Raw genomic sequence first — 70,773 nt, forward strand, 5'->3', positions numbered from 1 at the left:
GAAATGTATATTTGTGAATGTGGAGATGTTATATTGGTGTCACTGGTAAAAATAAATAATTGAAATGGGTATATATTTGTTTTTTGTTAAGTTGCCTAATAATTATGCACAGTAATAGTCACCTGCACACACAGATATCCCCCTAAAATAGCTAAAACTAAAAACAAACTAAAAACTACTTCCAAAAACATTCAGCTTTGATATGAATGAGTTTTTTGGGTTCATTGAGAACATGTTTGTTGTTCAATAATAAAATTATTCCTCAAAAATACAACTTGCCTAATAATTCTGCACTCCCTGTATTCTCAGATTCATTACACTGGTTAACTTACACATTTTCTTTCCTTTGTTTCATTTATTTTCAACATGCCAGAAACTGAGCATAACTAACCCTCAGTAAAACAAGTTACAAGTTATGGTATCTGGAACAGATTTACATTCAATATTTAGAGTTATATTTTGGACGCACACACACACACACACACACACACACACACACACACACACTCAGCCATTATAACAGCCATTTCTACTACTCAAACACATTTGCATTTGTTATCTATATGTAGAGGCGGCACGGGGCGTGAGACTTTTATCTCTTTCTATCTTCTATCTTAAGACACATTACAGGGTTTTGTAATTGGAAACTGGGTTTTTTGTATGGTTGGTCTGGAAAATTTGTTTGATACTTTGTGGTGCTTGCATGGTCCTTGAGACATGGTGCTTGTAAAATCCCTCTATAATCTGCACAAGGGACTGGACATGTAAATGCAGTGTATGTGTTAGCATAGCATATTAATACATGTAGTGTTCTCTTTGTGTTTTTACAGATGACCTCGAGAAGCAACCCCAGAGCAGAACAATATTGAAATTGTTTTTTGGACTGTTGGGCGGATATATTATTGCCATAACTGGTCACCGAAAGGGAGTGATCATCAACATGACTACTGAGGAGGTTGAAATGGCAGAAAAAGCTAAGCAGGGTGCCCGCATCATCCGTGTATGTACTAAAACGATATAAATCTAAGTATACATAGACATTTTTTTATTCAGCTGAATAAACATGTCTTTTCATGTATTAGGTTAAACAGCACAAAACTCAAAGATATCATGGGCAAGCAGCTGTCCCCCTGTACAAGAATGAGTATACCTGGTTGCAGCGTTACAATCATATCAGAGAGTATGTTGAAGGCGGTTCGGAGGCACCGACTTTTTTCCACAGTTCTAGTGGAGGTGTTCTTCATAGACTACCGGTATTTTTCAAGGCAGCCTGGGAGATGATGAATCTGGGGATTGCCCCCACCTTCAACATGCTACATTCCTCCTGTAGCACTTATGTGAGAAAACTTTTCATTTTTATTTTTTGACACACAATGAAGTAGGTTAAAGTGTCATGGGTTTTATTCATGTGGTTTCTTTTTAAAACATTATTCTTTCAGGCCAAGCGACAGTTGGGACGTAAATCTTACGACAGAGTGGCAACATTTATGTGCCATGATGCCATCACAGCCAAAAGATTTTATCAAGGTTATTTAAATAAGCTAAAGTGAAGTCATATATTTATCTATACACTTACATTTATTCATATTTAGTAATATTGCTTTGCACAGCTGAGGACCCTGCAGAGGACACACTCCAGAGCCGAGCACTGACCACCAATGCAATTGCAACATATGCAGCAAATAAAAGGAAAAGGAGAGAGGACAGAGGATCTGTGCAGGACGAGGACAGTGAAGGATCTGACAAGGAAGAGCAGCAGTCATCAGGAACAGAGGAGCTTTTAGACAGAACGCTCTTCCAGTGTAGCAGTAACAAGGTATGTGTGCCCTGATTCCCTTGGTAAGAGTTTTGATTGGTTGCACTTCTTTCATATATAATCATTTACTCCATCATGAACAAAACATATTTAATTTGTACCATAAACAGATGGTGAGCCCAGGTCAGGGTGAGGTTGCCTGTAGTGCCGGAGCCACAATAAGAGAAACTAAACAGGATTTGAAAAAGGGGGTGGAGCATCTACAAAAAGTGACATACCAGTTGCGCAAGAGAAAAGTATGTAATGTATGTTCTTGTGCTTGTTTTTAGTGTTTTCACTGATTACTAATCTTTTACCTTTTTACTTTTACTTTTCTAAAATCAGATGGTGGTCTTTTACAAAAATGATAGGACAGATGTGGGGAAACTCACACAAGAAGACAATCCAGAAGAGGAGGAGGAGGATGAAGCGAGGGAATGGGTTCCTAAGGTGGGCAGGAAAAATCCAGCAGAGTTTCTTCTCCTGCAGTTAAAGATGTAAGTGTTTTGTTTCCACACATCCATGAAAAATGAGTAAAATATATATTTTTCTGTTCTAATAACAGTCTGTGAGCTCATCTGAAGATGATGGGACAGATGACTGGAAACCCACACAGGATGAATCTGAAGGCTATTCAGAAGAGGAGGAAGAACAAGAACGTAAAAGGATTCCTAAGGTAGCCATGAAAAACAAAACTGGGTGTCCTGTGCCACAAAGAGATGTGAAATTCATCCTCAGTTTCAGTGCTTCCACAATCAATCCATCAAAAATGACCAAACATATTGTTGTCTTCTCTGAAAACAGATGGTGGCAGCATCTGAAGAGGATGGGACACATGATAGCAGACCCACACAAGATGAATCTAAAGATGATTCAAAGCAGAATTCTGCTCATTGAACTCTTTTCAGCAGAATTCTGCTCATTCAACTCTTTTCAGCAAAATTTTCAGTTTTTTCTGCTGTTTTCAGAAAAAAACATTTTTCAGCAAAATTCTGCTGATTGAACTCTTTTCAGAAGAAATTTTACTGATTGAACTCTTTTCAGCAAAATATTCAGAGTTTTCACCTCTTTTCTGCCCAAATTCTGCTTATTCACCTCTTCTGAAACATTTTCAGCCTTTCCACCTCTTATCAGCACAATTCTAAGCCTCTTCTGCTCATTTCAGCACAATTGTCAGTCTCTCCACCTCTTCTTTGAGAGAATGACTGTGGCGCAGTGAGATGAGAACCTCCCTTGAGTACCAGAAGGGCCAGGTTCGAATCCCACTCGGGCAATATTTTTTTTGTTTTTTTTTTCAACTTTTTCAGCTTTTTTCAGCAGACATCCTCAGCGTAAAGGCATCCACACAGCATTTTCGCAGGAAATGCAAATTTTTCTAGTTGCACCTTAGAACACACATGCATCAACACTACAATGAGTTTGTTAGTGGGGCAATCAGAAACGGGCAGTTAGTTCACCAGTAGTGTAGACAGTCAGGGGTAAGAAAACAGCAGGGTCCATCCGGGCAGAAACCTCTCTCTCCCTCTCCTTTCAGAGCGTCCATCGGCTTCTAAACATATTAAAACACTTGAGCTACAATACCAAATGCTATCACATAACGATTTAGCATTAGCATGCTTTGACTGAAAATCACAGAGCTAAACATACAGCATGGCATCACACCACATAATGCGGTAAGCTGCGCTAATTAGCAAGCCGCTAGTTAGCATCACATATCACGCCATTTTACCACTATAACGAATAGTTACAGTACAAATGTCAAGGCACACAGTCTCATTTACCTCTTGCAGATCACAAATAAGTAATATCAGGACCACGGGTAGTCGACCTCAATGATACACTTAGATGCAAAATCCACACCACGTTTGCCTTACGACATCTCTCTCTTCGGACTTAGCTTCTGTGTCCGCTCCCACAGATTCACACAAACTTACCACTCGTCCCGCCCCCATAGCAGAAAAGAATGACATTGACTGGCTCGTCAGCACAACAACCAATGACAATACAATATTGAGATAACTGACATTAGATGGGTAAATAAGCTTAGGTTACACCCCAACATATTTATTGTGCACAGAAAATAACTCTAAATCATGAAACCCTTTTAATTATTGGACTCTTAACTGTAAATGAAATACATTTGTACCAAAGCATATGATTTTTAAACCTTTTATCAACTATTTATATTTTAACCAGTTTTTATAACAGTAGACTTTTTTTTCTTTATACTGCAAGCCCGAATAATTGCAGACAGGGATGCATATAGTTTTGTTATTGTGGAATAGATTAAAGCAATCCTAGATTGCTTTAGAATTAGAATGTTAAAATTAGTAATTTATTTTGGCACTAACCAGAAACACAGTAACAATGTGTGCAGCAGGAACAGATGCACTTCTATGTTTAGGATTCCCACCAGGTGAAGCACTGAAAATATTATTTAAATATGTATATGTATTTTCAACTGGTGTTATTTTGTGGTCTCATTCCCCAAGCAATTTGTTGCCTTATATTGTCCCCAACACTCACTGCTGCTTCTGCAAAGTCAGAGTGCTAAGTGCTGTCTACTACAGGTAACTCCACTTCAAAAAACCTGAACATTCCCTTTAGCTTACTATTTTAATTGGGGGGGGGGGGGGGGGGGGGGGGAGACTAAGGAAGCACTTACTGACCAGATGGGGAAAAAAAAGGCTGCACTGTTAAGAGAACTTAACCACCCAGTCTATTGAACATTCACATTCATTCCTTCATGTTACTGTTAACTACACCCGTGTTTTTATGAACTGTTAGGGTGGAAAACCTAAAACGTGTAGGGCAGAGTGCCTTGAGGACCAAGGTTGGAAAACACTGACCTACACCACATCCATCACCCACATAGAGCTTGCGAGAATGCTGTAAAATTCACTGCAAAAGTCTGGATAGCTGTGATAACCAAGTGGCAGCTTTAGTACACATCCACATGTGTGGGATTGTGGTCTGTGGAGGAAATCTGTAGTTTCTATTAACTCAATTAGTATGGCTTTATCCAACAGATTGGATCCTGTACAGAACTGCAGGAAAAGCTGAAGATAATTGAAATCAATTTCTCCAATGTACCTTTTCAGGTAACGAGAAACTGTTGACTGGGCAGCTGTCATCTCCTCTGGAAAGTCTAGAAGCTCCTTCACTGTTTTTACAGTTGGTTTTTTTTCTTCAATGAAATGATGCAGTCCTTCTGGTGGGAGTAAACCAGCTACAGAACCCACAATGGGACGCCAGCACTTGATTACAAACATTGGGGCCTCAATAAGTACTTTTTGTCCTGTCTGTGCCAAAACAGGGAGCAGTGTGTCCTTGGTAGGGACCTGCTTGCACTCATGTGCATCAAGTACTTCCAGCAATTCATCTGTATCCACTGAATTGAAGTCATCCAAAGCCTTCAGGAGAACAGATCGCTCTTCTTGTGAGACATACAAAAGAAAGGAATCTTTTAAACTACTGGTTGTCGAGCTGTATCTCCTCCAGAAAGGGTATTGCAAGCTTCACTGGGAAGTAACCAGCTTGTTTCCACCCTACAACAAACATTCTAGCTATAGCCTGCCATTCTTCACACTGAAAGTCATGCCGGATGAATGGCACTGATCAAATCAGTAAGACAATGACCTCTTCTAACAGTCAGTATTACGGGACAAGATCGTGGTTCAGGGGGTGCTTGGTCAGGAATATTGGCCTCTCCTGTCAGCCCCGGTGAGAGAGACAATGTGTGATGAGGTGGATCAGACTCTTTTTCTGTAAACAGTGTTTCAGGGTTTAGTTCAACCACACTAATATCCACCCTGTTATCCCCACTAATAATAACAACTGCAACAGAATCTTCACTTTCACCTACATTTGGCAGACCATCCCATGGTAATGTGTCATTCAGTTCCAAATATCCACTTATGGAAGCTCCATCATTATTTACAAAGTGGTTTGATGGTTCTTAATTTATGTTTTCCACCAACAGATCATCAGCGGCCCGATTATGTTCATTGTCAGTGAGATCTACCACAGAGGGCTGGGTTATTGCATGATCGGCATGTGAGTGAAGTTGGCCCCCCCACCTTCTTCAAATCCAACAAAAGTGGTATCAAACGTTTGTGCTACGTTTGTGCATGCTGCAAAAGTTTATTTTTTGCCGTTTTCATTTTAAAGATATTCAAGAAAAATTTCTAGCGGTCATCAGAGGTCAACCAGCCCCCCACATTAATGGAATCAAAAAAAAACTGGCGTCAAAAGTTTGTGCTACGTTTGTGCTGGTTTGTGCTGCTAAAATTGTCGTTTGTGCTGCCTCTGTTTTAAAGATATTAATGAAAATGCAAACGTCAAAAGGTCAACCAGCCCCCCACATCACCCAAATCAAACAAAAGTTGATGTCACAGGTTTGTGCTATGTTTGTGCTGGTTTGTGCTGCAAAAAATTTTGTTTGTGGCGCTATTATTTTAAAGATAAAGAGGCGGGGTACATCCTGGACAGGTTGCCAGTCTGTCACAGGGCCAACACACAGGGACAGACAACCATTCGCACTCACATTCACACCTATGGGCAATTCGGATTAACCAATTAACCTATCACCACAAGCTGCATGTCTTTGGAGAGAACCCACGCAAACACGGGGAGAACCTGCAAACTCCACACAGAAAGACCCTGGCGTGATGGTGGAATTGAACTCAGGACCTTCTTGCTGTGCAGCAACAGTGCTAACCACCGTGCTGCCGTAATAATAACATTAAATAACATTTATGAAGAAATTTAAAGGGGCATGCCAGTAGGTGCGTATCAGTTTATAATTAGATAAGGTGTTTTGAGCCAATAAGCTGGTTGTGGATCACTGACTACCATGTTTCTTAACATTACCTTACTCCATCTAGTGTGCTACCAGCAGGGTTTATGCTAAAATGCTAATGGTTGTTAAAACATTAACCTAATAATATGTGAACTGTAGCTTTTAAGTCAAATGGTAATATTAACAAAAGTGCTGTCATTTGTATGTGGGCTGTCATGAGCAAGTTGTATAAAATTAACATACACAGGACAGGAGTGCACTTCAGTGATTCAGCAAATCTGAACTCAAAGGCTCCAAACAGCCTGAAGAACTGTAAATCTTAGGTAACTGTCAATGTTACCTGAAAGGGCCGATTTATATTTTTTGCAAGAGTCAAACTTCTGTAGCCATGGTCACAAAAGGCTATTAAATGAGTGGGCTATTAAACATGTGTGGGATTGACACAGACACAGATTTATCTCAACAGTGCACGGATTTATCTACAAGTATTTTGATGATGAGCTATGAACATTGACTACATTCATTTTTATACCGATCAAATGAATTTTGAACTAGATCTTGTTAAGGATAAACTGGTACAACTCTGCCAAAAAAACCAAACATAGCGACCTGTGTTTGGTTTGTGATCACCAGGGGGTGCTATCATACACATTCTTCTTCTGAGAGAAAAAAAACAAGAGTTGAAGAAAACATGTGCTAGCTATCTTATTTGCATTTTTAAGCTAGATTCCATGACCAACAGCAATCATCAACACTTCAATTCACTATGTCAAAACAGTGTATAAAAGTAAGTAATTTTATGTCCACTTAAAGATGTAGAATTAAAGTTATAATCAAATTATAGCAGTAATATATCACATTTTTAATTTTTGCTTGACAGATGCCAAAGAAATCAGTGGTGGACAAAATTGCAGTATTTGAAGTCCTTCGTGCTTCTAAAGAAGCAGTCATAAAAAATGGAAAAGTTTCAACTCCAAGTGATGACATATGGCAAAATCTATGCAAACAACTTGGTGAAAAGATGACACCAAAAGCTCTTTACACTTTTGTTAAATTAAACAGACACAATGTATGGGCTGCTCTGGATTACAGTGATGAAGAGAGACTGACTGACACAGACAGTAGTGACAATGATAATGATTTTGAACAAAGCAGCTCTCCTTTTCAAAACAAAGACTGCAAGACTTTCAATGTGGAGCTCCCATTTGAACAGTGGATACATATGATTCCACATAAAGTCACATACAAAAAGAATACTTTCAAGAAAAGGGAATACACAATTTTGAAACCAGGTACATGGACTCATGTTGTAAACCAGGGAATCTGGAAAGAGGTTACAAGTACATGCACCATTACTTTTAAACGAGCCAAGGTGTACCCCAGAACTGTATCTTGTTTTATTAAATCAGAGGCTTTTGCAAAGAGTGTAGTGGCCAGCTGTACATTACATGTGAAAAGGAACCTGAAAATCACTGCCCAATGGTGCTGAAGTGTGTAATGGCAAACACAGATGAATCCATGCACACTGGCTTTTCTAGGAGAGCCGTGTCCAGAAGTCTGAGGGCACAAGTAAAAAAAGAACTTTGTGAAGGCAGACTGCAGCCCCATGTGTGGAGAGCATCAGAGACAGAAAAGCTGATGGACTTTGGTGATCCAGAGCCAAGCCATCTACCAAATTTGACAACTCTGCGCAAAGCCAAACATGAACAAAATCAACTAGAAGTTGCTCATAAAAACCCAATACTGTCTCTCCACTCATTAAAATACAGTTCCCCTCACAATGGAAGCATTTGGGACATTGGATTAGACAAGTTCTTCTGTCACTACTGGAGTCAAACTCAAATGCTGATGTACAAGATTGAAAAGCACCCCATAGTTGCCTTTGATGCGACTGGCTCAGTTGTAAAAAAGCTTCTCGGGCCTAATGGTTTGTCTGGAAATATCTTCCTGTATCAAGGTGTGTTAACAGGAAGGGACAACTCTCACGTCCCAATGGTGCAAATGTTGTCAGAGAGACATGATGTCCAGGCAATCACAAGATGGTTATCGGAAGTAGGCCGTGAAGTAGTCGTGCACCAGCTGAATGTGCGGAGATCTAAGTCTAGTACGTATATAATACACATCTATACCTCTACCTACTTTAATGACATGATGTTAATAATAAAGTGTCTAAGGTATTGTGCTTACATTTTTTTTTAGAAAGACTTGTCAAAGCAGAAAAACATGCTTTGTTCATTGATGAGGCTCCCCAGAAGATTGCTGCCGCACTGGGTATGGATCACTGCAATGATCACAATGACACTGAATGTTCATTTTACTTAAGAGGGATTATACAGACTTCAGATCTGGGTTAAGACAAAGCCCCTACAGATCTTTACATCACAGTGACCCACACACTGAAACTGAGCTTATGTCTTTTCTGTCTAATGTCCAGTTTAAATTTAAGAATAATGTGCAGCTTGGTCAATGTAATGCACATGAAGCCAGAGCTAAAACACATCACCATTGCAGTGAAATATGTGCAGCTCTGCCTTAAGATGGAGCCCTGTACATTTTGATCTTGTTATTTCTGGGATGATTGTAAAGATAATTTTCATTATTATGGCTAGAATAAAGTGTAAGAGGTATTTGCACTTACAAAGAATAAGACTTTTACTTTTATTGTTTCATAAAAGGTGTCCACAATTTAAACTTTAATTGCAGGAAATTTAATTAAATAAGAATAAGGAAAATAAAATAATCACAAAACAATAATCAGATTACTTAAACTCTACTTATCTAACTAAGATGCTCTAAGCTAATGCTAAGTGTGTTCTTTTCTTTGGTGAGGAGAGGTTGGAGGAAGGATGTAAATCAAAATCCTTCTAAATTAACCGCCTAACACAGCAACAATGAGCAGACAAAAAGGAATGAATTCACAGGTTGGACAGGTTTTCAACTGTGAACCTCTTCGATCCAATCTTTTGGGCTGCTCATCTTGCAGAAGACAAAAAAGAAAAACACAAAATCTCTTCTTCACCTCACCTGTTCACCCCCCCCCCTTCTCCTACTGGACGTCATATCTTCCCACACCTTATCTATCAATGTGTAGCTTTTAAAATTGTGAATGCTTCATTACATTTTCATTGTTATTCTTAACATAGAGAATTCATATTCAATCACTTCATGTTTCATTCAGTTTATGTGATTCTACTTCAGTTAGATTTGTCTTTAGGACATTTTCACAAGAACATCCATTGTAACTTAATCCCTTTCCAATTCGAATGCTTTAAAACTCAGTTAATTACCATTTATTTCTCTAGTTATTTTATGATTTAATGAAAACATACATTTTGTTTGTCAGATATTCTTTGAGATTATTAGCTCCACTGTGTCACATTATACACAACACACAGAAACACACACACCAAGGTCAGACACTCTGTGAGGCCTGTTATTAGAATCACTGTTATTCTACAGGGAGTGCAGAATCATTAGGCAAATGAGTATTTTGTCTACATCATCCTCTTCATGCATGTTGTCTTACTCCAAGCTGTATAGGCTCGAAAGCCTACTACCAATTAAGCATATTAGGTGATGTGCATCTCTGTAATGAGAAGGGGTGTGGTCTAATGACATCAACACCCTATATCAGGTGTACATAATTATTAGGCAACGTCCTTTCCTTTGGCAAAATGGATCAAAAGAAGGACTTGACAGGCTCAGAAAAGTCAAGAATAGTGAGATATCTTGCAGAGGGATGCAGCAGTCTCAAAATTGCAAAGCTTCTGAAGCGTGATCATCGAACAATCAAGCGTTTCATTCAAAATAGTCAACAGGGTTGCAAGAAGCGTGTGGAAAAACCAAGGCACAAAATAACTGCCCATGAACTGAGAAAAGTCAAGCGTGCAGCTGCCAAGATGCCACTTGCCACCAGTTTGGCCATATTTCAGAGCTGCAACATCACTGGAGTGCCCAAAAGCGCAAGGTGTGCAGTACTCAGAGACATGGCCAAGGTAAGAAAGGCTGAAAGACGACCACCACTGAACAAGACACACAAGCTGAAACGTCAAGGCTGGGCCAAGAAATATCTCAAGACTGGTTTTTCTAAGGTTTTATGGACTGATGAAATGAGAGTGAGTCTTGATGGGCCAGATGGATGGGCCCGTGGCTAGATTGGTAAAGGGCAGAGAGCTCCAGTCCGACTCAGACGCCAGCAAGGTGGAGGTGGAGTACTGGTTTGGGCTGGTATCATCAAAGATGAGCTTGTGGGGCCTTTTCGGGTTGAGGATGGAGTCAAGCTCAACTCCCAGTCCTACTGCCAGTTTCTGGAAGACACCTTCTTCAAGCAGTGGTACAGGAAGAAGTCTGCATCCTTCAAGAAAAACATGATTTTCATGCAGGACAATGCTCCATCACACGCGTCCAAGTACTCCACAGCGTGGCTGGCAAGAAAGGGTATAAAAGAAGAAAAACTAATGACATGGCCACCTTGTTCACCTGATCTGAACCCCATTGAGAACCTGTGGTCCATCATCAAATGTGAGATTTACAAGGAGGGAAAACAGTACACCTCTCTGAACAGTGTCTGGGAGGCTGTGGTTGCTGCTGCACGCAATGTTGATGGTGAACAGATCAAAACACTGACAGAATCCATGGATGGCAGGCTTTTGAGTGTCCTTGCAAAGAAAGGTGGCTATGTTGGTCGCTGATTTGTTTTTGTTTTGTTTTTGAATGTCAGAAATGTATATTTGTGAATGTGGAGATGTTATATTGGTGTCACTGGTAAAAATAAATAATTGAAATGGGTATATATTTGTTTTTTGTTAAGTTGCCTAATAATTATGCACAGTAATAGTCACCTGCACACACAGATATCCCCCTAAAATAGCTAAAACTAAAAACAAACTAAAAACTACTTCCAAAAACATTCAGCTTTGATATGAATGAGTTTTTTGGGTTCATTGAGAACATGTTTGTTGTTCAATAATAAAATTATTCCTCAAAAATACAACTTGCCTAATAATTCTGCACTCCCTGTATTCTCAGATTCATTACACTGGTTAACTTACACATTTTCTTTCCTTTGTTTCATTTATTTTCAACATGCCAGAAACTGAGCATAACTAACCCTCAGTAAAACAAGTTACAAGTTATGGTATCTGGAACAGATTTACATTCAATATTTAGAGTTATATTTTGGACGCACACACACACACACACACACACACACACACACACACACACACACACACACACACACACACACTCAGCCATTATAACAGCCATTTCTACTACTCAAACACATTTGCATTTGTTATCTATATGTAGAGGCGGCACGGGGCGTGAGACTTTTATCTCTTTCTATCTTCTATCTTAAGACACATTACAGGGTTTTGTAATTGGAAACTGGGTTTTTTGTATGGTTGGTCTGGAAAATTTGTTTGATACTTTGTGGTGCTTGCATGGTCCTTGAGACATGGTGCTTGTAAAATCCCTCTATAATCTGCACAAGGGACTGGACATGTAAATGCAGTGTATGTGTTAGCATAGCATATTAATACATGTAGTGTTCTCTTTGTGTTTTTACAGATGACCTCGAGAAGCAACCCCAGAGCAGAACAATATTGAAATTGTTTTTTGGACTGTTGGGCGGATATATTATTGCCATAACTGGTCACCGAAAGGGAGTGATCATCAACATGACTACTGAGGAGGTTGAAATGGCAGAAAAAGCTAAGCAGGGTGCCCGCATCATCCGTGTATGTACTAAAACGATATAAATCTAAGTATACATAGACATTTTTTTATTCAGCTGAATAAACATGTCTTTTCATGTATTAGGTTAAACAGCACAAAACTCAAAGATATCATGGGCAAGCAGCTGTCCCCCTGTACAAGAATGAGTATACCTGGTTGCAGCGTTACAATCATATCAGAGAGTATGTTGAAGGCGGTTCGGAGGCACCGACTTTTTTCCACAGTTCTAGTGGAGGTGTTCTTCATAGACTACCGGTATTTTTCAAGGCAGCCTGGGAGATGATGAATCTGGGGATTGCCCCCACCTTCAACATGCTACGTTCCTCCTGTAGCACTTATGTGAGAAAACTTTTCATTTTTATTTTTTGACACACAATGAAGTAGGTTAAAGTGTCATGGGTTTTATTCATGTGGTTTCTTTTTAAAACATTATTCTTTCAGGCCAAGCGACAGTTGGGACGTAAATCTTACGACAGAGTGGCAACATTTATGTGCCATGATGCCATCACAGCCAAAAGATTTTATCAAGGTTATTTAAATAAGCTAAAGTGAAGTCATATATTTATCTATACACTTACATTTATTCATATTTAGTAATATTGCTTTGCACAGCTGAGGACCCTGCAGAGGACACACTCCAGAGCCGAGCACTGACCACCAATGCAATTGCAACATATGCAGCAAATAAAAGGAAAAGGAGAGAGGACAGAGGATCTGTGCAGGACGAGGACAGTGAAGGATCTGACAAGGAAGAGCAGCAGTCATCAGGAACAGAGGAGCTTTTAGACAGAACGCTCTTCCAGTGTAGCAGTAACAAGGTATGTGTGCCCTGATTCCCTTGGTAAGAGTTTTGATTGGTTGCACTTCTTTCATATATAATCATTTACTCCATCATGAACAAAACATATTTAATTTGTACCATAAACAGATGGTGAGCCCAGGTCAGGGTGAGGTTGCCTGTAGTGCCGGAGCCACAATAAGAGAAACTAAACAGGATTTGAAAAAGGGGGTGGAGCATCTACAAAAAGTGACATACCAGTTGCGCAAGAGAAAAGTATGTAATGTATGTTCTTGTGCTTGTTTTTAGTGTTTTCACTGATTACTAATCTTTTACCTTTTTACTTTTACTTTTCTAAAATCAGATGGTGGTCTTTTACAAAAATGATAGGACAGATGTGGGGAAACTCACACAAGAAGACAATCCAGAAGAGGAGGAGGAGGATGAAGCGAGGGAATGGGTTCCTAAGGTGGGCAGGAAAAATCCAGCAGAGTTTCTTCTCCTGCAGTTAAAGATGTAAGTGTTTTGTTTCCACACATCCATGAAAAATGAGTAAAATATATATTTTTCTGTTCTAATAACAGTCTGTGAGCTCATCTGAAGATGATGGGACAGATGACTGGAAACCCACACAGGATGAATCTGAAGGCTATTCAGAAGAGGAGGAAGAACAAGAACGTAAAAGGATTCCTAAGGTAGCCATGAAAAACAAAACTGGGTGTCCTGTGCCACAAAGAGATGTGAAATTCATCCTCAGTTTCAGTGCTTCCACAATCAATCCATCAAAAATGACCAAACATATTGTTGTCTTCTCTGAAAACAGATGGTGGCAGCATCTGAAGAGGATGGGACACATGATAGCAGACCCACACAAGATGAATCTAAAGATGATTCAAAGCAGAATTCTGCTCATTGAACTCTTTTCAGCAGAATTCTGCTCATTCAACTCTTTTCAGCAAAATTTTCAGTTTTTTCTGCTGTTTTCAGAAAAAAACATTTTTCAGCAAAATTCTGCTGATTGAACTCTTTTCAGAAGAAATTTTACTGATTGAACTCTTTTCAGCAAAATATTCAGAGTTTTCACCTCTTTTCTGCCCAAATTCTGCTTATTCACCTCTTCTGAAACATTTTCAGCCTTTCCACCTCTTATCAGCACAATTCTAAGCCTCTTCTGCTCATTTCAGCACAATTGTCAGTCTCTCCACCTCTTCTTTGAGAGAATGACTGTGGCGCAGTGAGATGAGAACCTCCCTTGAGTACCAGAAGGGCCAGGTTCGAATCCCACTCGGGCAATATTTTTTTTGTTTTTTTTTTCAACTTTTTCAGCTTTTTTCAGCAGACATCCTCAGCGTAAAGGCATCCACACAGCATTTTCGCAGGAAATGCAAATTTTTCTAGTTGCACCTTAGAACACACATGCATCAACACTACAATGAGTTTGTTAGTGGGGCAATCAGAAACGGGCAGTTAGTTCACCAGTAGTGTAGACAGTCAGGGGTAAGAAAACAGCAGGGTCCATCCGGGCAGAAACCTCTCTCTCCCTCTCCTTTCAGAGCGTCCATCGGCTTCTAAACATATTAAAACACTTGAGCTACAATACCAAATGCTATCACATAACGATTTAGCATTAGCATGCTTTGACTGAAAATCACAGAGCTAAACATACAGCATGGCATCACACCACATAATGCGGTAAGCTGCGCTAATTAGCAAGCCGCTAGTTAGCATCACATATCACGCCATTTTACCACTATAACGAATAGTTACAGTACAAATGTCAAGGCACACAGTCTCATTTACCTCTTGCAGATCACAAATAAGTAATATCAGGACCACGGGTAGTCGACCTCAATGATACACTTAGATGCAAAATCCACACCACGTTTGCCTTACGACATCTCTCTCTTCGGACTTAGCTTCTGTGTCCGCTCCCACAGATTCACACAAACTTACCACTCGTCCCGCCCCCATAGCAGAAAAGAATGACATTGACTGGCTCGTCAGCACAACAACCAATGACAATACAATATTGAGATAACTGACATTAGATGGGTAAATAAGCTTAGGTTACACCCCAACATATTTATTGTGCACAGAAAATAACTCTAAATCATGAAACCCTTTTAATTATTGGACTCTTAACTGTAAATGAAATACATTTGTACCAAAGCATATGATTTTTAAACCTTTTATCAACTATTTATATTTTAACCAGTTTTTATAACAGTAGACTTTTTTTTCTTTATACTGCAAGCCCGAATAATTGCAGACAGGGATGCATATAGTTTTGTTATTGTGGAATAGATTAAAGCAATCCTAGATTGCTTTAGAATTAGAATGTTAAAATTAGTAATTTATTTTGGCACTAACCAGAAACACAGTAACAATGTGTGCAGCAGGAACAGATGCACTTCTATGTTTAGGATTCCCACCAGGTGAAGCACTGAAAATATTATTTAAATATGTATATGTATTTTCAACTGGTGTTATTTTGTGGTCTCATTCCCCAAGCAATTTGTTGCCTTATATTGTCCCCAACACTCACTGCTGCTTCTGCAAAGTCAGAGTGCTAAGTGCTGTCTACTACAGGTAACTCCACTTCAAAAAACCTGAACATTCCCTTTAGCTTACTATTTTAATTGGGGGGGGGGGGGGGGGGGGGGGGAGACTAAGGAAGCACTTACTGACCAGATGGGGAAAAAAAAGGCTGCACTGTTAAGAGAACTTAACCACCCAGTCTATTGAACATTCACATTCATTCCTTCATGTTACTGTTAACTACACCCGTGTTTTTATGAACTGTTAGGGTGGAAAACCTAAAACGTGTAGGGCAGAGTGCCTTGAGGACCAAGGTTGGAAAACACTGACCTACACCACATCCATCACCCACATAGAGCTTGCGAGAATGCTGTAAAATTCACTGCAAAAGTCTGGATAGCTGTGATAACCAAGTGGCAGCTTTAGTACACATCCACATGTGTGGGATTGTGGTCTGTGGAGGAAATCTGTAGTTTCTATTAACTCAATTAGTATGGCTTTATCCAACAGATTGGATCCTGTACAGAACTGCAGGAAAAGCTGAAGATAATTGAAATCAATTTCTCCAATGTACCTTTTCAGGTAACGAGAAACTGTTGACTGGGCAGCTGTCATCTCCTCTGGAAAGTCTAGAAGCTCCTTCACTGTTTTTACAGTTGGTTTTTTTTCTTCAATGAAATGATGCAGTCCTTCTGGTGGGAGTAAACCAGCTACAGAACCCACAATGGGACGCCAGCACTTGATTACAAACATTGGGGCCTCAATAAGTACTTTTTGTCCTGTCTGTGCCAAAACAGGGAGCAGTGTGTCCTTGGTAGGGACCTGCTTGCACTCATGTGCATCAAGTACTTCCAGCAATTCATCTGTATCCACTGAATTGAAGTCATCCAAAGCCTTCAGGAGAACAGATCGCTCTTCTTGTGAGACATACAAAAGAAAGGAATCTTTTAAACTACTGGTTGTCGAGCTGTATCTCCTCCAGAAAGGGTATTGCAAGCTTCACTGGGAAGTAACCAGCTTGTTTCCACCCTACAACAAACATTCTAGCTATAGCCTGCCATTCTTCACACTGAAAGTCATGCCGGATGAATGGCACTGATCAAATCAGTAAGACAATGACCTCTTCTAACAGTCAGTATTACGGGACAAGATCGTGGTTCAGGGGGTGCTTGGTCAGGAATATTGGCCTCTCCTGTCAGCCCCGGTGAGAGAGACAATGTGTGATGAGGTGGATCAGACTCTTTTTCTGTAAACAGTGTTTCAGGGTTTAGTTCAACCACACTAATATCCACCCTGTTATCCCCACTAATAATAACAACTGCAACAGAATCTTCACTTTCACCTACATTTGGCAGACCATCCCATGGTAATGTGTCATTCAGTTCCAAATATCCACTTATGGAAGCTCCATCATTATTTACAAAGTGGTTTGATGGTTCTTAATTTATGTTTTCCACCAACAGATCATCAGCGGCCCGATTATGTTCATTGTCAGTGAGATCTACCACAGAGGGCTGGGTTATTGCATGATCGGCATGTGAGTGAAGTTGGCCCCCCCACCTTCTTCAAATCCAACAAAAGTGGTATCAAACGTTTGTGCTACGTTTGTGCATGCTGCAAAAGTTTATTTTTTGCCGTTTTCATTTTAAAGATATTCAAGAAAAATTTCTAGCGGTCATCAGAGGTCAACCAGCCCCCCACATTAATGGAATCAAAAAAAAACTGGCGTCAAAAGTTTGTGCTACGTTTGTGCTGGTTTGTGCTGCTAAAATTGTCGTTTGTGCTGCCTCTGTTTTAAAGATATTAATGAAAATGCAAACGTCAAAAGGTCAACCAGCCCCCCACATCACCCAAATCAAACAAAAGTTGATGTCACAGGTTTGTGCTATGTTTGTGCTGGTTTGTGCTGCAAAAATTTTTGTTTGTGGCGCTATTATTTTAAAGATAAAGAGGCGGGGTACATCCTGGACAGGTTGCCAGTCTGTCACAGGGCCAACACACAGGGACAGACAACCATTCGCACTCACATTCACACCTATGGGCAATTCGGATTAACCAATTAACCTATCACCACAAGCTGCATGTCTTTGGAGAGAACCCACGCAAACACGGGGAGAACCTGCAAACTCCACACAGAAAGACCCTGGCGTGATGGTGGAATTGAACTCAGGACCTTCTTGCTGTGCAGCAACAGTGCTAACCACCGTGCTGCCGTAATAATAACATTAAATAACATTTATGAAGAAATTTAAAGGGGCATGCCAGTAGGTGCGTATCAGTTTATAATTAGATAAGGTGTTTTGAGCCAATAAGCTGGTTGTGGATCACTGACTACCATGTTTCTTAACATTACCTTACTCCATCTAGTGTGCTACCAGCAGGGTTTATGCTAAAATGCTAATGGTTGTTAAAACATTAACCTAATAATATGTGAACTGTAGCTTTTAAGTCAAATGGTAATATTAACAAAAGTGCTGTCATTTGTATGTGGGCTGTCATGAGCAAGTTGTATAAAATTAACATACACAGGACAGGAGTGCACTTCAGTGATTCAGCAAATCTGAACTCAAAGGCTCCAAACAGCCTGAAGAACTGTAAATCTTAGGTAACTGTCAATGTTACCTGAAAGGGCCGATTTATATTTTTTGCAAGAGTCAAACTTCTGTAGCCATGGTCACAAAAGGCTATTAAATGAGTGGGCTATTAAACATGTGTGGGATTGACACAGACACAGATTTATCTCAACAGTGCACGGATTTATCTACAAGTATTTTGATGATGAGCTATGAACATTGACTACATTCATTTTTATACCGATCAAATGAATTTTGAACTAGATCTTGTTAAGGATAAACTGGTACAACTCTGCCAAAAAAACCAAACATAGCGACCTGTGTTTGGTTTGTGATCACCAGGGGGTGCTATCATACACATTCTTCTTCTGAGAGAAAAAAAACAAGAGTTGAAGAAAACATGTGCTAGCTATCTTATTTGCATTTTTAAGCTAGATTCCATGACCAACAGCAATCATCAACACTTCAATTCACTATGTCAAAACAGTGTATAAAAGTAAGTAATTTTATGTCCACTTAAAGATGTAGAATTAAAGTTATAATCAAATTATAGCAGTAATATATCACATTTTTAATTTTTGCTTGACAGATGCCAAAGAAATCAGTGGTGGACAAAATTGCAGTATTTGAAGTCCTTCGTGCTTCTAAAGAAGCAGTCATAAAAAATGGAAAAGTTTCAACTCCAAGTGATGACATATGGCAAAATCTATGCAAACAACTTGGTGAAAAGATGACACCAAAAGCTCTTTACACTTTTGTTAAATTAAACAGACACAATGTATGGGCTGCTCTGGATTACAGTGATGAAGAGAGACTGACTGACACAGACAGTAGTGACAATGATAATGATTTTGAACAAAGCAGCTCTCCTTTTCAAAACAAAGACTGCAAGACTTTCAATGTGGAGCTCCCATTTGAACAGTGGATACATATGATTCCACATAAAGTCACATACAAAAAGAATACTTTCAAGAAAAGGGAATACACAATTTTGAAACCAGGTACATGGACTCATGTTGTAAACCAGGGAATCTGGAAAGAGGTTACAAGTACATGCACCATTACTTTTAAACGAGCCAAGGTGTACCCCAGAACTGTATCTTGTTTTATTAAATCAGAGGCTTTTGCAAAGAGTGTAGTGGCCAGCTGTACATTACATGTGAAAAGGAACCTGAAAATCACTGCCCAATGGTGCTGAAGTGTGTAATGGCAAACACAGATGAATCCATGCACACTGGCTTTTCTAGGAGAGCCGTGTCCAGAAGTCTGAGGGCACAAGTAAAAAAAGAACTTTGTGAAGGCAGACTGCAGCCCCATGTGTGGAGAGCATCAGAGACAGAAAAGCTGATGGACTTTGGTGATCCAGAGCCAAGCCATCTACCAAATTTGACAACTCTGCGCAAAGCCAAACATGAACAAAATCAACTAGAAGTTGCTCATAAAAACCCAATACTGTCTCTCCACTCATTAAAATACAGTTCCCCTCACAATGGAAGCATTTGGGACATTGGATTAGACAAGTTCTTCTGTCACTACTGGAGTCAAACTCAAATGCTGATGTACAAGATTGAAAAGCACCCCATAGTTGCCTTTGATGCGACTGGCTCAGTTGTAAAAAAGCTTCTCGGGCCTAATGGTTTGTCTGGAAATATCTTCCTGTATCAAGGTGTGTTAACAGGAAGGGACAACTCTCACGTCCCAATGGTGCAAATGTTGTCAGAGAGACATGATGTCCAGGCAATCACAAGATGGTTATCGGAAGTAGGCCGTGAAGTAGTCGTGCACCAGCTGAATGTGCGGAGATCTAAGTCTAGTACGTATATAATACACATCTATACCTCTACCTACTTTAATGACATGATGTTAATAATAAAGTGTCTAAGGTATTGTGCTTACATTTTTTTTTAGAAAGACTTGTCAAAGCAGAAAAACATGCTTTGTTCATTGATGAGGCTCCCCAGAAGATTGCTGCCGCACTGGGTATGGATCACTGCAATGATCACAATGACACTGAATGTTCATTTTACTTAAGAGGGATTATACAGACTTCAGATCTGGGTTAAGACAAAGCCCCTACAGATCTTTACATCACAGTGACCCACACACTGAAACTGAGCTTATGTCTTTTCTGTCTAATGTCCAGTTTAAATTTAAGAATAATGTGCAGCTTGGTCAATGTAATGCACATGAAGCCAGAGCTAAAACACATCACCATTGCAGTGAAATATGTGCAGCTCTGCCTTAAGATGGAGCCCTGTACATTTTGATCTTGTTATTTCTGGGATGATTGTAAAGATAATTTTCATTATTATGGCTAGAATAAAGTGTAAGAGGTATTTGCACTTACAAAGAATAAGACTTTTACTTTTATTGTTTCATAAAAGGTGTCCACAATTTAAACTTTAATTGCAGGAAATTTAATTAAATAAGAATAAGGAAAATAAAATAATCACAAAACAATAATCAGATTACTTAAACTCTACTTATCTAACTAAGATGCTCTAAGCTAATGCTAAGTGTGTTCTTTTCTTTGGTGAGGAGAGGTTGGAGGAAGGATGTAAATCAAAATCCTTCTAAATTAACCGCCTAACACAGCAACAATGAGCAGACAAAAAGGAATGAATTCACAGGTTGGACAGGTTTTCAACTGTGAACCTCTTCGATCCAATCTTTTGGGCTGCTCATCTTGCAGAAGACAAAAAAGAAAAACACAAAATCTCTTCTTCACCTCACCTGTTCACCCCCCCCCCCCCTTCTCCTACTGGACGTCATATCTTCCCACACCTTATCTATCAATGTGTAGCTTTTAAAATTGTGAATGCTTCATTACATTTTCATTGTTATTCTTAACATAGAGAATTCATATTCAATCACTTCCTGTTTCATTCAGTTTATGTGATTCTACTTCAGTTAGATTTGTCTTTAGGACATTTTCACAAGAACATCCATTGTAACTTAATCCCTTTCCAATTCGAATGCTTTAAAACTCAGTTAATTACCATTTATTTCTCTAGTTATTTTATGATTTAATGAAAACATACATTTTGTTTGTCAGATATTCTTTGAGATTATTAGCTCCACTGTGTCACATTATACACAACACACAGAAACACACACACCAAGGTCAGACACTCTGTGAGGCCTGTTATTAGAATCACTGTTATTCTACAGGGAGTGCAGAATCATTAGGCAAATGAGTATTTTGTCTACATCATCCTCTTCATGCATGTTGTCTTACTCCAAGCTGTATAGGCTCGAAAGCCTACTACCAATTAAGCATATTAGGTGATGTGCATCTCTGTAATGAGAAGGGGTGTGGTCTAATGACATCAACACCCTATATCAGGTGTACATAATTATTAGGCAACGTCCTTTCCTTTGGCAAAATGGATCAAAAGAAGGACTTGACAGGCTCAGAAAAGTCAAGAATAGTGAGATATCTTGCAGAGGGATGCAGCAGTCTCAAAATTGCAAAGCTTCTGAAGCGTGATCATCGAACAATCAAGCGTTTCATTCAAAATAGTCAACAGGGTTGCAAGAAGCGTGTGGAAAAACCAAGGCACAAAATAACTGCCCATGAACTGAGAAAAGTCAAGCGTGCAGCTGCCAAGATGCCACTTGCCACCAGTTTGGCCATATTTCAGAGCTGCAACATCACTGGAGTGCCCAAAAGCGCAAGGTGTGCAGTACTCAGAGACATGGCCAAGGTAAGAAAGGCTGAAAGACGACCACCACTGAACAAGACACACAAGCTGAAACGTCAAGGCTGGGCCAAGAAATATCTCAAGACTGGTTTTTCTAAGGTTTTATGGACTGATGAAATGAAAGTGAGTCTTGATGGGCCAGATGGATGGGCCCGTGGCTAGATTGGTAAAGGGCAGAGAGCTCCAGTCCGACTCAGACGCCAGCAAGGTGGAGGTGGAGTACTGGTTTGGGCTGGTATCATCAAAGATGAGCTTGAGGGGCCTTTTCGGGTTGAGGATGGAGTCAAGCTCAACTCCCAGTCCTACTGCCAGTTTCTGGAAGACACCTTCTTCAAGCAGTGGTACAGGAAGAAGTCTGCATCCTTCAAGAAAAACATGATTTTCATGCAGGACAATGCTCCATCACACGCGTCCAAGTACTCCACAGCGTGGCTGGCAAGAAAGGGTATAAAAGAAGAAAAACTAATGACATGGCCACCTTGTTCACCTGATCTGAACCCCATTGAGAACCTGTGGTCCATCATCAAATGTGAGATTTACAAGGAGGGAAAACAGTACACCTCTCTGAACAGTGTCTGGGAGGCTGTGGTTGCTGCTGCACGCAATGTTGATGGTGAACAGATCAAAACACTGACAGAATCCATGGATGGCAGGTTTTTGAGTGTCCTTGCAAAGAAAGGTGGCTATGTTGGTCGCTGATTTGTTTTTGTTTTGTTTTTGAATGTCAGAAATGTATATTTGTGAATGTGGAGATGTTATATTGGTGTCACTGGTAAAAATAAATAATTGAAATGGGTATATATTTGTTTTTTGTTAAGTTGCCTAATAATTATGCACAGTAATAGTCACCTGCACACACAGATATCCCCCTAAAATAGCTAAAACTAAAAACAAACTAAAAACTACTTCCAAAAACATTCAGCTTTGATATTAATGAATTTTTTGGGTTCATTGAGAACATGTTTGTTGTTCAATAATAAAATTATTCCTCAAAAATACAACTTGCCTAATAATTCTGCACTCCCTGTATTCTCAGATTCATTACACTGGTTAACTTACACATTTTCTTTCCTTTGTTTCATTTATTTTCAACATGCCAGAAACTGAGCATAACTAACCCTCAGTAAAACAAGTTACAAGTTATGGTATCTGGAACAGATTTACATTCAATATTTAGAGTTATATTTTGGACGCACAGACGCGCGCGCGCGCGCGCGCGCGCACACACACACACACACACACACACACACACACACACACACACACACACACACACACACACACACACACACACACTCAGCCATTATAACAGCCATTTCTACTACTCAAACACATTTGCATTTGTTATCTATATGTAGAGGCGGCACGGGGCGTGAGACTTTTATCTCTTTCTATCTTCTATCTTAAGACACATTACAGGGTTTTGTAATTGGAAACTGGGTTTTTTGTATGGTTGGTCTGGAAAATTTGTTTGATACTTTGTGGTGCTTGCATGGTCCTTGAGACATGGTGCTTGTAAAATCCCTCTATAATCTGCACAAGGGACTGGACATGTAAATGCAGTGTATGTGTTAGCATAGCATATTAATACATGTAGTGTTCTCTTTGTGTTTTTACAGATGACCTCGAGAAGCAACCCCAGAGCAGAACAATATTGAAATTGTTTTTTGGACTGTTGGGCGGATATATTATTGCCATAACTGGTCACCGAAAGGGAGTGATCATCAACATGACTACTGAGGAGGTTGAAATGGCAGAAAAAGCTAAGCAGGGTGCCCGCATCATCCGTGTATGTACTAAAACGATATAAATCTAAGTATACATAGACATTTTTTTATTCAGCTGAATAAACATGTCTTTTCATGTATTAGGTTAAACAGCACAAAACTCAAAGATATCATGGGCAAGCAGCTGTCCCCCTGTACAAGAATGAGTATACCTGGTTGCAGCGTTACAATCATATCAGAGAGTATGTTGAAGGCGGTTCGGAGGCACCGACTTTTTTCCACAGTTCTAGTGGAGGTGTTCTTCATAGACTACCGGTATTTTTCAAGGCAGCCTGGGAGATGATGAATCTGGGGATTGCCCCCACCTTCAACATGCTACGTTCCTCCTGTAGCACTTACAGCGGGGAAAATAAGTATTTGACACATCAGCATTTTTATCAGTAAGGGGATTTCCAAGTGGACCATTGACACAACATTTCCACCAGATGTTGCCATCAAGCCAAATATTGACGTCATACAAACAAATCAGAACATATAAGTATACAAGTTAAACCACAATAAATAAAGTGAAATGACACAGGGAATAAGTATTGAATACATGGAGATAACAAGGGGCAAAATGACATAGAAAGCCAGGAGATCACCTGAAATCTGTCAGTATTGATAGAGAAATCCTGTCCCCTATCAGTACTAATTGATATCAGCTGCTTTAGTCCTAATTGATGGCCTATAAAGGCTCCTCATTACCCAGAAGGCACACAGGAAAGACTTCATGATGGGTAAAAGCAAAGAACTCTCTCAAGATCTTCGTAATCTTATCGTTGAAAAGCATTTTGATGGGAATGGTTATAGGTGCATTTCCAGAATGCTGAATGTTCCTGTGAGCACTGTGGGGGCCATTATCCGGAAATGGAAAGTGCATCAGTTCACCATAAACCTGCCACGATCAGGTGCTCCACGCAAGATCCCTGTCCGAGGAGTCCAAAGAATAATCAGGAGGGTTCTCCAAGAGCCAAGAACCACTCGGACAGAACTTCAGGAAGACCTTGCATCAGCAGGTACTGTTGTTTCAAAGAAAACTATAAGCAATGCACTGAACCGCCATGGCATCCATGCACGCTCACCACGCAAGACTCCATTGCTGAACAAAAAGCATGTCAAGGCTCGGTTAAAATTTGCGCAACAGCATTTGGAGAAGCCTGTGGATTATTGGACGACTATAGTATGGTCAGATGAAAGCAAAATTGAACTTTTTGGCAGTCATTCTACACACCATGTTTGGAGAAGAAATGGCACTGCTCACCACCCCAAGAACACCATACCAACAGTCAAGTTTGGGGGTGGAAGCATCATGGTTTGGGGCTGCTTTTCAGCAAGGGGTACTGGCAGACTTCATATTATTGAAGGCAGGATGAATGGAGAGATGTACCGGGACATTCTGGATAAAAATCTGCTGCCATCTACCAGGAAGCTAAAAATGAAAAGAGGGTGGACATTTCAGCAAGACAATGATCCCAAACACAAGGCCAAGGAAACAATGAAGTGGTTTCAAAGAAAGAAAATCAAGTTGCTTGAATGGCCCAGTCAATCACCTGACCTAAATCCCATAGAAAATCTATGGAGAGAACTGAAGATTAAAGTTCATAAAAGAGGCCCAAGGAACCTTCAAGATTTAAAGACCGTTTGTGTGGAAGAATGGGCCAGAATCACTCCTGAGCAATGCAGACGACTGGTCTATCCATACAAGAGGCGTCTAGAAGCTGTAATCACCAACAAAGGCTTTTCTACAAAGTATTGAATAAAGTGTGTTCAATACTTATTCCCTGTGTCATTTCACTTTATTTATTATGGTTTAACTTGTATACTTATATGTTCTGATTTGATTGTATGACTTCAATATTTGGCTTGATGGCAACATCTGGTGGAAATGTTGTGTCAATAGTCCACTTGGAAATCCCCTTACTGATAAAAATGCTGATGTGTCAAATACTTATTTTCCCCGCTGTATGTGAGAAAACTTTTCATTTTTATTTTTTGACACACAATGAAGTAGGTTAAAGTGTCATGGGTTTTATTCATGTGGTTTCTTTTTAAAACATTATTCTTTCAGGCCAAGCGACAGTTGGGACGTAAATCTTACGACAGAGTGGCAACATTTATGTGCCATGATGCCATCACAGCCAAAAGATTTTATCAAGGTTATTTAAATAAGCTAAAGTGAAGTCATATATTTATCTATACACTTACATTTATTCATATTTAGTAATATTGCTTTGCACAGCTGAGGACCCTGCAGAGGACACACTCCAGAGCCGAGCACTGACCACCAATGCAATTGCAACATATGCAGCAAATAAAAGGAAAAGGAGAGAGGACAGAGGATCTGTGCAGGACGAGGACAGTGAAGGATCTGACAAGGAAGAGCAGCAGTCATCAGGAACAGAGGAGCTTTTAGACAGAACGCTCTTCCAGTGTAGCAGTAACAAGGTATGTGTGCCCTGATTCCCTTGGTAAGAGTTTTGATTGGTTGCACTTCTTTCATATATAATCATTTACTCCATCATGAACAAAACATATTTAATTTGTACCATAAACAGATGGTGAGCCCAGGTCAGGGTGAGGTTGCCTGTAGTGCCGGAGCCACAATAAGAGAAACTAAACAGGATTTGAAAAAGGGGGTGGAGCATCTACAAAAAGTGACATACCAGTTGCGCAAGAGAAAAGTATGTAATGTATGTTCTTGTGCTTGTTTTTAGTGTTTTCACTGATTACTAATCTTTTACCTTTTTACTTTTACTTTTCTAAAATCAGATGGTGGTCTTTTACAAAAATGATAGGACAGATGTGGGGAAACTCACACAAGAAGACAATCCAGAAGAGGAGGAGGAGGATGAAGCGAGGGAATGGGTTCCTAAGGTGGGCAGGAAAAATCCAGCAGAGTTTCTTCTCCTGCAGTTAAAGATGTAAGTGTTTTGTTTCCACACATCCATGAAAAATGAGTAAAATATATATTTTTCTGTTCTAATAACAGTCTGTGAGCTCATCTGAAGATGATGGGACAGATGACTGGAAACCCACACAGGATGAATCTGAAGGCTATTCAGAAGAGGAGGAAGAACAAGAACGTAAAAGGATTCCTAAGGTAGCCATGAAAAACAAAACTGGGTGTCCTGTGCCACAAAGAGATGTGAAATTCATCCTCAGTTTCAGTGCTTCCACAATCAATCCATCAAAAATGACCAAACATATTGTTGTCTTCTCTGAAAACAGATGGTGGCAGCATCTGAAGAGGATGGGACACATGATAGCAGACCCACACAAGATGAATCTAAAGATGATTCAAAGCAGAATTCTGCTCATTGAACTCTTTTCAGCAGAATTCTGCTCATTCAACTCTTTTCAGCAAAATTTTCAGTTTTTTCTGCTGTTTTCAGAAAAAAACATTTTTCAGCAAAATTCTGCTGATTGAACTCTTTTCAGAAGAAATTTTACTGATTGAACTCTTTTCAGCAAAATATTCAGAGTTTTCACCTCTTTTCTGCCCAAATTCTGCTTATTCACCTCTTCTGAAACATTTTCAGCCTTTCCACCTCTTATCAGCACAATTCTAAGCCTCTTCTGCTCATTTCAGCACAATTGTCAGTCTCTCCACCTCTTCTTTGAGAGAATGACTGTGGCGCAGTGAGATGAGAACCTCCCTTGAGTACCAGAAGGGCCAGGTTCGAATCCCACTCGGGCAATATTTTTTTTGTTTTTTTTTTCAACTTTTTCAGCTTTTTTCAGCAGACATCCTCAGCGTAAAGGCATCCACACAGCATTTTCGCAGGAAATGCAAATTTTTCTAGTTGCACCTTAGAACACACATGCATCAACACTACAATGAGTTTGTTAGTGGGGCAATCAGAAACGGGCAGTTAGTTCACCAGTAGTGTAGACAGTCAGGGGTAAGAAAACAGCAGGGTCCATCCGGGCAGAAACCTCTCTCTCCCTCTCCTTTCAGAGCGTCCATCGGCTTCTAAACATATTAAAACACTTGAGCTACAATACCAAATGCTATCACATAACGATTTAGCATTAGCATGCTTTGACTGAAAATCACAGAGCTAAACATACAGCATGGCATCACACCACATAATGCGGTAAGCTGCGCTAATTAGCAAGCCGCTAGTTAGCATCACATATCACGCCATTTTACCACTATAACGAATAGTTACAGTACAAATGTCAAGGCACACAGTCTCATTTACCTCTTGCAGATCACAAATAAGTAATATCAGGACCACGGGTAGTCGACCTCAATGATACACTTAGATGCAAAATCCACACCACGTTTGCCTTACGACATCTCTCTCTTCGGACTTAGCTTCTGTGTCCGCTCCCACAGATTCACACAAACTTACCACTCGTCCCGCCCCCATAGCAGAAAAGAATGACATTGACTGGCTCGTCAGCACAACAACCAATGACAATACAATATTGAGATAACTGACATTAGATGGGTAAATAAGCTTAGGTTACACCCCAACATATTTATTGTGCACAGAAAATAACTCTAAATCATGAAACCCTTTTAATTATTGGACTCTTAACTGTAAATGAAATACATTTGTACCAAAGCATATGATTTTTAAACCTTTTATCAACTATTTATATTTTAACCAGTTTTTATAACAGTAGACTTTTTTTTCTTTATACTGCAAGCCCGAATAATTGCAGACAGGGATGCATATAGTTTTGTTATTGTGGAATAGATTAAAGCAATCCTAGATTGCTTTAGAATTAGAATGTTAAAATTAGTAATTTATTTTGGCACTAACCAGAAACACAGTAACAATGTGTGCAGCAGGAACAGATGCACTTCTATGTTTAGGATTCCCACCAGGTGAAGCACTGAAAATATTATTTAAATATGTATATGTATTTTCAACTGGTGTTATTTTGTGGTCTCATTCCCCAAGCAATTTGTTGCCTTATATTGTCCCCAACACTCACTGCTGCTTCTGCAAAGTCAGAGTGCTAAGTGCTGTCTACTACAGGTAACTCCACTTCAAAAAACCTGAACATTCCCTTTAGCTTACTATTTTAATTGGGGGGGGGGGGGGGGGGGAGACTAAGGAAGCACTTACTGACCAGATGGGGAAAAAAAAGGCTGCACTGTTAAGAGAACTTAACCACCCAGTCTATTGAATATTCACATTCATTCCTTCATGTTACTGTTAACTACACCCGTGTTTTTATGAACTGTTAGGGTGGAAAACCTAAAACGTGTAGGGCAGAGTGCCTTGAGGACCAAGGTTGGAAAACACTGACCTACACCACATCCATCACCCACATAGAGCTTGCGAGAATGCTGTAAAATTCACTGCAAAAGTCTGGATAGCTGTGATAACCAAGTGGCAGCTTTAGTACACATCCACATGTGTGGGATTGTGGTCTGTGGAGGAAATCTGTAGTTTCTATTAACTCAATTAGTATGGCTTTATCCAACAGATTGGATCCTGTACAGAACTGCAGGAAAAGCTGAAGATAATTGAAATCAATTTCTCCAATGTACCTTTTCAGGTAACGAGAAACTGTTGACTGGGCAGCTGTCATCTCCTCTGGAAAGTCTAGAAGCTCCTTCACTGTTTTTACAGTTGGTTTTTTTTCTTCAATGAAATGATGCAGTCCTTCTGGTGGGAGTAAACCAGCTACAGAACCCACAATGGGACGCCAGCACTTGATTACAAACATTGGGGCCTCAATAAGTACTTTTTGTCCTATCTGTGCCAAAACAGGGAGCAGTGTGTCCTTGGTAGGGACCTGCTTGCACTCATGTGCATCAAGTACTTCCAGCAATTCATCTGTATCCACTGAATTGAAGTCATCCAAAGCCTTCAGGAGAACAGATCGCTCTTCTTGTGAGACATACAAAAGAAAGGAATCTTTTAAACTACTGGTTGTCGAGCTGTATCTCCTCCAGAAAGGGTATTGCAAGCTTCACTGGGAAGTAACCAGCTTGTTTCCACCCTACAACAAACATTCTAGCTATAGCCTGCCATTCTTCACACTGAAAGTCATGCCGGATGAATGGCACTGATCAAATCAGTAAGACAATGACCTCTTCTAACAGTCAGTATTACGGGACAAGATCGTGGTTCAGGGGGTGCTTGGTCAGGAATATTGGCCTCTCCTGTCAGCCCCGGTGAGAGAGACAATGTGTGATGAGGTGGATCAGACTCTTTTTCTGTAAACAGTGTTTCAGGGTTTAGTTCAACCACACTAATATCCACCCTGTTATCCCCACTAATAATAACAACTGCAACAGAATCTTCACTTTCACCTACATTTGGCAGACCATCCCATGGTAATGTGTCATTCAGTTTCAAATATCCACTTATGGAAGCTCCATCATTATTTACAAAGTGGTTTGATGGTTCTTAATTTATGTTTTCCACCAACAGATCATCAGCGGCCCGATTATGTTCATTGTCAGTGAGATCTACCACAGAGGGCTGGGTTATTGCATGATCGGCATGTGAGTGAAGTTGGCCCCCCCACCTTCTTCAAATCCAACAAAAGTGGTATCAAACGTTTGTGCTACGTTTGTGCATGCTGCAAAAGTTTATTTTTTGCCGTTTTCATTTTAAAGATATTCAAGAAAAATTTCTAGCGGTCATCAGAGGTCAACCAGCCCCCCACATTAATGGAATCAAAAAAAAACTGGCGTCAAAAGTTTGTGCTACGTTTGTGCTGGTTTGTGCTGCTAAAATTGTCGTTTGTGCTGCCTCTGTTTTAAAGATATTAATGAAAATGCAAACGTCAAAAGGTCAACCAGCCCCCCACATCACCCAAATCAAACAAAAGTTGATGTCACAGGTTTGTGCTATGTTTGTGCTGGTTTGTGCTGCAAAAAATTTTGTTTGTGGCGCTATTATTTTAAAGATAAAGAGGCGGGGTACATCCTGGACAGGTTGCCAGTCTGTCACAGGGCCAACACACAGGGACAGACAACCATTCGCACTCACATTCACACCTATGGGCAATTCGGATTAACCAATTAACCTATCACCACAAGCTGCATGTCTTTGGAGAGAACCCACGCAAACACGGGGAGAACCTGCAAACTCCACACAGAAAGACCCTGGCGTGATGGTGGAATTGAACTCAGGACCTTCTTGCTGTGCAGCAACAGTGCTAACCACCGTGCTGCCGTAATAATAACATTAAATAACATTTATGAAGAAATTTAAAGGGGCATGCCAGTAGGTGCGTATCAGTTTATAATTAGATAAGGTGTTTTGAGCCAATAAGCTGGTTGTGGATCACTGACTACCATGTTTCTTAACATTACCTTACTCCATCTAGTGTGCTACCAGCAGGGTTTATGCTAAAATGCTAATGGTTGTTAAAACATTAACCTAATAATATGTGAACTGTAGCTTTTAAGTCAAATGGTAATATTAACAAAAGTGCTGTCATTTGTATGTGGGCTGTCATGAGCAAGTTGTATAAAATTAACATACACAGGACAGGAGTGCACTTCAGTGATTCAGCAAATCTGAACTCAAAGGCTCCAAACAGCCTGAAGAACTGTAAATCTTAGGTAACTGTCAATGTTACCTGAAAGGGCCGATTTATATTTTTTGCAAGAGTCAAACTTCTGTAGCCATGGTCACAAAAGGCTATTAAATGAGTGGGCTATTAAACATGTGTGGGATTGACACAGACACAGATTTATCTCAACAGTGCACGGATTTATCTACAAGTATTTTGATGATGAGCTATGAACATTGACTACATTCATTTTTATACCGATCAAATGAATTTTGAACTAGATCTTGTTAAGGATAAACTGGTACAACTCTGCCAAAAAAACCAAACATAGCGACCTGTGTTTGGTTTGTGATCACCAGGGGGTGCTATCATACACATTCTTCTTCTGAGAGAAAAAAAACAAGAGTTGAAGAAAACATGTGCTAGCTATCTTATTTGCATTTTTAAGCTAGATTCCATGACCAACAGCAATCATCAACACTTCAATTCACTATGTCAAAACAGTGTATAAAAGTAAGTAATTTTATGTCCACTTAAAGATGTAGAATTAAAGTTATAATCAAATTATAGCAGTAATATATCACATTTTTAATTTTTGCTTGACAGATGCCAAAGAAATCAGTGGTGGACAAAATTGCAGTATTTGAAGTCCTTCGTGCTTCTAAAGAAGCAGTCATAAAAAATGGAAAAGTTTCAACTCCAAGTGATGACATATGGCAAAATCTATGCAAACAACTTGGTGAAAAGATGACACCAAAAGCTCTTTACACTTTTGTTAAATTAAACAGACACAATGTATGGGCTGCTCTGGATTACAGTGATGAAGAGAGACTGACTGACACAGACAGTAGTGACAATGATAATGATTTTGAACAAAGCAGCTCTCCTTTTCAAAACAAAGACTGCAAGACTTTCAATGTGGAGCTCCCATTTGAACAGTGGATACATATGATTCCACATAAAGTCACATACAAAAAGAATACTTTCAAGAAAAGGGAATACACAATTTTGAAACCAGGTACATGGACTCATGTTGTAAACCAGGGAATCTGGAAAGAGGTTACAAGTACATGCACCATTACTTTTAAACGAGCCAAGGTGTACCCCAGAACTGTATCTTGTTTTATTAAATCAGAGGCTTTTGCAAAGAGTGTAGTGGCCAGCTGTACATTACATGTGAAAAGGAACCTGAAAATCACTGCCCAATGGTGCTGAAGTGTGTAATGGCAAACACAGATGAATCCATGCACACTGGCTTTTCTAGGAGAGCCGTGTCCAGAAGTCTGAGGGCACAAGTAAAAAAAGAACTTTGTGAAGGCAGACTGCAGCCCCATGTGTGGAGAGCATCAGAGACAGAAAAGCTGATGGACTTTGGTGATCCAGAGCCAAGCCATCTACCAAATTTGACAACTCTGCGCAAAGCCAAACATGAACAAAATCAACTAGAAGTTGCTCATAAAAACCCAATACTGTCTCTCCACTCATTAAAATACAGTTCCCCTCACAATGGAAGCATTTGGGACATTGGATTAGACAAGTTCTTCTGTCACTACTGGAGTCAAACTCAAATGCTGATGTACAAGATTGAAAAGCACCCCATAGTTGCCTTTGATGCGACTGGCTCAGTTGTAAAAAAGCTTCTCAGGCCTAATGGTTTGTCTGGAAATATCTTCCTGTATCAAGGTGTGTTAACAGGAAGGGACAACTCTCACGTCCCAATGGTGCAAATGTTGTCAGAGAGACATGATGTCCAGGCAATCACAAGATGGTTATCGGAAGTAGGCCGTGAAGTAGTCGTGCACCAGCTGAATGTGCGGAGATCTAAGTCTAGTACGTATATAATACACATCTATACCTCTACCTACTTTAATGACATGATGTTAATAATAAAGTGTCTAAGGTATTGTGCTTACATTTTTTTTTAGAAAGACTTGTCAAAGCAGAAAAACATGCTTTGTTCATTGATGAGGCTCCCCAGAAGATTGCTGCCGCACTGGGTATGGATCACTGCAATGATCACAATGACACTGAATGTTCATTTTACTTAAGAGGGATTATACAGACTTCAGATCTGGGTTAAGACAAAGCCCCTACAGATCTTTACATCACAGTGACCCACACACTGAAACTGAGCTTATGTCTTTTCTGTCTAATGTCCAGTTTAAATTTAAGAATAATGTGCAGCTTGGTCAATGTAATGCACATGAAGCCAGAGCTAAAACACATCACCATTGCAGTGAAATATGTGCAGCTCTGCCTTAAGATGGAGCCCTGTACATTTTGATCTTGTTATTTCTGGGATGATTGTAAAGATAATTTTCATTATTATGGCTAGAATAAAGTGTAAGAGGTATTTGCACTTACAAAGAATAAGACTTTTACTTTTATTGTTTCATAAAAGGTGTCCACAATTTAAACTTTAATTGCAGGAAATTTAATTAAATAAGAATAAGGAAAATAAAATAATCACAAAACAATAATCAGATTACTTAAACTCTACTTATCTAACTAAGATGCTCTAAGCTAATGCTAAGTGTCTTCTTTTCTTTGGTGAGGAGAGGTTGGAGGAAGGATGTAAATCAAAATCCTTCTAAATTAACCGCCTAACACAGCAACAATGAGCAGACAAAAAGGAATGAATTCACAGGTTGGACAGGTTTTCAACTGTGAACCTCTTCGATCCAATCTTTTGGGCTGCTCATCTTGCAGAAGACAAAAAAGAAAAACACAAAATCTCTTCTTCACCTCACCTGTTCACCCCCCCCCCCCCCCCCCCTTCTCCTACTGGACGTCATATCTTCCCACACCTTATCTATCAATGTGTAGCTTTTAAAATTGTGAATGCTTCATTACATTTTCATTGTTATTCTTAACATAGAGAATTCATATTCAATCACTTCATGTTTCATTCAGTTTATGTGATTCTACTTCAGTTAGATTTGTCTTTAGGACATTTTCACAAGAACATCCATTGTAACTTAATCCCTTTCCAATTCGAATGCTTTAAAACTCAGTTAATTACCATTTATTTCTCTAGTTATTTTATGATTTAATGAAAACATACATTTTGTTTGTCAGATATTCTTTGAGATTATTAGCTCCACTGTGTCACATTATACACAACACACAGAAACACACACACCAAGGTCAGACACTCTGTGAGGCCTGTTATTAGAATCACTGTTATTCTACAGGGAGTGCAGAATCATTAGGCAAATGAGTATTTTGTCTACATCATCCTCTTCATGCATGTTGTCTTACTCCAAGCTGTATAGGCTCGAAAGCCTACTACCAATTAAGCATATTAGGTGATGTGCATCTCTGTAATGAGAAGGGGTGTGGTCTAATGACATCAACACCCTATATCAGGTGTACATAATTATTAGGCAACGTCCTTTCCTTTGGCAAAATGGATCAAAAGAAGGACTTGACAGGCTCAGAAAAGTCAAGAATAGTGAGATATCTTGCAGAGGGATGCAGCAGTCTCAAAATTGCAAAGCTTCTGAAGCGTGATCATCGAACAATCAAGCGTTTCATTCAAAATAGTCAACAGGGTTGCAAGAAGCGTGTGGAAAAACCAAGGCACAAAATAACTGCCCATGAACTGAGAAAAGTCAAGCGTGCAGCTGCCAAGATGCCACTTGCCACCAGTTTGGCCATATTTCAGAGCTGCAACATCACTGGAGTGCCCAAAAGCGCAAGGTGTGCAGTACTCAGAGACATGGCCAAGGTAAGAAAGGCTGAAAGACGACCACCACTGAACAAGACACACAAGCTGAAACGTCAAGGCTGGGCCAAGAAATATCTCAAGACTGGTTTTTCTAAGGTTTTATGGACTGATGAAATGAAAGTGAGTCTTGATGGGCCAGATGGATGGGCCCGTGGCTAGATTGGTAAAGGGCAGAGAGCTCCAGTCCGACTCAGACGCCAGCAAGGTGGAGGTGGAGTACTGGTTTGGGCTGGTATCATCAAAGATGAGCTTGAGGGGCCTTTTCGGGTTGAGGATGGAGTCAAGCTCAACTCCCAGTCCTACTGCCAGTTTCTGGAAGACACCTTCTTCAAGCAGTGGTACAGGAAGAAGTCTGCATCCTTCAAGAAAAACATGATTTTCATGCAGGACAATGCTCCATCACACGCGTCCAAGTACTCCACAGCGTGGCTGGCAAGAAAGGGTATAAAAGAAGAAAAACTAATGACATGGCCACCTTGTTCACCTGATCTGAACCCCATTGAGAACCTGTGGTCCATCATCAAATGTGAGATTTACAAGGAGGGAAAACAGTACACCTCTCTGAACAGTGTCTGGGAGGCTGTGGTTGCTGCTGCACGCAATGTTGATGGTGAACAGATCAAAACACTGACAGAATCCATGGATGGCAGGTTTTTGAGTGTCCTTGCAAAGAAAGGTGGCTATGTTGGTCGCTGATTTGTTTTTGTTTTGTTTTTGAATGTCAGAAATGTATATTTGTGAATGTGGAGATGTTATATTGGTGTCACTGGTAAAAATAAATAATTGAAATGGGTATATATTTGTTTTTTGTTAAGTTGCCTAATAATTATGCACAGTAATAGTCACCTGCACACACAGATATCCCCCTAAAATAGCTAAAACTAAAAACAAACTAAAAACTACTTCCAAAAACATTCAGCTTTGATATTAATGAATTTTTTGGGTTCATTGAGAACATGTTTGTTGTTCAATAATAAAATTATTCCTCAAAAATACAACTTGCCTAATAATTCTGCACTCCCTGTATTCTCAGATTCATTACACTGGTTAACTTACACATTTTCTTTCCTTTGTTTCATTTATTTTCAACATGCCAGAAACTGAGCATAACTAACCCTCAGTAAAACAAGTTACAAGTTATGGTATCTGGAACAGATTTACATTCAATATTTAGAGTTATATTTTGGACGCACAGACGCGCGCGCGCGCGCGCGCACACACACACACACACACACACACACACACACTCAGCCATTATAACAGCCATTTCTACTACTCAAACACATTTGCATTTGTTATCTATATGTAGAGGCGGCACGGGGCGTGAGACTTTTATCTCTTTCTATCTTCTATCTTAAGACACATTACAGGGTTTTGTAATTGGAAACTGGGTTTTTTGTATGGTTGGTCTGGAAAATTTGTTTGATACTTTGTGGTGCTTGCATGGTCCTTGAGACATGGTGCTTGTAAAATCCCTCTATAATCTGCACAAGGGACTGGACATGTAAATGCAGTGTATGTGTTAGCATAGCATATTAATACATGTAGTGTTCTCTTTGTGTTTTTACAGATGACCTCGAGAAGCAACCCCAGAGCAGAACAATATTGAAATTGTTTTTTGGACTGTTGGGCGGATATATTATTGCCATAACTGGTCACCGAAAGGGAGTGATCATCAACATGACTACTGAGGAGGTTGAAATGGCAGAAAAAGCTAAGCAGGGTGCCCGCATCATCCGTGTATGTACTAAAACGATATAAATCTAAGTATACATAGACATTTTTTTATTCAGCTGAATAAACATGTCTTTTCATGTATTAGGTTAAACAGCACAAAACTCAAAGATATCATGGGCAAGCAGCTGTCCCCCTGTACAAGAATGAGTATACCTGGTTGCAGCGTTACAATCATATCAGAGAGTATGTTGAAGGCGGTTCGGAGGCACCGACTTTTTTCCACAGTTCTAGTGGAGGTGTTCTTCATAGACTACCGGTATTTTTCAAGGCAGCCTGGGAGATGATGAATCTGGGGATTGCCCCCACCTTCAACATGCTACGTTCCTCCTGTAGCACTTACAGCGGGGAAAATAAGTATTTGACACATCAGCATTTTTATCAGTAAGGGGATTTCCAAGTGGACCATTGACACAACATTTCCACCAGATGTTGCCATCAAGCCAAATATTGACGTCATACAAACAAATCAGAACATATAAGTATACAAGTTAAACCACAATAAATAAAGTGAAATGACACAGGGAATAAGTATTGAATACATGGAGATAACAAGGGGCAAAATGACATAGAAAGCCAGGAGATCACCTGAAATCTGTCAGTATTGATAGAGAAATCCTGTCCCCTATCAGTACTAATTGATATCAGCTGCTTTAGTCCTAATTGATGGCCTATAAAGGCTCCTCATTACCCAGAAGGCACACAGGAAAGACTTCATGATGGGTAAAAGCAAAGAACTCTCTCAAGATCTTCGTAATCTTATCGTTGAAAAGCATTTTGATGGGAATGGTTATAGGTGCATTTCCAGAATGCTGAATGTTCCTGTGAGCACTGTGGGGGCCATTATCCGGAAATGGAAAGTGCATCAGTTCACCATAAACCTGCCACGATCAGGTGCTCCACGCAAGATCCCTGTCCGAGGAGTCCAAAGAATAATCAGGAGGGTTCTCCAAGAGCCAAGAACCACTCGGACAGAACTTCAGGAAGACCTTGCATCAGCAGGTACTGTTGTTTCAAAGAAAACTATAAGCAATGCACTGAACCGCCATGGCATCCATGCACGCTCACCACGCAAGACTCCATTGCTGAACAAAAAGCATGTCAAGGCTCGGTTAAAATTTGCGCAACAGCATTTGGAGAAGCCTGTGGATTATTGGACGACTATAGTATGGTCAGATGAAAGCAAAATTGAACTTTTTGGCAGTCATTCTACACACCATGTTTGGAGAAGAAATGGCACTGCTCACCACCCCAAGAACACCATACCAACAGTCAAGTTTGGGGGTGGAAGCATCATGGTTTGGGGCTGCTTTTCAGCAAGGGGTACTGGCAGACTTCATATTATTGAAGGCAGGATGAATGGAGAGATGTACCGGGACATTCTGGATAAAAATCTGCTGCCATCTACCAGGAAGCTAAAAATGAAAAGAGGGTGGACATTTCAGCAAGACAATGATCCCAAACACAAGGCCAAGGAAACAATGAAGTGGTTTCAAAGAAAGAAAATCAAGTTGCTTGAATGGCCCAGTCAATCACCTGACCTAAATCCCATAGAAAATCTATGGAGAGAACTGAAGATTAAAGTTCATAAAAGAGGCCCAAGGAACCTTCAAGATTTAAAGACCGTTTGTGTGGAAGAATGGGCCAGAATCACTCCTGAGCAATGCAGACGACTGGTCTATCCATACAAGAGGCGTCTAGAAGCTGTAATCACCAACAAAGGCTTTTCTACAAAGTATTGAATAAAGTGTGTTCAATACTTATTCCCTGTGTCATTTCACTTTATTTATTATGGTTTAACTTGTATACTTATATGTTCTGATTTGATTGTATGACTTCAATATTTGGCTTGATGGCAACATCTGGTGGAAATGTTGTGTCAATAGTCCACTTGGAAATCCCCTTACTGATAAAAATGCTGATGTGTCAAATACTTATTTTCCCCGCTGTATGTGAGAAAACTTTTCATTTTTATTTTTTGACACACAATGAAGTAGGTTAAAGTGTCATGGGTTTTATTCATGTGGTTTCTTTTTAAAACATTATTCTTTCAGGCCAAGCGACAGTTGGGACGTAAATCTTACGACAGAGTGGCAACATTTATGTGCCATGATGCCATCACAGCCAAAAGATTTTATCAAGGTTATTTAAATAAGCTAAAGTGAAGTCATATATTTATCTATACACTTACATTTATTCATATTTAGTAATATTGCTTTGCACAGCTGAGGACCCTGCAGAGGACACACTCCAGAGCCGAGCACTGACCACCAATGCAATTGCAACATATGCAGCAAATAAAAGGAAAAGGAGAGAGGACAGAGGATCTGTGCAGGACGAGGACAGTGAAGGATCTGACAAGGAAGAGCAGCAGTCATCAGGAACAGAGGAGCTTTTAGACAGAACGCTCTTCCAGTGTAGCAGTAACAAGGTATGTGTGCCCTGATTCCCTTGGTAAGAGTTTTGATTGGTTGCACTTCTTTCATATATAATCATTTACTCCATCATGAACAAAACATATTTAATTTGTACCATAAACAGATGGTGAGCCCAGGTCAGGGTGAGGTTGCCTGTAGTGCCGGAGCCACAATAAGAGAAACTAAACAGGATTTGAAAAAGGGGGTGGAGCATCTACAAAAAGTGACATACCAGTTGCGCAAGAGAAAAGTATGTAATGTATGTTCTTGTGCTTGTTTTTAGTGTTTTCACTGATTACTAATCTTTTACCTTTTTACTTTTACTTTTCTAAAATCAGATGGTGGTCTTTTACAAAAATGATAGGACAGATGTGGGGAAACTCACACAAGAAGACAATCCAGAAGAGGAGGAGGAGGATGAAGCGAGGGAATGGGTTCCTAAGGTGGGCAGGAAAAATCCAGCAGAGTTTCTTCTCCTGCAGTTAAAGATGTAAGTGTTTTGTTTCCACACATCCATGAAAAATGAGTAAAATATATATTTTTCTGTTCTAATAACAGTCTGTGAGCTCATCTGAAGATGATGGGACAGATGACTGGAAACCCACACAGGATGAATCTGAAGGCTATTCAGAAGAGGAGGAAGAACAAGAACGTAAAAGGATTCCTAAGGTAGCCATGAAAAACAAAACTGGGTGTCCTGTGCCACAAAGAGATGTGAAATTCATCCTCAGTTTCAGTGCTTCCACAATCAATCCATCAAAAATGACCAAACATATTGTTGTCTTCTCTGAAAACAGATGGTGGCAGCATCTGAAGAGGATGGGACACATGATAGCAGACCCACACAAGATGAATCTAAAGATGATTCAAAGCAGAATTCTGCTCATTGAACTCTTTTCAGCAGAATTCTGCTCATTCAACTCTTTTCAGCAAAATTTTCAGTTTTTTCTGCTGTTTTCAGAAAAAAACATTTTTCAGCAAAATTCTGCTGATTGAACTCTTTTCAGAAGAAATTTTACTGATTGAACTCTTTTCAGCAAAATATTCAGAGTTTTCACCTCTTTTCTGCCCAAATTCTGCTTATTCACCTCTTCTGAAACATTTTCAGCCTTTCCACCTCTTATCAGCACAATTCTAAGCCTCTTCTGCTCATTTCAGCACAATTGTCAGTCTCTCCACCTCTTCTTTGAGAGAATGACTGTGGCGCAGTGAGATGAGAACCTCCCTTGAGTACCAGAAGGGCCAGGTTCGAATCCCACTCGGGCAATATTTTTTTTGTTTTTTTTTTTCAACTTTTTCAGCTTTTTTCAGCAGACATCCTCAGCGTAAAGGCATCCACACAGCATTTTCGCAGGAAATGCAAATTTTTCTAGTTGCACCTTAGAACACACATGCATCAACACTACAATGAGTTTGTTAGTGGGGCAATCAGAAACGGGCAGTTAGTTCACCAGTAGTGTAGACAGTCAGGGGTAAGAAAACAGCAGGGTCCATCCGGGCAGAAACCTCTCTCTCCCTCTCCTTTCAGAGCGTCCATCGGCTTCTAAACATATTAAAACACTTGAGCTACAATACCAAATGCTATCACATAACGATTTAGCATTAGCATGCTTTGACTGAAAATCACAGAGCTAAACATACAGCATGGCATCACACCACATAATGCGGTAAGCTGCGCTAATTAGCAAGCCGCTAGTTAGCATCACATATCACGCCATTTTACCACTATAACGAATAGTTACAGTACAAATGTCAAGGCACACAGTCTCATTTACCTCTTGCAGATCACAAATAAGTAATATCAGGACCACGGGTAGTCGACCTCAATGATACACTTAGATGCAAAATCCACACCACGTTTGCCTTACGACATCTCTCTCTTCGGACTTAGCTTCTGTGTCCGCTCCCACAGATTCACACAAACTTACCACTCGTCCCGCCCCCATAGCAGAAAAGAATGACATTGACTGGCTCGTCAGCACAACAACCAATGACAATACAATATTGAGATAACTGACATTAGATGGGTAAATAAGCTTAGGTTACACCCCAACATATTTATTGTGCACAGAAAATAACTCTAAATCATGAAACCCTTTTAATTATTGGACTCTTAACTGTAAATGAAATACATTTGTACCAAAGCATATGATTTTTAAACCTTTTATCAACTATTTATATTTTAACCAGTTTTTATAACAGTAGACTTTTTTTTCTTTATACTGCAAGCCCGAATAATTGCAGACAGGGATGCATATAGTTTTGTTATTGTGGAATAGATTAAAGCAATCCTAGATTGCTTTAGAATTAGAATGTTAAAATTAGTAATTTATTTTGGCACTAACCAGAAACACAGTAACAATGTGTGCAGCAGGAACAGATGCACTTCTATGTTTAGGATTCCCACCAGGTGAAGCACTGAAAATATTATTTAAATATGTATATGTATTTTCAACTGGTGTTATTTTGTGGTCTCATTCCCCAAGCAATTTGTTGCCTTATATTGTCCCCAACACTCACTGCTGCTTCTGCAAAGTCAGAGTGCTAAGTGCTGTCTACTACAGGTAACTCCACTTCAAAAAACCTGAACATTCCCTTTAGCTTACTATTTTAATTGGGGGGGGGGGGGGGGGGAGACTAAGGAAGCACTTACTGACCAGATGGGGAAAAAAAAGGCTGCACTGTTAAGAGAACTTAACCACCCAGTCTATTGAATATTCACATTCATTCCTTCATGTTACTGTTAACTACACCCGTGTTTTTATGAACTGTTAGGGTGGAAAACCTAAAACGTGTAGGGCAGAGTGCCTTGAGGACCAAGGTTGGAAAACACTGACCTACACCACATCCATCACCCACATAGAGCTTGCGAGAATGCTGTAAAATTCACTGCAAAAGTCTGGATAGCTGTGATAACCAAGTGGCAGCTTTAGTACACATCCACATGTGTGGGATTGTGGTCTGTGGAGGAAATCTGTAGTTTCTATTAACTCAATTAGTATGGCTTTATCCAACAGATTGGATCCTGTACAGAACTGCAGGAAAAGCTGAAGATAATTGAAATCAATTTCTCCAATGTACCTTTTCAGGTAACGAGAAACTGTTGACTGGGCAGCTGTCATCTCCTCTGGAAAGTCTAGAAGCTCCTTCACTGTTTTTACAGTTGGTTTTTTTTCTTCAATGAAATGATGCAGTCCTTCTGGTGGGAGTAAACCAGCTACAGAACCCACAATGGGACGCCAGCACTTGATTACAAACATTGGGGCCTCAATAAGTACTTTTTGTCCTATCTGTGCCAAAACAGGGAGCAGTGTGTCCTTGGTAGGGACCTGCTTGCACTCATGTGCATCAAGTACTTCCAGCAATTCATCTGTATCCACTGAATTGAAGTCATCCAAAGCCTTCAGGAGAACAGATCGCTCTTCTTGTGAGACATACAAAAGAAAGGAATCTTTTAAACTACTGGTTGTCGAGCTGTATCTCCTCCAGAAAGGGTATTGCAAGCTTCACTGGGAAGTAACCAGCTTGTTTCCACCCTACAACAAACATTCTAGCTATAGCCTGCCATTCTTCACACTGAAAGTCATGCCGGATGAATGGCACTGATCAAATCAGTAAGACAATGACCTCTTCTAACAGTCAGTATTACGGGACAAGATCGTGGTTCAGGGGGTGCTTGGTCAGGAATATTGGCCTCTCCTGTCAGCCCCGGTGAGAGAGACAATGTGTGATGAGGTGGATCAGACTCTTTTTCTGTAAACAGTGTTTCAGGGTTTAGTTCAACCACACTAATATCCACCCTGTTATCCCCACTAATAATAACAACTGCAACAGAATCTTCACTTTCACCTACATTTGGCAGACCATCCCATGGTAATGTGTCATTCAGTTCCAAATATCCACTTATGGAAGCTCCATCATTATTTACAAAGTGGTTTGATGGTTCTTAATTTATGTTTTCCACCAACAGATCATCAGCGGCCCGATTATGTTCATTGTCAGTGAGATCTACCACAGAGGGCTGGGTTATTGCATGATCGGCATGTGAGTGAAGTTGGCCCCCCCACCTTCTTCAAATCCAACAAAAGTGGTATCAAACGTTTGTGCTACGTTTGTGCATGCTGCAAAAGTTTATTTTTTGCCGTTTTCATTTTAAAGATATTCAAGAAAAATTTCTAGCGGTCATCAGAGGTCAACCAGCCCCCCACATTAATGGAATCAAAAAAAAACTGGCGTCAAAAGTTTGTGCTACGTTTGTGCTGGTTTGTGCTGCTAAAATTGTCGTTTGTGCTGCCTCTGTTTTAAAGATATTAATGAAAATGCAAACGTCAAAAGGTCAACCAGCCCCCCACATCACCCAAATCAAACAAAAGTTGATGTCACAGGTTTGTGCTATGTTTGTGCTGGTTTGTGCTGCAAAAAATTTTGTTTGTGGCGCTATTATTTTAAAGATAAAGAGGCGGGGTACATCCTGGACAGGTTGCCAGTCTGTCACAGGGCCAACACACAGGGACAGACAACCATTCGCACTCACATTCACACCTATGGGCAATTCGGATTAACCAATTAACCTATCACCACAAGCTGCATGTCTTTGGAGAGAACCCACGCAAACACGGGGAGAACCTGCAAACTCCACACAGAAAGACCCTGGCGTGATGGTGGAATTGAACTCAGGACCTTCTTGCTGTGCAGCAACAGTGCTAACCACCGTGCTGCCGTAATAATAACATTAAATAACATTTATGAAGAAATTTAAAGGGGCATGCCAGTAGGTGCGTATCAGTTTATAATTAGATAAGGTGTTTTGAGCCAATAAGCTGGTTGTGGATCACTGACTACCATGTTTCTTAACATTACCTTACTCCATCTAGTGTGCTACCAGCAGGGTTTATGCTAAAATGCTAATGGTTGTTAAAACATTAACCTAATAATATGTGAACTGTAGCTTTTAAGTCAAATGGTAATATTAACAAAAGTGCTGTCATTTGTATGTGGGCTGTCATGAGCAAGTTGTATAAAATTAACATACACAGGACAGGAGTGCACTTCAGTGATTCAGCAAATCTGAACTCAAAGGCTCCAAACAGCCTGAAGAACTGTAAATCTTAGGTAACTGTCAATGTTACCTGAAAGGGCCGATTTATATTTTTTGCAAGAGTCAAACTTCTGTAGCCATGGTCACAAAAGGCTATTAAATGAGTGGGCTATTAAACATGTGTGGGATTGACACAGACACAGATTTATCTCAACAGTGCACGGATTTATCTACAAGTATTTTGATGATGAGCTATGAACATTGACTACATTCATTTTTATACCGATCAAATGAATTTTGAACTAGATCTTGTTAAGGATAAACTGGTACAACTCTGCCAAAAAAACCAAACATAGCGACCTGTGTTTGGTTTGTGATCACCAGGGGGTGCTATCATACACATTCTTCTTCTGAGAGAAAAAAAACAAGAGTTGAAGAAAACATGTGCTAGCTATCTTATTTGCATTTTTAAGCTAGATTCCATGACCAACAGCAATCATCAACACTTCAATTCACTATGTCAAAACAGTGTATAAAAGTAAGTAATTTTATGTCCACTTAAAGATGTAGAATTAAAGTTATAATCAAATTATAGCAGTAATATATCACATTTTTAATTTTTGCTTGACAGATGCCAAAGAAATCAGTGGTGGACAAAATTGCAGTATTTGAAGTCCTTCGTGCTTCTAAAGAAGCAGTCATAAAAAATGGAAAAGTTTCAACTCCAAGTGATGACATATGGCAAAATCTATGCAAACAACTTGGTGAAAAGATGACACCAAAAGCTCTTTACACTTTTGTTAAATTAAACAGACACAATGTATGGGCTGCTCTGGATTACAGTGATGAAGAGAGACTGACTGACACAGACAGTAGTGACAATGATAATGATTTTGAACAAAGCAGCTCTCCTTTTCAAAACAAAGACTGCAAGACTTTCAATGTGGAGCTCCCATTTGAACAGTGGATACATATGATTCCACATAAAGTCACATACAAAAAGAATACTTTCAAGAAAAGGGAATACACAATTTTGAAACCAGGTACATGGACTCATGTTGTAAACCAGGGAATCTGGAAAGAGGTTACAAGTACATGCACCATTACTTTTAAACGAGCCAAGGTGTACCCCAGAACTGTATCTTGTTTTATTAAATCAGAGGCTTTTGCAAAGAGTGTAGTGGCCAGCTGTACATTACATGTGAAAAGGAACCTGAAAATCACTGCCCAATGGTGCTGAAGTGTGTAATGGCAAACACAGATGAATCCATGCACACTGGCTTTTCTAGGAGAGCCGTGTCCAGAAGTCTGAGGGCACAAGTAAAAAAAGAACTTTGTGAAGGCAGACTGCAGCCCCATGTGTGGAGAGCATCAGAGACAGAAAAGCTGATGGACTTTGGTGATCCAGAGCCAAGCCATCTACCAAATTTGACAACTCTGCGCAAAGCCAAACATGAACAAAATCAACTAGAAGTTGCTCATAAAAACCCAATACTGTCTCTCCACTCATTAAAATACAGTTCCCCTCACAATGGAAGCATTTGGGACATTGGATTAGACAAGTTCTTCTGTCACTACTGGAGTCAAACTCAAATGCTGATGTACAAGATTGAAAAGCACCCCATAGTTGCCTTTGATGCGACTGGCTCAGTTGTAAAAAAGCTTCTCAGGCCTAATGGTTTGTCTGGAAATATCTTCCTGTATCAAGGTGTGTTAACAGGAAGGGACAACTCTCACGTCCCAATGGTGCAAATGTTGTCAGAGAGACATGATGTCCAGGCAATCACAAGATGGTTATCGGAAGTAGGCCGTGAAGTAGTCGTGCACCAGCTGAATGTGCGGAGATCTAAGTCTAGTACGTATATAATACACATCTATACCTCTACCTACTTTAATGACATGATGTTAATAATAAAGTGTCTAAGGTATTGTGCTTACATTTTTTTTTAGAAAGACTTGTCAAAGCAGAAAAACATGCTTTGTTCATTGATGAGGCTCCCCAGAAGATTGCTGCCGCACTGGGTATGGATCACTGCAATGATCACAATGACACTGAATGTTCATTTTACTTAAGAGGGATTATACAGACTTCAGATCTGGGTTAAGACAAAGCCCCTACAGATCTTTACATCACAGTGACCCACACACTGAAACTGAGCTTATGTCTTTTCTGTCTAATGTCCAGTTTAAATTTAAGAATAATGTGCAGCTTGGTCAATGTAATGCACATGAAGCCAGAGCTAAAACACATCACCATTGCAGTGAAATATGTGCAGCTCTGCCTTAAGATGGAGCCCTGTACATTTTGATCTTGTTATTTCTGGGATGATTGTAAAGATAATTTTCATTATTATGGCTAGAATAAAGTGTAAGAGGTATTTGCACTTACAAAGAATAAGACTTTTACTTTTATTGTTTCATAAAAGGTGTCCACAATTTAAACTTTAATTGCAGGAAATTTAATTAAATAAGAATAAGGAAAATAAAATAATCACAAAACAATAATCAGATTACTTAAACTCTACTTATCTAACTAAGATGCTCTAAGCTAATGCTAAGTGTGTTCTTTTCTTTGGTGAGGAGAGGTTGGAGGAAGGATGTAAATCAAAATCCTTCTAAATTAACCGCCTAACACAGCAACAATGAGCAGACAAAAAGGAATGAATTCACAGGTTGGACAGGTTTTCAACTGTGAACCTCTTCGATCCAATCTTTTGGGCTGCTCATCTTGCAGAAGACAAAAAAGAAAAACACAAAATCTCTTCTTCACCTCACCTGTTCACCCCCCCCCCCCCCCCCCCCCTTCTCCTACTGGACGTCATATCTTCCCACACCTTATCTATCAATGTGTAGCTTTTAAAATTGTGAATGCTTCATTACATTTTCATTGTTATTCTTAACATAGAGCATTCATATTCAATCACTTCATGTTTCATTCAGTTTATGTGATTCTACTTCAGTTAGATTTGTCTTTAGGACATTTTCACAAGAACATCCATTGTAACTTAATCCCTTTCCAATTCGAATGCTTTAAAACTCAGTTAATTACCATTTATTTCTCTAGTTATTTTATGATTTAATGAAAACATACATTTTGTTTGTCAGATATTCTTTGAGATTATTAGCTCCACTGTGTCACATTATACACAACACACAGAAACACACACACCAAGGTCAGACACTCTGTGAGGCCTGTTATTAGAATCACTGTTATTCTACAGGGAGTGCAGAATCATTAGGCAAATGAGTATTTTGTCTACATCATCCTCTTCATGCATGTTGTCTTACTCCAAGCTGTATAGGCTCGAAAGCCTACTACCAATTAAGCATATTAGGTGATGTGCATCTCTGTAATGAGAAGGGGTGTGGTCTAATGACATCAACACCCTATATCAGGTGTACATAATTATTAGGCAACGTCCTTTCCTTTGGCAAAATGGATCAAAAGAAGGACTTGACAGGCTCAGAAAAGTCAAGAATAGTGAGATATCTTGCAGAGGGATGCAGCAGTCTCAAAATTGCAAAGCTTCTGAAGCGTGATCATCGAACAATCAAGCGTTTCATTCAAAATAGTCAACAGGGTTGCAAGAAGCGTGTGGAAAAACCAAGGCACAAAATAACTGCCCATGAACTGAGAAAAGTCAAGCGTGCAGCTGCCAAGATGCCACTTGCCACCAGTTTGGCCATATTTCAGAGCTGCAACATCACTGGAGTGCCCAAAAGCGCAAGGTGTGCAGTACTCAGAGACATGGCCAAGGTAAGAAAGGCTGAAAGACGACCACCACTGAACAAGACACACAAGCTGAAACGTCAAGGCTGGGCCAAGAAATATCTCAAGACTGGTTTTTCTAAGGTTTTATGGACTGATGAAATGAAAGTGAGTCTTGATGGGCCAGATGGATGGGCCCGTGGCTAGATTGGTAAAGGGCAGAGAGCTCCAGTCCGACTCAGACGCCAGCAAGGTGGAGGTGGAGTACTGGTTTGGGCTGGTATCATCAAAGATGAGCTTGAGGGGCCTTTTCGGGTTGAGGATGGAGTCAAGCTCAACTCCCAGTCCTACTGCCAGTTTCTGGAAGACACCTTCTTCAAGCAGTGGTACAGGAAGAAGTCTGCATCCTTCAAGAAAAACATGATTTTCATGCAGGACAATGCTCCATCACACGCGTCCAAGTACTCCACAGCGTGGCTGGCAAGAAAGGGTATAAAAGAAGAAAAACTAATGACATGGCCACCTTGTTCACCTGATCTGAACCCCATTGAGAACCTGTGGTCCATCATCAAATGTGAGATTTACAAGGAGGGAAAACAGTACACCTCTCTGAACAGTGTCTGGGAGGCTGTGGTTGCTGCTGCACGCAATGTTGATGGTGAACAGATCAAAACACTGACAGAATCCATGGATGGCAGGCTTTTGAGTGTCCTTGCAAAGAAAGGTGGCTATGTTGGTCGCTGATTTGTTTTTGTTTTGTTTTTGAATGTCAGAAATGTATATTTGTGAATGTGGAGATGTTATATTGGTGTCACTGGTAAAAATAAATAATTGAAATGGGTATATATTTGTTTTTTGTTAAGTTGCCTAATAATTATGCACAGTAATAGTCACCTGCAGACACAGATATCCCCCTAAAATAGCTAAAACTAAAAACTACTTCCAAAAACATTCAGCTTTGATATTAATGAGTTTTTTGGGTTCATTGAGAACATGTTTGTTGTTCAATAATAAAATTAGTCCTCAAAAATACAACTTGCCTAATAATTCTGCACTCCCTGTATTCTCAGATTCATTACACTGGTTAACTTACACATTTTCTTTCCTTTGTTTCATTTATTTTCAACATGCCAGAAACTGAGCATAACTAACCCTCAGTAAAACAAGTTACAAGTTATGGTATCTGGAACAGATTTACATTCAATATTTAGAGTTATATTTTGGACACACACACACACACACACACACACACACACACACACACACACACACACACACACACACACACACACACACACACTCAGCCATTATAACAGCCATTTCTACTACTCAAACACATTTGCATTTGTTATCTATATGTAGAGGCGGCAAGGGGCGTGAGACTTTTATCTCTTTCTATCTTCTATCTTAAGACACATTACAGGGTTTTGTAATTGGAAACTGGGTTTTTTGTATGGTTGGTCTGGAAAATTTGTTTGATACTTTGTGGTGCTTGCATGGTCCTTGAGACATGGTGCTTGTAAAATCCCTCTATAATCTGCACAAGGGACTGGACATGTAAATGCAGTGTATGTGTTAGCATAGCATATTAATACATGTAGTGTTCTCTTTGTGTTTTTACAGATGACCTCGAGAAGCAACCCCAGAGCAGAACAATATTGAAATTGTTTTTTGGACTGTTGGGCGGATATATTATTGCCATAACTGGTCACCGAAAGGGAGTGATCATCAACATGACTACTGAGGAGGTTGAAATGGCAGAAAAAGCTAAGCAGGGTGCCCGCATCATCCGTGTATGTACTAAAACGATATAAATCTAAGTATACATAGACATTTTTTTATTCAGCTGAATAAAAATGTATTTTCATGTATTAGGTTAAACAGCACAAAACTCAAAGATATCATGGGCAAGCAGCTGTCCCCCTGTACAAGAATGAGTATACCTGGTTGCAGCGTTACAATCATATCAGAGAGTATGTTGAAGGCGGTTCGGAGGCACCGACTTTTTTCCACAGTTCTAGTGGAGGTGTTCTTCATAGACTACCGGTATTTTTCAAGGCAGCCTGGGAGATGATGAATCTGGGGATTGCCCCCACCTTCAACATGCTACGTTCCTCCTGTAGCACTTATGTGAGAAAACTTTTCATTTTTATTTTTTGACACACAATGAAGTAGGTTAAAGTGTCATGGGTTTTATTCATGTGGTTTCTTTTTAAAACATTATTCTTTCAGGCCAAGCGACAGTTGGGACGTAAATCTTACGACAGAGTGGCAACATTTATGTGCCATGATGCCATCACAGCCAAAAGATTTTATCAAGGTTATTTAAATAAGCTAAAGTGAAGTCATATATTTATCTATACACTTACATTTATTCATATTTAGTAATATTGCTTTGCACAGCTGAGGACCCTGCAGAGGACACACTCCAGAGCCGAGCACTGACCACCAATGCAATTGCAACATATGCAGCAAATAAAAGGAAAAGGAGAGAGGACAGAGGATCTGTGCAGGACGAGGACAGTGAAGGATCTGACAAGGAAGAGCAGCAGTCATCAGGAACAGAGGAGCTTTTAGACAGAACGCTCTTCCAGTGTAGCAGTAACAAGGTATGTGTGCCCTGATTCCCTTGGTAAGAGTTTTGATTGGTTGCACTTCTTTCATATATAATCATTTACTCCATCATGAACAAAACATATTTAATTTGTACCATAAACAGATGGTGAGCCCAGGTCAGGGTGAGGTTGCCTGTAGTGCCGGAGCCACAATAAGAGAAACTAAACAGGATTTGAAAAAGGGGGTGGAGCATCTACAAAAAGTGACATACCAGTTGCGCAAGAGAAAAGTATGTAATGTATGTTCTTGTGCTTGTTTTTAGTGTTTTCACTGATTACTAATCTTTTACCTTTTTACTTTTACTTTTCTAAAATCAGATGGTGGTCTTTTACAAAAATGATAGGACAGATGTGGGGAAACTCACACAAGAAGACAATCCAGAAGAGGAGGAGGAGGATGAAGCGAGGGAATGGGTTCCTAAGGTGGGCAGGAAAAATCCAGCAGAGTTTCTTCTCCTGCAGTTAAAGATGTAAGTGTTTTGTTTCCACACATCCATGAAAAATGAGTAAAATATATATTTTTCTGTTCTAATAACAGTCTGTGAGCTCATCTGAAGATGATGGGACAGATGACTGGAAACCCACACAGGATGAATCTGAAGGCTATTCAGAAGAGGAGGAAGAACAAGAACGTAAAAGGATTCCTAAGGTAGCCATGAAAAACAAAACTGGGTGTCCTGTGCCACAAAGAGATGTGAAATTCATCCTCAGTTTCAGTGCTTCCACAATCAATCCATCAAAAATGACCAAACATATTGTTGTCTTCTCTGAAAACAGATGGTGGCAGCATCTGAAGAGGATGGGACACATGATAGCAGACCCACACAAGATGAATCTAAAGATGATTCAAAGGATGAAGCAGAACATTTGGGACAAATGATTCACAAAGTGGCCATGGAAAAGGTAAAATTTGTCCTCTGTTTCAGTGCATTCAACAAAATATGTCTTTGTATTCTTCTGCGTCAGATGGTCAGCTCATATGAAATATGCAAGGAGTAAAGGTATTGAAGGTACATGAGTTTAAATACCTGGAGTCAAGCATCCAAAGCAACAAGCAGTGCAAAAGGCCAGGCAGGGGATGGCAGGGCTCAAGATGCTAAGATTTTGTTTGGGAGTGACCAGAATGGAGAAGATTAGAAATGAGTGCATCAGAGAGACAGCTCATGTTGAGCGGTTTGGAGACAAAGTTAGAGAGGCAAAGCTGACATGATTTGGACATATGTAGAAGAGGCATAGTGAATATATTGTTCCATATGGAGTTGCCAGGCAGGAGGGAAAGAGCAAGCCCTTAGAGGGAGTTCAAGGATATAGTGATGGAGGATATAGATAGGGTTGGTATGAACGAGGAGGCGGCTATGGATAGAATAAGATGGAGGCAGATGATCCACTGTAGTGACCCCTAAAGGGAGGAGCCAGAAGAAGAAGAAGAACTCAGCTTATTCGAAGAGGATGGAACATGATGGGAAACCTCCACCAGATAAATTCAAAGACAATTCAGAAAAGATGTGTTTGAGGAAGAGGTGAGTTAGCTGCAGTCCATTTTAGTGAGGTCATGAGGAGGAGTAGAAAGCTGCAGTAAATCTAATGATCGTGCTCGTGTATGTATAATACCAGCAGTGAGTTCTGAGGACTTGGACGGTCCAAAAACTATTTGCTAACAAATCAGCACAGGCACTTATAGTGGTGCACTATTACAAAATGCTTTTACTCACAAATAGGGGGCTAAAGTTCATTCCTTGCAGTTTGATTTGTTTCTAAAACAATCAATACCAACATGAAACTGGTTTATAATTTTTTTCTTGTTCTTGCATTTCTTTTTTTTTTTTTTTATTAAAGTTTTTGCATCGACTTTTACAAAAGATAAATTGAACAATATGCCGTTTTCTTTTTAAAGAACATAAAGCAATATAAAACATACATTCCCACCTCATGATTATAGCAGTACCAGTGGGTGTACAAACAGAAAAAGGAAAAAGTCCAATCTAATAATACTAGTAACAAACCCAAGGGTACAAGACAACAGTTCCTGAGTGTACAAAGGAGATGTGGAGAGTATCCAGAACCCACACCCCCACACAGACACATAAAAACCAAAACACACAAAAAAAAAAAAAAAAAAAAAAAAAAAAAAACCACAGATGATAAGTGGTCAGCTTAGTGATAGGGATAAGTCAATTCTGTTAGAGAAAACAAAATATGTATAAAGTAGTTAAATAAATACTAGGGCGCAGGCACAATAGAATCCATATACTTAAACTTAGGCCTCTTACTTAAACATAAGATAAGAAAAAAATAAAATATGATAGAGTCTGAGCTGGCTAATTGGGAGCATTGCGAGACCGCAAAGTCTGAACATGGTCAAAAAAGGGTTGCCAGGTCTTAAAAAATTTGGCCGTAGACCCGCGTAGGGTGAATTTAATCTTTTCGAGTTTGCTAAAGTGCAAAACGTCTCTGATCCAGATTTCCCAGGATGGGACGGAAGGGGACTTCCAACATAACAATATTCTGCGTCTTGCCAATAAGGTGAAAAATGCTACCAGATCCGCTTGAGGCGTCGGCAAGGCAACTGAATCAGGAAGAACCCCAAACAAAGCAGTTAAGGGCACAGGTTGGAGGGTTAGCTGGGTGATCTTAGATAAAATCAAGAAAATATTAATCCAGTATTGTTTGAGGGATGAACATGACCAAAACATATGCATTAAAGAGGCAGGTGTTTGATGACAACGGTCGCAATCAGGGCTAAGATTGGGGTATATTTGAGCTAGTCTGGCCTTAGTCCAATGTATACGGTGCAGAATCTTACATTGAATCAGCCCGTGTTTGGCACAGAATGAGGAGCCATGGACCCGGTAAAGAATTTTATCCCAAGAGTCATCCTGAATCACACACCCCAGATCCTGCTCCCATGCCAATTTAATAGCCGAGATTGAAGAATTGCCAAAGGAGCATATTCTCCCATACAAACAGGAGATCAGGCCCTGTAATGAAGGGGGAGGCGATAGAAGGTTATCAAAGTCATGATAAGAAGGTCTAGATGGAAACTGAGAGGATTTCTCCTTAACAAAACTCCGGATTTGTAAATAGCGAAAAAAGTGACTTTTTGGAAGGCCAAATTTCAATGAGAGCTGTTCAAAGGAGGCAAATGTATTCTGAATGTACAGATCAGAAAAAGACCTAATACCCAAAGAGGCCCACAAATAAAAAGCACCATCAGCTAACGAAGGCTGAAAAGAGGGATTTTTCACAATGGGTGATTGAAGGGGAAAAAAGGTCAACTTAAAGTAACGACGAAATTGATACCATATTTTCAAGGTAACTTTGACAATAGAGTTATTATAAGAACCTGCACTCGGAGGCTGCTTTTGGGCATAAATCAGGGCTGGTAAAGAGGCTGAGACACAGGAAGAAGTCTCCAAACTGAGCCAGGCCGGGGCATTATTCGTGTCCTCCCCCTGTAGCCAATACCTGAGAATACGAATATTACATGCCCAATAATAGAACATAAAGTTTGGTAAAGCCATCCCCCCCATCTTTTTCGGTCTTTGAAGATATGTCTTGCGTATTCTGGGGTTTTTTTTGTTCCAGATGAACCCAGATAGAATCTTGTCTAATTTAACAAAAAAGGAAATTGGAATAAATACAGGGACACACTGAAAAAGAAAAGAAAATCTGGGGAGGATATTCATTTTAATTGTATTTATGCGCCCTGCTACAGACAGATGGAGTAGAGACCATCTGTCCAAATCCTGCCTAACTTTCTCCACAAGTGGGTCGAAATTAAGCTTGAAAAGAGCATGAAAATGACTTGTAATTTTAACCCCTAAATATGTGAAGTTGTCTGATACAACTCGAAAAGGCAGTGCTGTGCACTGATATTTCTGTGCAGCAGCATTCAGGGGAAACAGTTCGCTATTAGCAAGATTCAGTTTATAGCCAGAAATAAGGCTAAACTGTTCAAGTATTGAAAGTACCAAAGGGAATGAGGATGCTGGCTCTGAGATATAAAGAAGCAAGTCATCTGCATATAAGGAGACTCTTTGTTCTATACCATTTCTAAAAACCCCGGTGATACCTGGGTTTGATCTTAGCGATATGGCTAGGGGCTCAATTACGATTGCAAATAGCAATGGCGACATAGGACAGCCCTGCCTAGTCCCCCTAAACAGGGGAAAGAAGTCAGAGCATGTGCCATTTGTTTTGACAGCGGCAAGCGGGGAAGTATAAAGAAGTTTCAACCAGGAGATGAATATTTTACCAAAGCCGAATTTATCTAAAACATAAAAGAGGTATCCCCACTCTACCCTGTCAAAAGCCTTCTCAGCATCTAAACTGATCCCAAACTCAGGGCTGTTGGAGTCTGAGGGATTGTAAAGGACATTAAACAAACGTCTAAGGTTAGAGAAGGCGTATCTCCCTTTAATAAAGCCTGTTTGGTCCAGATTGATTAGAGATGGTAAGACTGCTTCTACACGCCTCGCTAGAAGTTTAGCAAGGATTTTATAATCCACATTTAACAAAGAAATGGGACGGTATGAGCCACATTGTAGTGGATCCTTATCCTTTTTTAGGATCAGGGATATAGATGCCTGCAGTAGAGAGGGTGGGAGGGATCCAACTTCCAGTGAGTGCTTATACATATTTATCATGAGCGGAGCCAGTTTAGGCATGAATTTACGATAGAACTCAACCGGAAACCCGTCCTGTCCGGGACACTTAGAACACTGCAGTTTGCTGATAGCTTGCATGATCTCTTCTACAGTTACTGGTCCCTCCAGCTGGAGGCTGTGTGTCTGATCGATTGATGGGAGCTTAAGATGATTGAAAAATGAGTCCAAAGCCTCCGTACTAAATGCACACTCAGACGCATAGAGAGATGAATAAAAGTCTCGAAATTGGTCATTAATTATTCTAGGATCCATAGAGACACCACTTAATGTCTGAATCCGAGGAATGGAGTGTGCAGCTGCTGCACTACGGAGCTGATGAGAGAGCAGTTTACTGGCCTTATCCCCATATTCATACTGGGAGTACTGACATTTCAGCAACATCTCTTCAGCCCGAGCAGAGGACAGGTGATCAAACTCAGTCTGCAAAGACAGCCTATCATTATAGACCTCTGGTGCCGGGCAAACGGCATACAACTCGTCTAATTGCGATATGCGTATTATGAGCTCGGACAATTTTGCTTTCCTTTGGTTTGCCTCAAAACCAGCATAAGATATAATATGTCCCCTGATAAAAGCCTTAAATGTTTCCCACAAAATAGAGGGTGATATTCCGGGTGTAGTATTTGTCTCTATAAATAAGTCTATCTTGGAATTCAGAAATGTGGTGAACTTATCGTCTGACAGCGAGCGTGTATTCAAACGCCATGGAGCTGGCGGAGAACATTGGCCCACTGCCAAATCTAGAGTCAACGGAGCATGATCTGAAATGACAATAGCACTATGAGAGCAAGAGCGAATCTGTGAAGTAAGTCGACTGTCCAGTAGGAAGTAATCAATACGAGTGTATGTATGATGAACAGGGGAGAAAAAGGTGTATTCTCTACGTGTAGGGTTGAGGAAACGCCAGGCATCAATAACAGAGAATTCTTTAAGGAACGTATTAATAATTTTGGAAGAGTTGGATTGCCTACCAGGCTTATTTGAGGATCGATCCAGCGGCCCGAGCCAGCAATTAAAATCGCCACCAAGAACCAAATAGTGGGAAGAGAAATCAGAAATTTTAGTGAAAAGAATACTAAGAAAATTTGGATCGTCCCAATTGGGAGCATAAACATTGGCAAAAATAAATTTAGTGTTCCAAATACTACCACTCACAATAATGAATCTACCATTCTGGTCCGCTATAACCTTAGAAGAAACAAATGGCACTGATTTGTGTATTAAAATAGCAGCACCACGAACTTTGGAATTAAATGTAGAGTGATAGAGTTGACCCACCCACCCCTTGCGAAGTCTAAAATGATCTGAAATTTTTAGGTGTGTTTCTTGTAAGAACACAACCTGGGCGCCCAAAAATTGCAAATGATGAAGGACCTTGCTCCTTTTAATAGGTTGGTTCAGGCCTTTACAATTCCAGCTACAGAACTTAAATGAGTAATCTGCTTGTTGATTATTAATATTTAATTGCGGTGCCATATTAAAACATAGGTTGAGAAAAGCCACAGCTGACCAATGAAAAACACGCAAAAAACAAAATCAGTGTACAGAACAGTACAACATAAAAACAAAAAACACCCAAACTTCCCCCTAAATGCTGAAGCATCTTCCCTAACAAGATGCGCGCACCCCTCGCTAAACACACCCCTGAGCACTTCCTCCCAACCATTCGAAGTCCCAGTTGAGTTTAAGCTCCGTGCATTACAAGGCAAAGACAAATCAAGGATTATATGAGAGTATATTAGAACGAGACACATCCTAAAAAAAAAAAAAAAAAAAAAAAAAAAATTATTTCAAAGAAATTAAGCAAGATGGACATATCAGCCCATGGACTAAGACACTTATGTACCCTGAGAGGCTGGGCCCCCCAGGATCTTATTGGCAAAGTCCGTGGCAGACGCAGGATCAGTAAACTTACGTATAACTCCATCTGGAAGTGTCACCCTCAGTTCCGCAGGGTAGAACAGGCAGAACTTGATCCCAGGACAGGAATGCAGAAGGCGCTTGACACCAGTAAACTGTGAACGCTTTTTAGCCACTGCAGGTGTAAAGTCTGGAAAAATGGAAATCCTTCTGCCCTGGTAAAGTAGAGGAGAATTTGCCCCTGCAAGACGTAGCAGCTGTTCCTTGACATGGAAGTAATGGACTCTAATGAGAAGTGGGCGAGGAGGCGTTCCCTCTCTGGGCTTTGACCCAAGGGACCTGTGAACCCGATCTAACAAGGGTGCTTCATTCAGTTTCAGAAGATCTTGCAGGAGATGGGAAATAAACTCCCTAGGGTTGGAAGACTCCAAACCCTCGGGGATGCCAACAAGGCGAATATTGTTACGCCTTGATCTTCCTTCTAGATCCTCACATTTAGCTTGGAGTTGTCTGACCTCCTCCGTTAGGACCTTTACAGCAGATTGAAGAGAAGTCAGGTCGTCACTGCAGGTTGTAGCTGAAAGCTCCAAATCTTTAATGGTAGTCCCTTGAGCATTAACGGTGGCCTGTAGGGTGGTTATAGCAGCTTTAAACTCAGCCTTCACAGATGATATTTCTGACCGCAGTGTATGGGTAACCGTGTCAATCTTGCATTCAAGCTTGTCGCAGATGTCCCGTTTCAGAGCCTCCAATGCTCTGGTAAATGTGGCTTCACCGAGCGGTGCGCCCGCACCCTGCTCGTAGCTGCTCTCTGTGATAGCCGCGTCACGTTGGGATTCGCGGCCCAGCTCCGGGCTCTGAGAACCACCCGCGCCGGCTTGACCCCGTTTTCGACGGTGCTCCCTCTTATCTGCCATTGTACAAAAAGAAAAATGAAGAGCAAATGGTGAGGCTTTTAGTGGGAGAACTTGATTGCCCGGACGCAACTGCTACGGTCACCACAGCCAACCAGGAAAGAAGCTCCTACGGCCTTTCCCAGAAGTTGTCAAAAGTAGGTTTCCCGACCTCAGAGAGTGAAAAAATAAAAAAAATAAATAAACGAGCGGATGCTCGGCGGCAAGAACGGTTATTTAGAGCCTACAGGGCTGATATAGTAAATGCGGATGCGTCTTAAACCAATATTTTTGTCATTGCTTTGCGGAGCCCCGGGAGACACGTCTTCACACCATAGTCTTCTTGCATTTCTGTGTGTTATATGTACAGGACAGAGAAACGGCGATGAGCTCATTACGATTACAGCACCAAATTCCAGTTGTTACATAACAAATCTGAACATTACATCTAGATGAGCTAAAGTAACCTTGTTTTTCTTTGTCAATCATCATTTTTCAGATGCAGCAGGCCTATGTAAGCCAAGACAAAGCAATGACTGTGAATAAGAGTTCAGAAAAAAGGGTGATTCACCAAACCAGATGCTTGAAGAGGCTCACTTTTCATCAATCAACTCTCTTTGAAGACACCATACCCAGATCTGGTAACTGGAAACCAGCAGCTGTAGTAAAAATACACAAGTTCAAAGAACTTTAAGGTGAAGTGGTATTTATTTATTTCTCATTTGGTCTTAGATAACAACAAGAAAGACCAAAGTGGAATGTCATCTGCAGCAATAATAACCTCAGGTAAATATTAACATTATATTGCACAATATGAACAATGTTAAGTTAATGAGTAAGTAAATGATTATTTTCTTAAAATAAAGAACAACTGGAGGAGAAAGAGATACAAGAAGAGTCTCTGGAGAAGATGAAGAGTGAAGACAAAGTAGGAGAGAGAAAAGAAAAAGTACAGCAGGAGCCTCTTAAGAAGATGAAGAGTGAAGCCAAAGTAAGAGAGAGAAAAGAAAAAGTACAGCAGGAGCCTCTGAAGAAGATGAAGAGTGAAGCCAAAGTAAGAGAGAGAAAAGAAAAAGTGCAGCAGGAACCTCTGGAGAAGATGAAGAGTGAAGCCAAAGTAAGAGAGAGAAAAGAAAAAGTGCAGCAGGAGCCTCTGGAGAAGATGAGGAGTGAAGCCAAAGTAGGAAAGAGAAAAGAAAAAGTGCAGCAGGAGCCTCTGGAGAAGATGAGCGGCAAAAGGAAAAGGAAGGAAGAAAAGATACAGGCAGAGCCTCTGGAGAAGATGAAGAGTGAAGCCAAAGTAGGAAAGAGAAAAGAAAAAGTGCAGCAGGAGCCTCTGGAGAAGATGAGCGGCAAAAGGCAAAGGAAGGAAGAAAAGATACAGGCAGAGCCTCTGGAGAAGATGAAGAGTGAAGCCAAAGTAAGAGAGAGAAAAGAAAAAGTACAGCAGGAGCCTCTGGAGAAGATGAGCGGCAAAAGGAAAAGGAAGGAAGAAAAGATACAGGCAGAGCCTCTGGAGAAGATGAAGAGTGAAGCCAAAGTAGAAAAGAGAAAAGAAAAAGTACAGCAGGAGCCTCTGGAGAAGATGAGCGGCAAAAGGAAAAGGAAGGAAGAAAAGATACAGGCAGAGCCTCTGGAGAAGATGAAGAGTGAAGCCAAAGTAGGAAAGAGAAAAGAAAAAGTGCAGCAGGAGCCTCTGGAGAAGATGGGCGGCAAAAGGAAAAGGAAGGAAGAAAAGATACAGGCAGAGCCTCTGGAGAAGATGAGCGGCAAAAGGCAAAGGAAGGAAGAAAAGATACAGGCAGAGCCTCTGGAGAAGATGAAGAGTGAAGCCAAAGTAGGAAAGAGAAAAGAAAAAGTGCAGCAGGAACCTCTGGAGAAGATGAAGAGTGAAGCCAAAGTAAGAGAGAGAAAAGAAAAAGTACAGCAGGAGCCTCTGGAGAAGATGAAGAGTGAAGGGGGAAAAAGGACTCTGAAAATAAGGTGCAATTTATTCCATTGCTCCCAGTAAGCCCAAGAAATGCCTTATTTGAGGGCTTTTGCATTGTATTTGTTTTTGAAGATCCCACTTTTTTATTACATAAAAGAGTTGTTAATAAAAAGTGATCATCTAATACTGTGTCCAATGAGTTACTGTCACGTTTATTTTCTGGAATCACAAGTGCTCTCAGACTTGACATTATATATTTCCACCATATGTGAGATCAGTCAAATTAAGAAAGGAGACATGCTTCTTGAAGAAGTAAAAGTCCAAGCTTAAGACATATTTTCAGTATGTAAATGTTGAAGTTTTGGGGTATGTTGTACTATACAGTCAAACCATTTGATGCCATTTGGTCCTATATCTACACAAATTTCAGTTGTAAAATCACAAGGCTAATAAGTTCACATAAACTTCATAACTTAATCAGAATGTACATAGAGGTCCTACCACTGGGGGAAAGACCAAGCACCACAATCTACCACATTTTCTGAACCACTTGCTCTCATCCACATAGGGAGCCGCATTGAACTTGTTAATCTAACAAAAGAAAAAGTGACCTCAATTTTGCAGCGGTTTGCAGATTTGTTCTCCCACCTGCCCGACTTTAAATGGTAAATGGCCTGCATTTGTATAGCGCTTTTCTAGTCCTTAAGGACCCCAAAGTACTTTACACTACATTCAGTCATTCACACACTGGCAATGGCAAGCTACATTGCAGCCACAGCTGCCCTGGGGGGCACTGACAGAGGCGAGGCTGCCGGCCACAGGCGCCACCGGGCCCTCTGACCACCACCAGTAGGCAAACATGGGGTTAGTATCTTGCCCAAGTATATTTGGCATGCAGCCAGGAGGCAGCCTGGGATCGAACCACCGACCTTCTGATTAGTGGCTGACCTGCTCTGCCACCTGAGCTACAGCCACCCCAGAAACTTACTTTGCTCAAAGAGCGCTATTTTGAAACACAGCCTGGGGTGATAATGCACTCATAGCCTGACTCGAGCACAACAGGCAAATTGTTCAGAAGAAAATGGGCAAAATGTTGAAACTGGGAGTGATAGAAGAGTAACACATTGTGTAGTGTTTCCTCACTTGTAGGGAACAAAGATCCTATGGAACGCCAGGACTGCCATAATGAATTAATTAAATACACCATTAAATAATTAATTAAATGTGGCAATAATTAATTAAAATCAGAAATAATTAATTACATAAATATTTACGACACATGTAATTAATTAATTATTGACACATTTAATTAATTATTTATTTATTTCACTTGGGTTTTTCTCCACATCACTTGCTGCTTCACCATCTGTAGCTGTAGCGCCACTGTCACCTCATCCGCCTGCAGTCACCCTTCTGCCATCTTCTTCACCGGCTGCTATGTCGCCACCTGGACCTGCCCTGCGTGAGCAGGAGCTCGGCGAGCCGGAGGAGCCCGCGAGGCAGCAAGAGGAGCAGGAGCACCTCAGCGAGCAGGAGCCGGAGCTGGAGCTCAGCGGGCAGGAGCTCGGAGAGCGGGAGAAGCCCGCGCCGCCAGCTGCGCAGCTCAGCGAGCCGGAGCAGCTCAGCGAGCCACCAGCTGAGGAGCCAGCGCCGCTGCAGCTCAGTGAGCCGGAGCAGTGTGTTTGTGTAGATGAAACTACAGGGTTATTTGCTGTGCAGAGAACTGGCCATGGGTTCTCTGTGCCAGTTCACGTTCAGAGGAAAACATGGGGGATGTCTCACAATATCAGATGTGAGCTGGAGGAATGTCAGCAATACCAGTTGCTGGCCCAGCGGAGCGGACTAGGCTTCAGTTTATGTGAGCACCTTCGCTCACTAGATTACTGCCGAGAAACTGTAAAGGAGGTTTTTCTTCAAGAGCACATCGTGATGGAAATGGTGGACCTTAAATTTTTTGGAGAGGCCAAAGCTGCTACATGCATAAAGAGACAGAAAGCTGCCCAGATGGCATATGCTCCACTTTGTGTGAGGGTGGATTTTGGTGGATCCTCAACACAGATCTGTTTGTCTGTATTTGAGCCGGAAATACACAGTTTCTGCCGTCTTGGCAGAATATTTGTGACTTATAATGCTCTGAGGAACACCTGGCATTGTGCTTGTGCAAAGCCTCGAATATCATGTCCTCATAAAAACATAGCTAAATGGCATCTCTTCCAGACACAGAGAGACATCTTCAAATCAACTGTACCACTATCATCAGGCACCCCATCACAGATGACTCAGGAGAGTTCTTCCTTTGAGGACAATGCCGCAGAATTCAACTTGTCCCAGAGCTGAAAGGCTGGCTGAACAGTCAAGTTGTTGAACAGTTCTTTGCAAACATGAGGAAAAGCAATTACTTTTTAAGTAATATGAGTCCATCCACACATGTGTTTTTGATGAGAAATATAACTCATCATTATAACACTGTCACCAACAAGAAACTTCTGGAGAGGCAGCTACGACATGGTCGACTTGGAAAGATCAATATCTCATTGTCAGCACTGGGTCAAGCTGTTGTAGGTAAGTATATGCATTGTCTTATGACCAGAACGCTACCACACAAATACAAATCTTTTTTACACACACACAAATTCTTTTTACACATACAAAACTGATTTACAAGTACAAAATATTTATGACCACATTTTGACCCCTTGGATTTGTTCCTATCTGTGTGTGTATATTCTTTTCTTTGTGTACCTAGCCCCAAAGGTGTGCAATAAACCCAGAGAAACCACAGAAACAGTGTTGAACCCAGCACCTTCAATGTCTGGTGACACTGGTAAAATTTCTTATTTTGAATAGTGATTGTCATATATAGGTGAAATAATAATCTTGCATTCATTATCTTGTTGTAGTTGAGGGCTCATAAACGAATTTGTTACATGCTGTTTCAAATGAATTTCCTTCTATAAATAGTGCTCATTTTTCTTGCATTTGTATGCATTTAATATGCATTCTATGTAGTGTTTTGTCTGAAACCTGTTAAAAGCCCTATAGGACCTCAGGAAAGAGTTGACAACAAGAAAGCCAATACAGGGAGTGCAGAATTATTAGGCAAATGAGTATTTTGTCCACATCATCCTCTTCATGCATGTTGTCTTACTCCAAGCTGTATAGGCTCGAAAGCCTACTACCAATTAAGCATATTAGGTGATGTGCATCTCTGTAATGAGAAGGGGTGTGGTCTAATGACATCAACACCCTATATCAGCTGTGCATAATTATTAGGCAACGTCCTTTCCTTTGGCAAAATGGGTCAAAAGAAGGACTTGACAGGCTCAGAAAAGTCAAAAATAGTGAGATATCTTGCAGAGGGATGCAGCAGTCTCAAAATTGCAAAGCTTCTGAAGCGTGATCATCGAACAATCAAGCGTTTCATTCAAAATAGTCAACAGGGTCGCAAGAAGCGTGTGGAAAAACCAAGGCGCAACATAACTGCCCATGAACTGAGAAAAGTCAAGCGTGCAGCTGCCAAGATGCCACTTGCCACCAGTTTGGCCATATTTCAGAGCTGCAACATCACTGGAGTGCCCAAAAGCGCAAGGTGTGCAATACTCAGAGACATGGCCAAGGTAAGAAAGGCTGAAAGACGACCACCACTGAACAAGACACACAAGCTGAAACGTCAAGACTGGGCCAAGAAATATCTCAAGACTGATTTTTCTAAGGTTTTATGGACTGATGAAATGAGAGTGAGTCTTGATGGGCCAGATGGATGGGCCCGTGGCTGGATTGGTAAAGGGCAGAGAGCTCCAGTCCGACTCAGACGCCAGTGTTACAGGTACCGGGTGGCAGCACCTGTAGACAGCTATATATGTGTCCTGTAAACAGGAAAGAAATGATCAGACAGAGAGACGTGGCTTGCCGTTTCCTGAATACTCCGCCATTATGAGAAAACAGCGCGGAACATGCGCTTCAGGCTGCTAACAACAGGCCAAACCATGGTCTCACACTGCCACCTATTGGTATAAAAATGAAGTGTCCGCTACAAACATCCCAGGGTAGTTACCAAGTTTCCTGTTACAATTACTGTAGTTATTTAGGGCATTTCCAAATGGAAATATCACTTACATTGAAAGTGAAATTACTTAAATTAATTCACATAAATGTGATCACACATTAGTGGGTATCACACACTCCCTGACAAAAACAAAATGGCTCCCAACATTCACAAAATCATGACATTTTTAACTTTTGCTTCTCAAATTCTTATTAACTCTAATCAGTCCAAGAACTAGTTATGAAACAAGCAGTGGGGGTGGTGTGTATGCAGATGGGTTCAGTGATGCGTGATACTGGTATGGTGAGTATGGTATTGGGGTGCAGTACATTGGTGACTGTGACATACACACGGGCGGCACAATTGCCAATGGTGGGTATGGAAATACAGTGTATGATGGTATGGTTGTGGCAGGTAACTGTGGTGCTGTGCGTTCCCCAACTAGATTAACTGCCGCATGTGACTGCACTGAGGGTTTACCCAGTGATTCATAAGTCAGAAACTGTCGTGGCTTCCTGTGACGGGTAGCTCTTCTAATGTCCGTACAAGTATGTCCCGGTGGTTGAACCTGTACGTTAGACTGCAAATGAGTTTCACACTCCTCACCAGACCCTCTGGATTCAGATAGGTTGTCACTACCCACTTCCATTTCTTCCATCTCCTCTCTCAGAGAACATGGCAGGTGTGAGCATTCTCTCCCAGTTTCCTCTTCGAATTGTTCAATGCTGACGGATGGTGAATGCTCAGGCATAGTCAGTATGTCTTCCATCGTCTGCACAGGTGAATGTCCATTTTTTGTGTTTGTTGTCACTCTAATAGGTTCTTTGGTCTGGTATGACTGAGATGCAGGGTGTTGCTCATGGTCCAGGTTCTTTCTCACAGTCCTTTCAACAGGTGCTCTTAGCCAGTACCCCGAGCAATCACTCTCAGAACCGCTGTCAGAGATATCCCACATGTCTGTTTGTCTTTGTGCATCTGCCGATCTTTCCATCCTTCGTCTGTTGCGTGTTGTCTTTCCAATTGCAGGCTTTGCCAGGGGGGGAGTGACTTGAACAGGTAAGTCATTTACAAGTAACAGTAGATTGCGATGCAATGTTCGGGTTCTTTTTGGGTCTCCAGCTTCAGGATGGACTACGTAAACTGGGCTATCTGCTAGCTGCTCTTTTACTATATAAATAGTCCTCTCCCAATATGATCTCAACTTGCCAGGTCCTCCCTGCTCACTGAGGTTTCTGACCAGAACTCTGTCTCCTGGCTGAAGCATGACTCCTTTTGCCTTTTTATCATATGTTATTTTGCCTCTTGCACTAGACTTCTTGCTATTTTCACTAGCAATCCGATAAGCTTCCGACATTCGTTCGGCCCATTTCTTGGCATATCCTGTAGGTGAGTATGTTTCATTTTCCCCCTTCAATCCAAACAGCAGATCGACTGGTAGATGCGGGTGTCGTCCATAGAGGAGATAGAATGGTGAGTAGCCGGTGGACTCATGTCGAGTACAGTTGTACGCATGTACAAGATGTGGGAGGTGGTCTTTCCACTGTACTTTTTCCTTTTCTGTTAATGTTCTCAACATTTGGAGTATTGTCCTGTTGAGACGTTCTGAAGGGTTACTTTGAGGATGGTAAGGTGATGTTCTGGAATGTCCGACACCAGATAATTTCTGTAGTGTCCTGAACAGTTCATTCTCAAATTCACGACCCTGGTCGTGATGTAGTTTGGATGGGTATCCAAATCTGGGTATGAAATCCTGGAAAATCCGTTCAGCAGCTGTTTTCCCACTCTTGTTCCTTGTGGGGTATGCTTGAGCAAATCTAGTGAAATGGTCAATTACCACGAGAATATACTCATACCCTCCACGGCTGGCTTCCAAATGCAAAAAGTCAATACACACCAGTTCTAAAGGGTAGTCCGATCTTATACTACCCATGGGAGCCCTGACGTGTGTTACTGGTTTCTTGGACATGATACAGGGACACTTCTGGGTCACATAGGCTTCAATGTCCTTAGCCATAAAGGGCCAATAGAATCTGTCCCTTGCGAGATGTAGCACTCGGTCTGTCCCAACATGACCCATCGTGTCATGTAAATGTCTTAATGCTAAAGTCCTGTACTTGGCAGGAAGCACTAATTGTCTTCTGTCACTGGTACATCTATACAAGAGGTCATTTTCAAGATGTAACTTACCCCACTCATGGAGGAGTTTATGGGCAGTTCCTCTTACCATCTTGCGTATTTCATCTGTCAGTTTTGCTCCATCTAGTTTCAGCTTGAGGATTTGGCCAATGGCTGGATCCTCTCTTTGAGCTTTAACCAGATCATCATGGCTGATGCTCAGCGAGTTGATATGAGGCTGCTGATGGGGGTCCAGAGAAGAGATATTGAGCATGGCTACTGTTGGGGGAAAACTCTGTAAAAGACCCAGGAGAAATAAAGACACAATGAGACAAGATCACTTTTTATGCTTTAACGTGCACACGGGTAAGCTGTTCAGAACAACTCACACCGTGTACAGAGGCTTGGCACTTTTTATAGGAAAGACAGTGAGAACAGGATAAGAAAATACAAAACAGATAAAATAAACAACTCCATATGTGGCGCTAGTCTCGTCAGCAGAGAGCTGGGAGAAAGCTGTGAGAGATAAAACAATCTAAAACGATATGTCCCAAAACAGTATGTCTTTGCTGAGAAAGTCTAAAAGGATAATTCTAAACTAATCTAACCATAGACGAAGGGCATCCAAACAATGCTTTGTACATTTAAAAGAAGGTAAAGAAACAATCATTTTTCCTGTAACAGCTACCCAAGCAACATCTTTCTGTCTGGCCACCTGGCTTCCATCCCAGACTGCCTGCACTGCCTCATCTGGAAATCCCTCTGTGCAAGCAGTTTCATATTTCTCTATATCCAAGGGGAGACGCGAAAGAGTGTCTGCGTCTACATTTGACTTTCCTGGCCTGTATCTGATGTCGAACCGGAAATCCGAGAGCTCTCCAACCCACCTATGTCCCACTGCGTTTAACTTTGCGGTACTCATTACATAGGTTAGGGGGTTGTTATCTGTATAAACTGTGAAGTGTGGGGCATAGTACAGGTAGTCACGGAATTTTTCACATACAGCCCATTTCAACGCAAGGAACTCTAATTTTCCACTATGCAGGTGGTAGTTGCGTTCTGCTTGTGTCAGAGTCCTAGATCCATAGCCAATTACTCTCAATTTCCCATGTTGACGCTGATACAGGACAGCTCCTAAGCCCTGGTCAGATGCATCTGTATGCAATGTGAAAGGCAGGCTAAAATCGGGATATGTCAGAACAGGGGGGTTGGTGAGGAGGGTCGCCAACTGTTCTAACGCTCTCTGGTGTTTCAGGGTCCACTCAACGTGCTCTCGAGAGGACAGCTGTGGGTGTTTGCTGTTTCTCACAGATTTCGGACACTGAGTTTTGCCTGGCTTGGTCTGAAGGAGTTCATAGATTGGTTTAGCTATTCGGGAAAAATCCTGGATATACGAGCGGTAGTAGCTTAGAAAGCCTGCCAGCTTCCTCACATCACCAACTGTTTGAGGTGTCTTAGATGTCAGGGTTTTGACAGCCTCCAGGTCTGCCGGGTCTATTTTGACTCCTTCAGCAGACACAAGCCGACCCACATATCGGACTTCTTGTTTGAAGAGGTCACATTTCTCCGGCCTCAATTTTACTCCATGTTCTTGGAGTGCCTGGAGAACCTTGCGGAGGGTCTCAACTAGAGATGGCACGATACCACTTTTTTATGTCCGATACCGATATCATAAATTTGGATATCTGCCGATACCGATATGAATCCGATATAGTGTTTTTTAATCAACAAAACTGTTTTTTTTAAATATCTTGCTGCATTTTGTATAAGTTCATACTCAAGTTTAAAACAACAACTACACTAAAGCTATTCTGTTATACCTGTATGCAAAAAAAAATATTTCATAGTTCAGCAATACTGATCAATCTAATAAACTTAAACCTACACCATCCTCCCTATTCTGGTATTTTAAAGAGTACTTAGCAGAAATATTAAGCAACCTAACTAATAGGGTTCCAACTCCCAGCAACAACAAAAATAAATAAATAAAAAATAGGGAACCACCCCTCATGCTCCACCTCATGATGCTTAATCGACGTAATCAACCTTACTTTGATGCAGTGTGAAATAAAATGCACAGAAATCAATTATTTTTCAAGAAATATTAAATAGATTCAACATCTTTCTTCAACAAAATTGCAGACTGCACAGATGGTACCTTCCCAAAGGAAAAAGTACTATAGCTTACTAGGGTATATATATATTAGACTTAATAGTCACTATATACAGTAATTGACTTCTATTCCTTTTACATCAAATTAAAACTTTGGGTGTCAGATAATTATTTATTAAAAGCTAGACATTTTAAATGAGAATAAGAAAGAAAAGTATGTCTTTGTGCCCCTTTTCCCTGTTAATGCCCTATCGGCCCCCCTGGCTAAACTTTGCTAGATCCGCCCCTGCACAGTTACCAGCGTCAGCTACGTAGAAAAAGATCCTGGTGTAGAAAGTAATATTAAATACATTCTAACAACAGCTTATCAAGCTTAAACGTGCTGCTGTTGTTCAGCCGCTGGTTTCCTCTTTCTGGTGCAAAGTGGGCCAAAAACAAACCAGAGAGACGGACTCACGACAGAAAAGCCGATCAGCTGATCATTAAGCAGTTTCATGATTAAAGTAGCAGCAAGAAGAGGCAGTCGCTTGTTAAGCTTAACGCGGGAATGCTTTACAAACATTCAGAGATGGACTTACACACTTGCTGTACTTCTCTCGGGGATAACTTTGTCGGAGGTTGCTAGCTAAGCTCCAAATGCTATCCAGACCACCGACAGGTCCCGCATGCCACAGCCGCTCTATCACATGAGACATACTGCTCCGACGTGCTAACGTTCTGAGGTGAGTTACGGCGTGTTGCAAGTTTTGTGAGGTGCTTTCGTGATATTTAATGGATCGGATTACATTTTTTATTTTTCTCCGATATCCGATCCAGTAATTTAGGTCAGTATCGGACCGATACGGATACGTAATATCGGATCGGTCCATCTCTAGTCTCAACATGGTCGTCAAATGTTTTTGCATAGCAAAGTACATCGTCGAGGTATGGGACGCAACATTCATCTCTAAGAGAGCCAAGCATCTCTTCCATGCGCCGCTGAAAAGCAGCTGGGGCATTTGTGAGACCAAATGGGATGCGAACCCATTCATAAAGACCCCATGGTGTTACGAAGGCAGTGAGGTGGCGAGAGCCCTCAGCTACAAAGCCCTGGTGGTAAGCTTTTCCTTGGTCTAAGATGCTAAACCACGAGTACCCACCCAGAGTATCAATCAGATCCTGTATCCTGGGCAGTGGGTGTCGATCGGGAACAGTCTTTTTGTTCAGAAGGCGATAGTCTATGCATAAGCGTAAACTGCCATCTTTCTTTCTGACACAGACGACTGGGGCGGCGTACGGGGACTGAGACTTTACTATCCAGCCTTTTACCAAAAGTTCTTGTATGTACTCTTTAACCTCTTTAAAAAGTGGCTTAGGGATGGATGAGTAGGTTTTCCACAGGAAGGCCACCGCGCAGTTGGCTGCATGAAGAAAACAATACGTCAGGGAAACGGGAGCCGGTCCCTGTCACGGGACAAACCGTGTCCCACGCTCCGTCCCAATCTGACCTATGTAGTACTAGTGAGACTGTTGCTGTAAGTTTGGCAAAATGTGACGCTGACACCAAACATAATGTAGTGCCAACCCAGAGACAGAATAACCAAGAAAATAAATCTGCTATACTTCTTGGCAGTTCAACCAACAGTAAAAGTGAAAAATTAGCCAAACTAATTGGAAAAAAAGCTCTCACCCAGTGCCATCTAAATGGTTTAGCAGTTAGTGCTTTGTTGGACACGGGAGCTCAAGTGAGCATGATTGAAAGAGAGTGATAAATAAATATCTACCAGATACACCTGTAAGGTCACTTGATGAAGTCATTGATACTGAAGAAGAGTTAAAAGTCCGTGCTGTGAATGGTGACACTCTCCCATTTGATGGCTGGGTGCCAATCACAGTTAATTTGAGAGGGAATGAAGACCCTAATTTGTCAATAACTGTGCCTTTTCTTGTAAGCAGTTTTGTTTTGGAGAGACCGCTGCTGGGTTTCAATGTGATGGAGGAACTTGTGCAGGAACAACCAGGACGGTTCATGCCAACTCTCGTCACCCTGCTTTGCAATGCCATGTCAATACCAACAAAAAAGGCAGAGCTCCTGGTAAACCTCATCAAGGCTGATGAAGCCCCTGCACAATGTGGACGTCTGCGGACTGGCAGGTATGACACCCTCATTCCAGCGGGTCAGGTGATTTGGGTTAAGTGTCCAGTCTCACCTGCCATGAACCTGTCCGAATCTGTTTTCCTCTTTGAGCCTGATGTGGGCATGTACTGCTTAATTTTCTTAGAGAGCTCTTCGTAACTGAAGAGTATTTTTTGCAGTTCTATATCACGTTGGGAAACAGCAGTAGAGCTGGTATTCTGGGTCACACTGTCAGTTACTTCTGTACCACTATTATGACCATCTTCTAAAAACATTGCATTAGTTGGACTCACTTCAACACTGACATCATGAGGCTGAGCATTTGGACATAGATCACATGAATCATTACCAGTGGCAGCCTGTATCTGCAAATCAGAAACATGACCCTGGGTAACAGCATCAACAACATCTTTCAGTGACAATAAGTGTGACATGCCCTGATCTTCTGACTCTAATAAAGCCTTACTGCACATGAAACCACTGATGTACTCGAAGCAACTGTCTTCATCCCCTGACTTAAGGCAAGACTGATCCACTCCTGGCACTGGACCCAGAGATTTGGCAATCTGGAACAGTTCATCAGCAGAGAGGGCGAGAAGG

General features: G+C 40.7%; 5 protein-coding genes across 11 annotated transcripts in view; all 5 read left to right on the top strand.

Moving 5' to 3' along the window:
• Nucleotides 1-4,439, top strand: part of LOC308411505 (uncharacterized protein) — an 11,314-nt gene extending 6,875 nt beyond the window's left edge. Inside the window, exons 3-10 of one of the 2 annotated variants that reach the window (XM_080905423.1) lie at nt 831-1,000; nt 1,083-1,337; nt 1,440-1,527; nt 1,611-1,816; nt 1,927-2,052; nt 2,141-2,245; nt 2,361-2,471; nt 2,600-4,439. In XM_080905423.1, coding sequence (XP_080761549.1) covers nt 831-1,000; nt 1,083-1,337; nt 1,440-1,527; nt 1,611-1,816; nt 1,927-2,052; nt 2,141-2,245; nt 2,361-2,471; nt 2,600-2,692 — 1,154 coding nt within the window. In that variant the 3' untranslated portion in view covers nt 2,693-4,439. Of the gene's footprint in view, nt 1-830; nt 1,001-1,082; nt 1,338-1,439; nt 1,528-1,610; nt 1,817-1,926; nt 2,053-2,140; nt 2,246-2,360 lie in introns of both variants that reach the window. The other variant, XM_080905422.1, reaches the window with a different exon arrangement.
• A 5-nt stretch (nt 4,440-4,444) lies between these two features.
• Nucleotides 4,445-15,776, top strand: LOC308411503 (uncharacterized protein). 2 transcript variants are annotated; one of them, XM_080905420.1, is made up of 10 exons: nt 4,445-8,700; nt 8,796-8,867; nt 12,168-12,337; nt 12,420-12,674; nt 12,777-12,864; nt 12,948-13,153; nt 13,264-13,389; nt 13,478-13,582; nt 13,698-13,808; nt 13,937-15,776. In XM_080905420.1, the coding sequence occupies exons 1-10, from the start codon at nt 8,076-8,078 to the stop codon at nt 14,027-14,029; spliced, it is 1,851 nt and encodes a 616-aa protein (XP_080761546.1). In that variant the 5' UTR covers nt 4,445-8,075; the 3' UTR covers nt 14,030-15,776. The 2 variants fall into 2 exon arrangements, with proteins under 2 accessions (XP_080761546.1, XP_080761545.1); XM_080905419.1 differs by having other exon boundaries at nt 13,698-15,776.
• Nucleotides 15,777-17,557: 1,781 nt separating this feature from the next.
• On the top strand, nt 17,558-28,758 carry LOC308411509 (uncharacterized protein). Of its 4 annotated transcripts, none has more exons than XM_080905431.1 (7): nt 17,565-20,204; nt 23,548-25,853; nt 25,937-26,142; nt 26,253-26,378; nt 26,467-26,571; nt 26,687-26,797; nt 26,926-28,758. In XM_080905431.1, the coding sequence occupies exons 2-7, from the start codon at nt 25,733-25,735 to the stop codon at nt 27,016-27,018; spliced, it is 762 nt and encodes a 253-aa protein (XP_080761557.1). In that variant the 5' UTR covers nt 17,565-20,204; nt 23,548-25,732; the 3' UTR covers nt 27,019-28,758. The 4 variants fall into 4 exon arrangements, 2 of the variants coding, with proteins under 2 accessions (XP_080761556.1, XP_080761557.1); XR_013974399.1 differs by having other exon boundaries at nt 17,569-20,037; nt 20,133-20,204; nt 23,548-26,142; nt 26,926-27,017; XR_013974400.1 differs by having other exon boundaries at nt 17,570-20,204; nt 23,548-23,717; nt 23,800-26,142; nt 26,926-27,015.
• Nucleotides 28,759-30,031: 1,273 nt separating this feature from the next.
• Nucleotides 30,032-41,709, top strand: LOC308411510 (uncharacterized protein). Of its 2 annotated transcripts, XM_080905433.1 has the most exons (7): nt 30,032-33,188; nt 36,492-38,797; nt 38,881-39,086; nt 39,197-39,322; nt 39,411-39,515; nt 39,631-39,741; nt 39,870-41,709. In XM_080905433.1, the coding sequence occupies exons 2-7, from the start codon at nt 38,677-38,679 to the stop codon at nt 39,960-39,962; spliced, it is 762 nt and encodes a 253-aa protein (XP_080761559.1). In that variant the 5' UTR covers nt 30,032-33,188; nt 36,492-38,676; the 3' UTR covers nt 39,963-41,709. The 2 variants fall into 2 exon arrangements, with proteins under 2 accessions (XP_080761559.1, XP_080761558.1); XM_080905432.1 differs by having other exon boundaries at nt 39,631-41,709.
• On the top strand, nt 41,706-59,928 carry LOC308411497 (uncharacterized protein). The gene is made up of 13 exons (XM_080905403.1): nt 41,706-45,965; nt 46,061-46,132; nt 49,443-49,612; nt 49,695-49,949; nt 50,052-50,139; nt 50,223-50,428; nt 50,539-50,664; nt 50,753-50,857; nt 50,973-51,083; nt 51,212-51,337; nt 58,354-58,495; nt 58,587-58,640; nt 58,721-59,928. The coding sequence occupies exons 1-13, from the start codon at nt 45,341-45,343 to the stop codon at nt 59,863-59,865; spliced, it is 3,225 nt and encodes a 1,074-aa protein (XP_080761529.1). The 5' UTR covers nt 41,706-45,340; the 3' UTR covers nt 59,866-59,928.
• Nucleotides 59,929-70,773: the final 10,845 nt, after the last annotated feature.

Source organism: Rhamphochromis sp. 'chilingali' (assembly GCF_963969265.1).
Source record: "Rhamphochromis sp. 'chilingali' genome assembly, chromosome: 15".
Taxonomy (NCBI): Eukaryota; Metazoa; Chordata; class Actinopteri; order Cichliformes; family Cichlidae; genus Rhamphochromis; species Rhamphochromis sp. 'chilingali'.

Bases quoted from the DNA above. Each gene is read 5' to 3' on its own strand.
- LOC308411509 (XM_080905430.1), top strand. From the start codon at position 25,733: ATGTGGTTTCTTTTTAAAACATTATTCTTTCAGGCCAAGCGACAGTTG. The intron at 25,854-25,936 runs GTTATTTAAATA...TGCTTTGCACAG, and splicing joins AGCCAAAAGATTTTATCAAG to CTGAGGACCCTGCAGAGGAC. The intron at 26,379-26,466 runs GTATGTAATGTA...TTCTAAAATCAG, and splicing joins ACCAGTTGCGCAAGAGAAAA to ATGGTGGTCTTTTACAAAAA.
- LOC308411503 (XM_080905419.1), top strand. From the start codon at position 8,076: ATGGTGCTGAAGTGTGTAATGGCAAACACAGATGAATCCATGCACACT. The intron at 13,390-13,477 runs GTATGTAATGTA...TTCTAAAATCAG, and splicing joins ACCAGTTGCGCAAGAGAAAA to ATGGTGGTCTTTTACAAAAA. The intron at 13,583-13,697 runs GTGGGCAGGAAA...TTCTAATAACAG, and splicing joins CGAGGGAATGGGTTCCTAAG to TCTGTGAGCTCATCTGAAGA.
- LOC308411497 (XM_080905403.1), top strand. From the start codon at position 45,341: ATGGTGCTGAAGTGTGTAATGGCAAACACAGATGAATCCATGCACACT. The intron at 50,858-50,972 runs GTGGGCAGGAAA...TTCTAATAACAG, and splicing joins CGAGGGAATGGGTTCCTAAG to TCTGTGAGCTCATCTGAAGA. The intron at 58,641-58,720 runs GTAAATATTAAC...CTTAAAATAAAG, and splicing joins TGCAGCAATAATAACCTCAG to AACAACTGGAGGAGAAAGAG.
- LOC308411510 (XM_080905432.1), top strand. From the start codon at position 38,677: ATGTGGTTTCTTTTTAAAACATTATTCTTTCAGGCCAAGCGACAGTTG. The intron at 38,798-38,880 runs GTTATTTAAATA...TGCTTTGCACAG, and splicing joins AGCCAAAAGATTTTATCAAG to CTGAGGACCCTGCAGAGGAC. The intron at 39,087-39,196 runs GTATGTGTGCCC...TACCATAAACAG, and splicing joins TCCAGTGTAGCAGTAACAAG to ATGGTGAGCCCAGGTCAGGG.